General features: G+C 42.3%; 1 protein-coding gene and 2 pseudogenes across 1 annotated transcript; 2 read left to right on the plus strand and 1 right to left on the minus strand.

Moving 5' to 3' along the window:
* The first annotated feature begins 17322 nt into the window (after positions 1–17322).
* Positions 17323–20154, plus strand: LOC114909725 (guanylate-binding protein 1-like; annotated as a pseudogene).
* Positions 20155–25896: 5742 nt separating this feature from the next.
* On the minus strand, positions 25897–28538 carry LOC114909735 (urokinase plasminogen activator surface receptor-like). Its single transcript, XM_029249540.1, has 5 exons — positions 28151–28538; positions 27545–27664; positions 27008–27154; positions 26599–26709; positions 25897–26252 (listed from the first exon to the last, which is right to left on the minus strand). Exons 1-5 carry the CDS (start codon positions 28197–28199, stop codon positions 26044–26046), a joined length of 636 nt encoding a protein of 211 aa, XP_029105373.1. The 5' UTR covers positions 28200–28538; the 3' UTR covers positions 25897–26043.
* Positions 28539–35952: 7414 nt separating this feature from the next.
* Positions 35953–36776, plus strand: LOC114909726 (T-cell-specific guanine nucleotide triphosphate-binding protein 1-like; annotated as a pseudogene).
* Positions 36777–67287: the final 30511 nt, after the last annotated feature.

Raw genomic sequence — 67287 nt, forward strand, 5'->3', positions numbered from 1 at the left:
TCATCATAAGTTGTTCGTGTGGTGCACAATTGTGAGTCGTTTTATTTCGCTTTTTATACCCGTCCGAGGAGTGACGCAGAAGGGCGCATTTTCTGACAAATCAAATATACAGAAGTTAATTGAATTGATATTAAATTACTTTTAAATTACTACTAGTCCTAAAGACGGCGCCACTGCGCCCCCCCCCTCATGTATTAATTTGCAAATTTAAACATTTCAGAAAGATCACGTCTACTTTTCAAATAAACATTTCAAACAACCAAACTATGTCAAACATTAGAAGCATCTGCATAACACTAACTAATAATACAGCCCCAGTTCGTTCACATGTGTTATCTTTACATATCTTTGCTGATACAATGAGATAATCTACTAGATTATATGTGAAAAGGTCAACTTCTATCTTCTAGTGTGATCTTTCTGGTGCACTAGGTGTTTTAAGTGGTTCTGCTAGGTTACCTGCCTCTACCCTGATACTTTTGACATTGGCACAAGTTGATATTTCAACTGTCACATCATGATTGATTGTGGGCCAGTAAATTACCTCACCTACCTACACTTTTCAATCCCCACATGTCCCTAGTAATTCATTATCAACATTTCTTTCCTCAACATCTTGGATATAACTATTTTCTTTACTTTGTAGATTATTTCATCAACCACTGTCAGTTCAGCTGTCACACCCCCCTCGGTGCAACGAGGATCACCTGTGGCAGATTGGGAGATGGGTGCATAAAAAGGAGGTTTGGAGCACACTCAGGCTGAGGTGGGTGCTTGATGAGTTTATTGAGACTGCTGGTATGCTTGACAATTTCACCCAGGGCTGTGAGCCCTGCCCAAGACATGTTCCCTGTCCTAGATAGCATCTGAACCCCTGCAGCTAGATCATGGCTGCCTCACTGCAGGGGAATTGCAGTGGACACTCCGAAGCCGTCTGTGTCTTGACTGTGGAGACCTGGGGCATTGACTGCCTGGTTTCACCAGAGGTGTTCCGTAAGGAACAAGCAGCAGTACTTTCTCCACATTGGCCCTGGGACTGTACCATCGATCACCTCTCTGGAGTGACACCCCCCAGAGGCTGGGTATACCCTCTTTTGATACCTGAACAGCAGGCCATGTCGCACTACATTGCTGAAGCCCTCTCAGCAGGTATCATATGTCTCTCTGCCTCACTAGTGTCACAATTTAATTGTAACTTTGTTTATTCTCCGTGTAGTCATTCAGTGGCTTTTGTAACTATATAGCTCAAGGTCTGTGGTCTCACTACTTTTCCCACCCTAACTATTTCTTTAATAGGTAGAAAGGAATTTCCACTATTTCTTCAAAAGATATGCACAGAAATCCACTCTAGCACATATGATGAAACCATCTTTCATAATCTGAAGACATGGGGAGATGAGAGGTTGGATCAAGTGCTGGTTTTATTGTTGTCATGGTTTTGCTTCAATGAGGATGGACTCAAGTAGAGTTTCTTGAAAAGATGTTTAATAAAGCCAAACTTGTATATCAGGCAATCAGCAAGTCTAGTACAGAGGACTACACAAAGAATGTGGTCAGGAAATGCAAAGCTTGATATGGGGAAAAGGTCCACTAACACTCCCAGAGAGGAACCAAGGGTGGTAAAATGAGGTTCCGCATCCAGGCTTCCTTGTTGTCCTTTATACTCATTGCCATTAGGAAACGGCAGGTGTCGCCAATGTGCTGGCTGTTACAATTGTAGAGAATAACCCAGTGGTTCCTGGGGTGAGGTGAAGTTGAAGACAAGGTGGTTTTGATCTGTGGTGCAATTTGAAAACTGCAGGAGCCTGTGAGATTCTGTAGGTGGTGGTGCTGGTTTTATGCCTCACCTTGATCTGGTGCAGCTGTGTCTGCTTGAGATGCTGGAACATGTTCTGGAGCCTTGACTGATCTTGCAGGATCCAAAAATGTAGTACCGGTTTTTCTGTCAGCAGTTTGTTTCATTTCCAGTCTGCTAGTCACTCTTCAGAGTGGAGCTCATATCTCTTAAGATATGAACATTGCCATGTAGCTCACCATTCCATTGAACCTTAGAACACAAATATTTTTTGTGGGGAAAATGGCAGGAGGTGTACCAATGCATATTTGACACAAATCAATGCTATACTAAACAAGTATAGCTGCATGATATGCAGTATATGTATAAAACATTCATGTAAATGACAAAATAGCTTTGAATGTGATATGGTTCAAAATGTTTTATGCTCTATTTTTGTCTAAAATATGTGAACATTGTCTTTGAAGCAGTTGATGGTGCCTCACTGAGTACCAGAAAAAGGAAATGTTTCAAGTACCTCTACATATTACAAAATGGCAAAATTCTCCAACAAATTCCTTATGCAGCATAGCTGCCTTAAGTTGTAAGGTGATAGTATCGTGTGTGTGTGAGAGAGAAACTGCATTAAATAAGCATTTGTTGTTCACATACCATATTTTACTTTTCATTTAGACTTCAGATGTGTCCAAGAGTTCAGGTTAATTTGCTTTAAGATTTATATCTGCCATAATATACTTTGTACATTTGAAATCATAGCAGTTGCAAAGCTTGCCTGATCACTATTTCTGCCTAGAAAAACTAGTCACAAACTGCTATTGTACTATAGCTAATCTTTTTTGCTCCCTAGTTACTTTTTCAATGTAAAAGTGAAGTTTTGTAACAAAGGCAGGGTTCTAAAATTAAATGTTCTTGACGTTTCTAAGATCTTATCTGTAATGTGATAATGGGTTATTTCTTTCAGTGTAAATGTTCACGCTGCTGAAATCACCCAAATGACCGCAAGTCCTGAACACTTTAAGCACCTCTTTGTATGAATCGACAAATGTCCAGATGTCATCTGAAGTACAAATTTACACATTTGTTCACGTCTTAGAACTCTTCCCGCCGGAACTTATTACAAAAGCCCGGCATTTCCTTGTATCAAAATACTATCATTATAAGCTTCTCCGTCAGGATGTCCTTGGTAGGGAGCCTGTCCCGAAAGCATCAGGCAAAAGGCTAGTCCACCATAAGAAATCAATGTATCTGTCGATTAAATGCAGCTGGGGTATCGCATTCTCCGGAAACGTTAAGTGAAAAGACGGATACGACATAGTCATGCCGATTAGCCAGTAAATAAAAGGCTGAAGAGTAACGAAAGGGCGCGATATCGGAAGAAGCGCATCTTAAGCTTCGTTTTACTGGAAACTGTAGTGTTTACAATTATTCTTATATAATGGTTCTTTGAGTCACGCCTACTAAAAGACTATTGGTTATGCAGCACGATAAAAGAACTAAACGTTCACTCCCTTTCACTGAAAGTGAACACATGGCATAACGCGTAGTAATTTCAGTTAGAATTCAGTCTCCCCTCTGATTTAGGCGGGACCCAAATCCTACCAGTAAATCGAAAAAGAAATCTGTAAATCGACGCATTCGTTTTAGTCTTTGCTCTGACCTTCATCTTAATCTACGTGTCTATATTTGAGTGTAGGTCTACCTTTGCTCTATTATCGGGTTTTTACTTGTTCTTAGTAATTGTATGTCTGCAGCATACCTTCAGCAAAACATATTTTGATTTACTTTAATAATCAAAGTGGGGGCGCGGTGGCTCAGTCGGTTGGACCGGGTCCTGCTCTCCGGTGAATCTGGGGTTCGAGTCCCGCTTCGGGTGCCTTGCGACAGACTGGTATCCAGTCCTGGGTGTGTCCCCTCCAGCCTTACGCCCTGTGTTGCCGGGTTAAGCTCCAGCTCCCCGCGACCCCGTATGGGACAAGCGGTTCAGACGGTGTGTGTTGGTAATCATCAGTGTCAAACACCCAAATTCTAAAACTTTTGAAAAGCTAAATTAAAGTTGTGAAGCTTTTAACTCGACTTTTGGCACATTCTCTTTGTCTCTGCTGTGTTCTTACGGGTCTCTCTTTACCTATTCTGGTAAAGAGGTGGCTAGTATTTATTGTAACTATTTGCCCTACTTTGTCATTCGGTTCTTACAACGTGTTTGAACTATATCACGGTATATTAAGAGTGCAGAATTTCTCTGGCTAATGTATGCGGTGGCTATCACACCGCAAAAGACTTCTTCATTATGATGATGGAAATTAAGTGGACGCTATAATGATACATACGTAACTTATAAATTATGCAATATACATTTTTCAACATTCGAGAAAAGCAGCAGTTTCTTCGTGTGCTTTGATTCCTTTCACTGGTCGTCTCTATAATATATCCGACACTTTCACATTTAATTCCAGCAGTAAAAATTAGTTCTGTTTCCCGTTGTGCTTAAACTATGGTTAGTATGTCTCTATCGATCCATGAACACCACTAAAACAAGCAGGAGATGGGTGGTCTGTTAAATGTTTGTTTCTTAGATGATCTGATTCCATCATTTTCATGAAATGGATATGGGCGTGGTACGATAAATTAACTTTTTGAAAGCGTCCCCCCCGAAAGGGGTGCCAAGCGTGATACTGAGACTGCACTGAAAGCAGTTAATATTCGTGCTTGAAGTGAGACGGTCAGCTCCTGCCCTCAATCACTCCAGGCGTCTGTATTGGGTGTTTTGGTGAGTTCATGAATTATGAAACGCCGCGCTTTGCTCAGCCGTTCAGTTCTTTCTCCTACTTTGGCTTCTCTAAGATCAATTATAGTTGCGTATATCCCAAATCGGATATGATACTGTGGCGCCCAGCACTCTGGGTTTGGATGAGGCAAAGAAGGACGCACAAGAAGGGTTCATTGTGAACGTTTATTTGAACACCCGAAAATAGGGAAATAATGCTCTGTTGGAAGACCCAGTTTCCGCAAGGACCTGCGTCTCAAACCAGCTTTCCCAGCCTGCTTAGCGCCTCGAGGCTCTCTGCTTTCTCCCCCCGCAGACGCAGTCACCCCCTTATATTCCCCGTACGTCACCCAAATCCAACCAGTCACAATAAGCAAATTTCCCGCTCAAACACAGTAGCGCGGGTCCTTACATTACTATAGTATATTAAGTGTGTTCATGAGTGACTCCAGTAAGCGTGACAATACGGCACTATTCAGTTCTGTTCAATTTGTTCTTATTGGCAAGAAAGTCTTATAAGGTTGTCTATAAATTCTTTTCCGTAGAAGCGCAAAAGTGTAAGATGCTACAAGTCCAATAACTGCAAATCCAGTTACTGGTAATAACTGGAATTATAATGGACCCACTGTCTTTCAGAGAAAGGGCAGCAACTTCAGAATCATGCATGTGTTCTCAAAACTTCGTTGAATGGCACTCCTGTCCAGGAGGCTGCTTTGACTCACGAAACTTCTTTGCAGTTGTAGTAGCAGACAAGAGCCTTCATCAAGTTCTTACTGTTTTATCTGAGTCTACATGTAGCATAGGGGTATGGACAGTGAATTTTCTTGGGATTTCATTACATGTTTCTAACAAGTGATGCAGCATTGTTTTATACTATATGCTGTGGGTTTGAATTCTGGCTAATGCTTCAAAATTAATACAACACTTAACCTGAATTGCTCCTGTAAAAGTGCACAAGTCTCAATAGGTACAATATTGTGTAGCCTGTCATTGTTGCAATTTATTTCCTCAAACAGTTCAAAGGCATGTTTTATAGGTGATCTGGTGACTCGAGATTGCCCTGTGTGTGTGCACACACTCTTGGGCGCATGACTGGAAGAGCATGCATTGCTCTGGAGTACAACTGAGTGACTGTGGGTGATTATCTATCATTGCAAGTCACCTGGGATAATGTCTACTATGCAGTATTTAGTTGCTTTGAAAGAAATGTATTGTAAATCATCAAATGATCAGATTCATTTGGGTTAGGATATGAATTCAACTATACAAAGATTCTTTTAATACCCTGCTTCAATTTACAAAGTGTTTCCTAGGAACAAACTTGGATTTTGCACCCATTCTTGCAGCTACAAGCAGTCCCCAGTCACCTGAAACATGTATTCAGACTTTTGGAGGAGTTCCTCTCTAGGAGGGGGAGAGTTTGCATGTTTTACCCCATGTTTGTATTTCCACCCTTGCACAGAATGCAGCACTGGCACTTACAAACCACTTCTGTTCCTCCCTTGCCTTAGAAATGACAATAGACACCAATAGTAGAAGTGCCAGCCAGTTGAATCCTAGCTCCCAGACATTTAAATGCTAGTTCATATTTTTCATTTAACACTTCTCCAAAGTGACTTCCAGTGAACTCTATGTAGTGTCATCAGCTCACGCACCATATTCACCAAGGTGACTTGCACTACTTACAATGCATCACTCATCCCTATATGAGTGGAACACACTCCCTCTGTCACTTGCACACTGTGTGAACCTGAACAGCATGTCTTCAGACTGGGAGGAAACCCATGCAGACATTGGGAGAACATACAAATTCCACACAGCAGGGATCAAACCCATGTTCTCACTCCACCCATGTTCTGTGAGACAGCAGTGCTGCTCACTGTGCCACCTGGCATAAATGCCTATTAGTTTTGGGTTTTAGGAATGCATTAACTTAGTTGACAATTGTAATTGTCTTCAAGTCATGAGGATTCCTGTTATAAAGGCATTCCCAGGAATGCATTAGCTTTTTAAAATTGGGAGAGACTGTCTACAGTGGTGTGAGCAGGCCTAAGATTAATTGCATCACATGTCTTACTATGTTAGGTCAACTGGTGACTTTCAAGATGTCAGGCAGTGCTTTCAGAAATTACTTGCAGCTTATCAAGGTAGTTTTGGACATACTTTTATAGTTTGCATTTTTGAATCCAAAGAACTTATTTACATTACAGGGCAGTAGGTAGGGCAGTGGTTTAGTGCCTTCTTCCTGTTGAAGGATGGGGGGAGGTTAAATTCCACCTTTTGCTACCCTATCTTTGAGTGGTGTTGATCTTAAATTAATCAAAAAAATAGCCAGCTGTGTAAATGTAAGCACCAGTAAAACAAGTGAATTTTAATATTTTTCAAAAATCATTGTTTCCATGACAGTGATTTTAGTTATGTGGATGTCTAAAACCCCTTGGAAATGAAAGCTATACAGCTGCCAGAGTACTGCCATAATGAAAACAGTTCCTATACCAAGAGTTTGTAAAGCAGGGGGGTTCTTTTTTAAGATGGGGATGCATTCGGGACTTCATGGACAGGCCCAAATATTTCCACTCTCCAAACAGTGTCAAGCAATAATAAAATGGTAAGCTCTTAAAGAAGGAAGGAAATAAATTAAGACTAAATTGGAGTAGAAAGTTTACTAAACTGCAGTGCACAGGGGGGTACACAAATGAACCAAAATATAGCTCTACATTTAGTGTTTGCAACACAAATGAGGCTGTTTCACTGTCAAATGCAATCACTATTACCTAAGTATTTGTTTACAAGACAGTCACTTATCTCCTTTTAAAAACTAGGAATTTTGACTACACAACCACATTTAGTGACATGCATGTCAGATATTGAGTTGCTGTTAAAATTTGCATATTACAACCAAGTTAGCATTTAATACTAAGTTTGACATGAGGGGACTCCTGAAATTTCAGCTTTAAAAGCAAATAAAATGATCATCATGTAACAGGGCAGTGATAAGTAATTTAAATATATTTCTATAGGCGGGGTGTGGTGGTGCAGTGGGTTGGACCAGGTCCTCCTCCCTGGTGGGTCTGGGGTTCGAGTCCTGCTTGAGGTCGTCGAAAGCACGTTGGGCTTCTTGGGTCCACGGTAGTCGGGGTGTCTTGGTGGCAGTCAGGGCTGTTAACGGGGCAGCAATGGTGCTAAAGTTTCTAATGAATCGGCAATAAAAGTTAGCAAAGCGCTGGAGAGTGTTAGTGGGATAAGGCCATTTTAGGATGGCCTGTCCCTTCCGGGGATCCATAGCTATGCCATCGCTGGAGAGTATGAAGCCAAGGAAGGAGACCCGTTTCTGATGAAACTCGCACTTCTCTAGCTTCGCAAACAAGCGATGCTGGAGCAACCTCTGCAGCACTCTCCTGACCAGTTGGATGTGGGATCACAGGGATGCGGAGTAGATCAAGATGTTGTCTAAGTAGACAAGGACCCCGTTCTGCACCAGGTCCCCTAGGACATGGTTGACGAATGCCTGGAAGACGCTGGGTGCATTTGCGAGCCCAAAAGGCATGACTCGATACTCGAAATGCCCCATGGTAGTGCTGAAAGCCATCTTCCACTTATCCCTATAAGATTATACACACTGCACAGATCTAGTTTAGTGAACCATTGGGCATGACAGACTTGTTTTAAGGCTACAGTGATCAAGGGCATGGGGTGCAGATACTTTATTATGTTTAAGCCTTGGTAGTCTATACAGGGATGGAGCCCCCCCATTTTTTTTTTTTTTTTTTTTTTGCAATAAAAAACCCGGCAGATGCAGGTGAAGTGGAAGGATGTATTATACCAGATGCAAGGGCTTCAGAAATGTACTGCTGTAAAGCCTGGAGTTCAGGGCGTGACAAGGGATAGATTCGGCTGCGCGGTGGTGTGGTACCTGGAAGGAGGTCGATGAGGCGGGAGCTCTGCTGCCCACGTCTGACTGAACACTCCTGCCAGGTCGAGATATTCCGGAGGGACGAGAGTCTGTTGCATACGTCATTTAGAGGGGTGATCCAGGAAGCAAAGTCGGTAGGGATGCAAGGAGTCGCTAAACTGGGAAGCCATGTAGGTAGATGGGAACTGGGCTCGGAACGGGGAAACCGGGCAAGGAGCGGGGCAGTCATGCAGGTGTCTCGCGAGAACTAAGGCGAACAAGGTTCCGTGTCAAACTTGGTTCTGGCGTTGCCTTTTATGACCCCGTCCTGACTGGTTCCCAGGTGCGGCTTGTGTCGGTAGTGCTGACGTGGCAATACAATGGCTTTTTTCTTCACACTCATTTTGTTAACAGGTATTTTATTCACAATCTAACATGTTTCACTGTGCAAAGCAGGTAGACCCTATGATTCTTCCATCACTAAAACTACTGTACATTCTTCCTGCTTACATTCACAATCTTGGTCAATCACATTCTGGTAAACTGCAGTTAAAATAGATTCAATACCAGCTTTTAGAAATGAACTCTGTAAGCATGCACATATTATTCAAATCATAAAACCTTTGATATGAATACCCTTACATAAAGTTTCTCTTGTGGTTTTCCAAGTCAAACTTTGAAGGTGACATGAATGGTCCAAAAGCTATTCATTCACCTATAGAATTCATGGTAGAGTAAAAATAATTTGGATAATGTGATAGAATTCAGTAATTTTTCATGCAAATATTATACATGTTAAAATCTGTATACTGAATGATTTTAAAGTACCTCTGTAAAACTTAGTCCTTCATAAAATACAACTTACTTTGGTTCATTTTTTATTTCAGGTGATATTTTTTAATCTGGGAGATGATTATGTATTTCTTTTCCATTAAGAGATAATGGTAAAGCAGCCCAACCTCCCAATTAATCCAGAGGCAAAATTTACTTTTCTTAAATCTGAGAGCACCTCAACTTTATGACTAAATAATTATGTGGTTCTATTCCAAGGGTTCAGAGGACAACGTAACCCCATCCCAGATCTGAGCAAGATGGTGGAACCCAGTAAGACACAAAACACACCACTACAAAGGTGATGTGTTTGTGCCTACTGTCAAAGATAATTTTATCATTCATGCTGATATTAGATTTTTCAAATGACCAGGCCTCTTAGTGCTTAGTGATGATGATGATGTGGCAGAACTGGTAGTTTTAATGTGGAATGTTGTGCAGTTTGACAGCCAGTGAAGAGAGGCTGGGGTACACACTGTATCAAGGGAGCACAGAGAAGAGAGCAACCACACCTGACCCTTGCCATCAACATACAGCCACATAACCCAAAAGGCACATGTGAACATAGCATACACAGTAACATTTCTAACTGGCACATCAGGCACTAAGGCTGTTAGACCCCAAGAAGCTACAGAACTACAATTTCCTGATTTGTCCAGTCTATCCTCTCCCTTCATTTATAGCTCTGGCAACAGCAGTAGGTTGACCTGTTCATGTGTGCCCACATCTCTCCAATTCATAGTAAATATCTTGCTCAAGGGTACCATAGCAGGAGGTTAGGCAAGGGATGGGTGCATTCATTCACCAGGTCTGTGTCCAGCCTAAATAACATGCCTCAGAAGCTATGCCATAACTTGTATTGTATTTCCATTGGTTTATCACACTTATGATTTTACACTTTAAGTCATAAGGGGAAAATTTTGCAAAGTCTCAGAAAACAAATAATGGCATGACAGTTTGGCACTGTACAGTAAGTCTGCTGTTTGTCTTACCCCCCATGTTTGTATTTGATGTGAAAGTTTACCACTAGCAGGTTGGGCCGCGGTCCTGCTCTCCAGTGGGTCTGGGGTTCGAGTCCCACTTGGGGTGCCTTACGACAGACTGGCGTCCTGTCCTGGGTGTGTCCCCTCCAGCCTTCCGCCCTGAGTTGCCGGGTTAGGCTCCGGTTTCCCGCAACCCCGTTTGGGACAAGCGGTTCTGAAGTGTGTGTGTGTGTGTGTGTGTGTGTGTGTTTACCACTAGCGTCTCCAAAATGATTGTCAGAATTTGAGACAAAACTCTTCTGTCTTGACATTGTCTTTCTGAAAGAGTGCAAATGATGGCGCATTTAATTCGTATATGTAGAGCTCCGAGGTTTCTTGAGCACCTGCAGTACTTGTTAGATCTGTTTAGAAATGCGACTAACACCTGACCACTTGGTCAGGGACTTCAGAGAACTAAATATTATGCAATGTGACAACACAAATTTGCAAAGTGCTATCTGACAAAGCTCTAACTGATTTTGTGTACTGTATTTTCATCAGCTGTCTAGCCAAAAGCGCACATTAGCCTACTGCACTGACCTCCAAGATGCTTTTCTTTGTAACCACAGAATTTATTGCAATCCTTATCTTCTGCCTTTCCAAATCTCCATTTTTACCTGAAGTATGGTTGCACATCTGGCTGGAGTTATTCAGGATTATATTACTGCACTCTTAATATTGAGCATAATATTTCCAAACATACCATTTATTATTAATGTGTTAATTCTTGAACAAATTGAATATATTTATATCATGCCTGAGGGACAGTGGTGTGGAGTGGCAGGGTACAGTATGGCATGGCAGATTTGGCCTGTGCCTGGTGTATGGTGGGTCGAGGGTTCGAGCCCTGCTTGGAGTGTCTTGCAATGGACTGGTGTCCTGTCCAGGGTGTGTCCCCTGCCCTGTGTTACTGGGTAGGCTCCAGCTTGCTGCAGTCTGCTTGGGACAAGCAGTTGTAGACAATGCCGATCATGCCAGGTGTATCTTAATCTGGATCTTTCTACAGCACGGCCAAATCTTTTTTGTCTCAGATTCCTTTGTGCTCCCACAAGCCAATACCCAAAGCATAAGCACATGCCTGTTTGTCCACACTGGTTCACAATGCCAGTAGCAAATTTGCCACCACCTACCGTTTTTTTCAGTCTTATCCACAAAAGCGATGCCCTACAGAAACGCAACAATTTGTACATGCCTGTGGATAGACATACAGACTCATAACAAGCATAGGCACATTTTTGCACTCTGGAACATAGTTCTTCAAATCAGAGCTTGAACCACCCAGAAACAAAAGTAGAGTGAAAAGTTCAATTTTTTTTCCTGGAATTATAGGGAGGAAAGATTCTGTGCTAATTTGCATAGCCTTCAGAAAAGATTGCATGGCCATTGGAACCCATGCTAGTTACAAAATATAAAACTGATAAAAATTTACTAAATGGAAAATATTCAAAGGTTTTGACCATGCATTTAATAATTTTATATACATTTTAGCCTTTAATGAAACACATTCCTGTTCCACCACAAGACAAATGCAGTACAATTACATGGAATACAATATCTGATTCTTTCACTTAGTCTTCCAAAAGGAAAGCTGCATTAAGAGGAACTACCACTGATGTAATAAAGGATTTCATTCTTCTAATTAGATCCTTTAAAAGACATGCTGTTACGTCCTCCAACTACAACTGAAGGATACTCTCAAAACTAATCCACAAATTAAAACATTGTTCAAGTAAAAGCTTGTTACTCCAGTACAAGTCATCCTATTATATTCACTCCTGAAATCCAGCAAAGAACTGTAAGAGAAATGAGTAATACTTTATTTTTTGGACAGATGAAGGGGTTTGTTTTCCTGATCAGTATGTGAATGTCTCATGGATATTATCTACAAAAGCTGTATGCTCCTGCAAGTACTTCCTTTTTTTCTTCATGACATGACTAGACCCTGAAAGACAACTTCCTGCTTCAATGTTGTGACTGCGGACATGATGACCACATCACTTGCCTATAGGAAAACGTGAGCAAGCAGCACTGATTTTATAAGCAAATAGTGATGACCACACTAATAACATTTCATGTGTGTGTTTCTTGGCTGGTTGAGAGAGGCTTCTAGCTTTTTCTTATGCTCTGCTTTATAACACTATCCCACTGTACTAAACTTGTTCCTGTGTCCAGGTACAACTGGGACAGGTGCTTCCAAAGATCAAAGAATTAAACTAATTTTTAAAGTGTAACTATGTCTTTCACCACAGACTTCTCAACCCCATCCTGGCTCCAAGCTGCATAGTGGAACCTTGCCAGATCCAAAACAAGGAACTATGAAAATTTTAAGCAAGACACAATATCTTATCACAATTTTAATTCAAACATGTCAGTATTACTTTTTACAGCTACACAATGCAGATTGGGAGACTGCCAAAGAATTTTTTAAAATTAGTTAATTCATGACTTTATTATTCATATTTTTATGAAAAAGCAATATAAATCTCATTTTTTTGATCTTACCAGTTTTTCTCTGTGAGGATGGGGTGGGAAAGCTGGCAGCAGGTGGGACACTGCTGAGACTTGGCTGCGCAGTTTGGCAATGATTGAGGAGAAGCTGGGATGCCCCCTGTACCCAGGAAGCAGAGAGAAGAGTGGGACCACACCTGACCCTGGTGACCAAAGCAGAACCATGTTATATACATAGGGGACATAACCCACTGAGCACATGCAAAAATATACTTACCACACACGGAAGTGTTGTTACACTGTTAGCCACTTCCAGGCCCCCAGACAACAGAACTTTTCTGACCTGCTCTTGTTAAGCCATCCTCTGCCTCCGTCTCTAGCACCGGCAGCAGAAACAAGTTGACTTCTGTTTCCAAGTAATCCCTTCCCAGGCCAGGGAAGATGTTAGTCGAGCATTGATAACGTGCCTGAAAACATATGTTGTATCATACCTACTGAACACTGCAATTCACTGAAGCACTTCACAACCTTGCTCATAACGTGAAGAACTCCTACAGGGCCGAGTCAAACACAGGACAATGTTGAGTCTGGGAATAGCTTTCTGCCTCACCTTTGTATGTTAGGTGAGAGTGAGCCATTAGTTTGTCTACCACGAAGTGCATTTTCTTCAGGTTTTGTTGACAACTCCATCTTTGCTGTGTTCTGCAGGAACACTGGAAAAACACAAGGTGAACACAGCAAGTTTGTACATGCATCCTTCCGTGTTTTCAGAGCTGCCAGTTCTGAGCTTGAACACAACCTTAAAATTGTACGATGCTATACAGAAATACAAATAAGAACAGAATGGATTTCAAAGAAAAAAACTGCCTGGATGTTGCACATAATGTGTCATATGATGTAGTTTCAGCTGTCACCTGGCAGTCCACTGGTTCTCATATCTTTTTCCCTGCCGTTTCAGTTCTTTTCAGCATAATTATGAATTCTGCTAAGTTGGTAGCACAGTGGGGGGGGGGGGGGGGGCAGGTCCTGCTCTCTGGTGGGTCTGGAGTTTGAGTCTGTTTGGGGTGCCTTGTGACGGACTGACATCCCATCCTGGGTGTGTTCCCTCTCCCTCTAGCCTTGCGCCCTGTGTTGCTGGGTTAGGCTCTGGTTTGCCACGACCACACTTGGGACAAGCTGTTTCACTCAGTGTGCGTGTAAAATCATTAAGATCATTTCCACAACCGCCTACAAACTGCATACCTTACCCTTTCTGCTGGGAGCTTTGCTAAGGTGATTGGGGTCTTCTGCAGGACAGGCCCCAGTGGCTCCTCACTGGCATCCTGTTGACAAAGTGAAAAGTTGGTCTATTCCATTGCTTAGCAAATACAACAGGAACTTACCAGCGGGCACCCATCAACAAAGAACCAAATACAGGCTTGCCTTACATAAACAACACACATTACAAGAATTCAGACTTATGAGTACATGTAATTTGTAGGAAGGAAAAGGTAAGTTCTGTCCTTTGCTAAGGGAGGGTAAAAAAAAATGTCATTTATTATTTCCTTACTAAATGCATGCATTTGGGGGGGCACGATGGCACAGTGGGTTGGACCGAGTCCTGCTTGGGGTGCCTTGCGATGGACTGGCATCCTGTCCTTTGTGTGTCCCTTCCCCCTCCAGCCTTTCACCCTGTGTCGCGACCTCATGTGGGACAAGCAGTTGCAGACGGTGTGTGTGTGTGCGTGCGTGCGTCTGCATGTATTTGGGTGCGAATAACCCCAAGAACATGGAGAACATGCAAACTCCATACACCATGAGCTGGATTCAAACCGATGCATGAACAAGCGTAAAGCAGGTGGCATGATGGCACAGTGAGTAGCGCTGTTGTCTCACAGAGCCCCAATGGTGCGAGAGGACATGAGTTCAGTCTCTGCTCAGTCTGTGTGGAGTTTGCATGTTCTCCCCGTGTCCGTGTGGGTTTCCTCGGGGTGCTCCGATTTCCTCCCACAGTCCAAAGACATGCTGCTCAGGTCCCCCATAGTGTGTGTGTGAGTGACAGAGAGAGTGTGTGTGTTCCACTGATGTATGGATGAGTGACCCAGTGTAAGTAGTGTATCTAGCAGTGTAAGTCACCTTGGTGAATAAGGTGTGTGGGCTGATAACACTACACAGAGTAGTTGCTTTGGAGAAAAGTGTTGCCACGCCCACATCCTTGAGCCGACGCGGAACACCGGGGGCGCGGCGCAGACTGGGGCATAAAAGGCTGCGTCAGACCAGGAGCTGATGCAGAACCTTGTTCAGCCTTGTTGTTAGCGACCTCCTAGCCTCTTGCTCTACTCCTTCCTGATCCGTCCCCTGCTTCTACTTTCCTGTACCTCCTTATGATCATCGACCGCTTGCCTGTGTATCGACCTTGCCTTTTGGATTCTCCCTGTAACAGCGTTCGCACCTCGAAGACCGATTGCCTGTCCTTTGACCATCTCTCTTGAATTTCCCTGAATAAGCCCCGAATCCCGTTCTGCACTTGGGTCTGCCGCTTCCTTTCGGAACAATCCATGACAAGTGTCTGCTAAATAAATAAACAAACGTAAATGTATGTAATCTAACTGTGAGGCACCACTGACAATTACTATAAACACCTAATAAAAACAAAGATTTCAAGCTAAAATATGAGCACTGCTGATGCCATGCATGACAAAACATGAGCAGCCCCCATCCCCACATGTGCTGTGGCTTCTCAGTCGTCTAAATGTTGACACCTACAAGCATCCCTCTAAAATCCTTGTGATTTTTTATCACAGTGTAAAACCTTCATCTCTCACAAGTCCTGAAAGAAAGCTTTAATGACAGTGCTAAAAATTTTCCTTACCTATACGTGTAAAACTTCAAGTGACAAATCACACAGCACTCTACTGAAAGACAGTATTATTTCACGACTTTTCCGTGATTTCAGTGAGTACACATTAATAATAACAATTTAATAATATAATAATTTCTGAGATGTACATCGCTTTGGAGAAAAGCATCTACTAAATGAAGTGTAAATGTAAATAACACAAGACAATTTATTAGTTCGACAGAAAGAGGGGTTGCAAAGTGTTACAAGTGATTAAATGATCGATTACAAGAATTCCATCTTATGCAGTGTAACAGTGATGATGATGATAATAATAATGATGATAATTTTTATTCTATATAGCCAAAGCAAGCATGAAGAGAATATCATCTAAACAATACACACTCTATGTATCCAGCTAGGCACCAAGCCACTGAGCACGTGGACGTTAAAGATGACTCTGAAGTCGGTGTTGGGAGTACTACTAATATACTACTGGGCTGTTTTTCACTATTGCTCCGTGAGTGCAGTGCTATGTGTTAACACGCACCCTCCGCTCCCGAGGCACATATTCCCGCTCCCTGCCCGGCCCAGACAGGTTCTGTCCAGGGGGGCCCGGCTCTCGATTCTGGCGTCGCCTCCTCCTCCGTCCCGGGCCGTACATGCCAGGCTGACTGTGGCCGGACTCGGACATCTCTCCAGTGTGCACTAAACGAATATGAACATGAACATGTTGTATGCGTATAATTTACTGACTCAGTCTCCACAACATGTTTGGAAAATTGCCGCTGGCATTGAATTTCAGCTTAGTAAGAAGCAACATCTTTTATTAATGTAATTTTATTTCTACTATCGGAACTGCTGAAGCATAAAGTACCTATCAACACACACACACACACACAAAACGGAGCGTCTCTGAAATATTGGCAATAGATCTTCAAAAAAATACGAGTATATGTATATACATATATATATATGTAAAAATCTATGGACCGTGTAAATAATTTAATAGCCCTCCATTGTGTCATGTTTTGGATGCGCCAAGTACTTTCAGTTTCACTAAGACATGATATTAGTTTACATTTATTTCTTAAGCAGACACATTTTTCTCCATTTTCCCCATTACATCAACACGACAGCTTTTTTACTAAATTACTTGGCAGTGATTTATATCAGCTATTACTGGATTTTGAAGAACTTTAACATCTGCTGCTGTTAAATAAGAAACATTCTTCCTTCCACATCTCAGTTAAAATGGTGGAAACTGAGCTTCAGAAAAAGTCCTAAATCCAAGTGAAAGGAAAAGGACAGCTTATTTTAATCTAGGCCTATCTTAAGCAATTAAAAATATATGCAATGTACAATTTAAGTCAAACCACCTTATGGCTCATGTCATTGAACAAAGAGGAACTTTTCTTAATTTTGGGGTTCAGTGATAGGAAGTGGATAGTGTAATTTATAGAGTAAGAGCGGGTGGAATGTAGGTCAAGTGGTAGTTTTTGTCTTGCGGAATAAAGACTGGTGGACAAACTTGATGACTTGGACTAGACTGTATTAGTGTGTCCTGCTATGCAATTCTAAAATCCACATTTAGTGGTTAAATGACAAAACTTGGAAGGGGTGTGGGAAATGTTTTATACTGAGGAAATAAGAATTTATCCAAAGGTCTTCCAAATGATAGTCCATCACATCATCTATTGCATTGTTCCCTTGATTCTTAAAAATAAAGATGCCATTTTATGGTTCAGTCACTGCAGGTCAAGATAGCGGGCGCCAATAGTGACAGTCATGGAGTCCCCAGTGTGTCTGATTGAAAACATTGATGGGACCCTCAGAGTGGTTCAAGAAGCGACAGAGTATCTCATGAGGATCAATCAGCCAGTGGTGGTTGTGGCAGTGGTAGGACTGTACCGCACTGGCAAGTCTTACCTTATGAACAAGCTGGCTGTCAAGAGGAAAGGTGGGACTGATTTCCACTCGTAAAACTATGAACATGGGTATACCCATGCCTTTTCTTGTTCTACAGTGATTATTCCTCTGTTCTGAAGAGTCTCTTTGTTCCCACCAGGATTTGCCCTGGGAGCCACCGTACAGTCCAAGACCAAAGGCATCTGGATGTGGTGTGTGCCTCACCCAGTGAAAGAGGGCCACACTCTGGTGCTGTTGGACACTGAGGGACTAGGAGATGTGGAGAAGGTGAGGAACTGATCATAATATATTTTTTAGTAAACATTAAATCAAAAATAAAAATAAGTTAGTAATCTATACATGTCAGACTACACACAACCAGTTTCTGCTCGAAATCTCCAAGAAACACTTTTCTGACACATGGGCAGTCGTGAAATACTGAACAAAAGAAATAAAAACAAAAGCACAGAAGCTACAAAAATAATAGGGGGGGAGTATTGATTACAAATCCACCTACATGCATGTCACATTTAAGATGAAGGACACTTATCAGTGTGTCAGCTGTGAAAGAGGTCTGACAAACAACACCTTTTTGTAGTCTTTCGTCATCTTGCGAGAATAATACGTTCCATTTGTAAATTGACTTCTCATCAGTCTAGGACATTACCATTCGTTTCAATGGTTAAATATGATACATTCCGTAGCCTCAAAGCTGACACCTATTTATACTAATGGAGCCATGTTACAGTATCAGGAAACAAGTGGCTTTAGCAAACAAGGGGCAGTGGAGGTTCAGAACATAATGTAGCATCAGCCAAAGTGTAACTGTAAAGATCACATGGTGTCACTAATCTCTGTACTCAGTAACATGGTGGCAATAACTGTACAAGTTTCAAAATTAATAGGTGGCTGATTACTGTTTGAATTTTGCCAGGGAAGCAATGATGAAAACGATGACTGTCTATTTCAAATGAGGAAATGTCGCAGTAGAAAAACGGAAGGCAGATGTCACGCACTTCCCAAAATCTAGGCAGGGCTGTCATTTGGAAATTTCTTGAACTTCTGATAAATTTATAAAACCCATTCTGAAGCAAACACATGAGAATTGGAGGTCCAAGCAGGAGAACAAAGCAGTATGGTGTAATGAGTTGTATTCTACACTTGCAGAGATCAGGACAAGTTCGTTTTTGGATTGAAACCAGAGAGTTTCTTAATGCCACAACATCTGTTGCAAACTTCCTATATATAGTTTGTCTTCTGTATTTGTTTGTGTGTCCATCCTATGGGAATCTGTGTATGTCAAAGAGTTTATCTTTGTATAAGTGCAAACATTGTTTCTTTACTGCGTTTTCATACCAAAGCAACAGTGGCTCCATACATGCACTTCAGGTGGTTCAGAATTTATTTCTCATGAATACCAGCATGAAGTTGCATACCTTCCATGTCACGGCAAGTTGCCAAATGTGAATATCGTTGATCATTTGGACAAGGTGTTGAAAATCTGCCTTTCACATAGACCTTCAACACCTCAGTTTCTTTATAAACTAGAGTCTTTGCTTGACCAGTGCTGCAGTATCCACCTGCAAGTAGTTCAACACTTTCAAGACACTGTTCCAAGAAGCAATGAAACAGTTTTGAATTCAAAGTATTACCAAAATTTAACTTGCATATTTTTCTATATTTTGTATTATTTGCAACCAGTGTTTTTGGTGTCATTTAAGAACTTTGTTTTTTATTCTTTTACATTGTCATCTGCATGTTTCCAGGGAACACCAAAAGATGAACAGACTGGACTCTAACTGTAATTAATAAAATTTAAATTTATTTAACCTGGTGATGTGGGCTAACTTCTTCAGGGTGACCAGAAGAATGATGCCTGGATTTTCTCTCTTGCCATCTTGCTGAGCAGCACTCTTGTGTACAACAGTCGAGGCACTATAGACAACTAAGCTGTGGAAAACCTCCAGTATCCTTTTGTTGAGTTATAGTACAATAAAATGTGTGCTCAACTCAAAGAAGGGTTGGCTGATGACAGCTGTATCCATCCCAGACAAGCTTACTTCAAAAAAACTGCCTTTATAGGTCACTAGTCACAGTTTCTGGTTGTAGTTTGTGTAAAAGGGCTTTAAAGAATGTGGGATTTGCTCATTGTGATGTAATAATTTACTTTGATCCTTTGCGTTAAAACGCTGAAATAGAACAAGAGTGGGTGATACTGTTTAGCGCTATGTGTGGAACAACATACTGTGTTTTGAGTCACAACCAGGAAGCGTGAAGACATTTTAGTGGCTGTAAGTTAAACCCAAAATCTCCAGCAGGCCATTGTTCCTCAACCTCTGCAGATACGTCACAGAGTTGACAGAACGGATTAAGGTCAAAGCCCCCAGTGCTTCATCTGCCGAGGATGATGATGCAGAAGACGCCCAGTTTGTTCAGTTCTTCCCCAGTTTTGTGTGGGCTGTGAGGGACTTCACTTTGCAACTACAGATAGATCGGAGGCAGGTGAATGAAGATCAGTATCTTGAACATGCACTGACTCTTAAAAAGGTAAGAATCATGCCACAAGTGATTATATATCAGTGATGTTAGTGCTAAACTAGTCCAATGGGTTGTGTTTTATTCTGTCTCTTTTTCTTAATAAAGACAGACAATCCCAGGTCTAAAGTAACTGTTTAATAAACTTCAAACACTGCACTTACAAACTCAGATTGCGTGGGCTAGCTTTCTCCTGGTGCACACTCTAAAAGTGGCACCTGCTGCAACAGCATATATAAGAATAGTTCCTATTGTTACATCCTTTCTCTTTTTTTTTTTTTTTTTTTTCTTTTTCCTAAGTAACAACACTCGAAAACTTTACTGGGTATTCTTAACTATATCACAAACATACATTTTTGTTTCTTTTCCCCCCACAATAATTAACATTATCCAAAATATCACCGTACATAGTCTAAGTACTGAGGTGCCTTTACAACTCGACCAGCTCTCGTGACAACAGTCGACTATGCGTCCATCCGCATGGCTCCCTGGATCTGTTTGGCTATGGATGTAGTGACCGTTGGTGTGCTGACTGGAACATCCGTATGTTCAGTACCATCCGAACTGACAGCATCTGTGCTCATAGTCACTGTAGGGTTTGCATCATGAGCCTTTCTGAGGTGCCTGCGGTTTCTCCTGATAACACTTCCAGAGTCTAACTGAACTCTATATGACCTTGCGTCGAGTGGCTGCACCACGGTGCCCGTCCGCCAGGTGGTATGAGGCTCAAATGGTTGTATTCTCACTGCGTCACCTTGTCGTAATATGTCCATGTCCTTAGCTGATTTGTTAAAGTAGGTCTGTTGTCGATGTTGGTTGGCCTTCAACTCTCCCAGTGAACATTGAACTTTCGGTTGTAGAAGACTCTCTTTTGTAGGTAACAATGTTCTAGTCCGACGGCTAAGCAGTCTCTTGGCTGGGCTAGCTGATAGTCCTTGCGTCAGCGTGTTTCTGTGGTCCAGAATGGCTAAATAAGGATCCTGTTTTGTCTCCTGTGCTTTAAACAGCAGTCTCTTGGCCGTTTTCACAGCTGATTCCGCCTTGCTGTTGCTCTGCGGATAGCCCGGTGATGAAGTCTTATGTTGATATTCCCAGCGAAGACTGAATTTCTGAAATTCCTGGGATGTGAACTGTGGGCCGTTATCTGAAATGGCAATGTCTGGGATGCCCTGTCGCGCAAAATGAGCCTTCAGCTTCCTGATCACAGTAGCCGCTTTGGTGTCAGGCAAAAAATCTAGTTCCCAGAAATTTGAGTAGTAATCTACTGTAATAAGGTAATCCTTATTATCAAAGGTAAACAAATCGATGCCTACCTTGGCCCATGGCCTGTTTGGCATTTCGTGCGGCTTCAACGTTTCCTTCTGTTGGTTACAGTCCACCGACCGGCAGGTGTCACATTTTTGTATATACGTCTTGATTTGGTCATTCATTCTCTGCCAATAGACACACTCTCTGGCCCTCCTGAGGGATCCTTCCACACCTAAATGAGATGAATGGATGCGCTGGGTTATCTCTTTCCTTAGTACATCCGGAATGACAACCCCTTCGCCCCTGAAGACAATTCCATCCTGGTAACTCAATTCCTCCTGAAACAGGAAATAATGTCTGATCTCATTTGGCGTGTCTGCCTTTTCCTTTGGCCATCCATGTTGAATGGTTTTGATCAGTGTCTGTAATGTTCTGTCCTCTTTCGTGGCGAAACGGATCCTGCCAAGTCCATCCTCTGAGAATGGGAGATGCTGTACCATGTTGACCGTCTCTATCTCAGTTTCTACAGATCCAGCGGGCGGACTCTCAGTCAAGTAGGCTCTGCTCAGAGGGTCTGCTAACACCATATCTCGGCCTGGAACATAGACGATGTCCACATCATACTTCTGAATTCTTAACATCATTCTTTGAAGTCTTTTTGGAGCGCTGAGCAGTGGCTTTCGCATTATGTTCTCTAACGGTTTGTGATCACTTTGTACAGTTACTCTCCGTCCATACGTGTATTGATGAAACTTTTCCATACTGAAAACTAGAGCCAAGAATTCTTTCTCTATTTGGGCGTAACCCCGTTCTGTTTGTGTTAATGCTCTGCTTGCGAATGCTACTGGCATACCTCCCTGCAGGAGAGCCGCACCAAGACCTGTGTCAGAGGCATCACACTGGATTGTAAGTTCCTCATCTGGGTTGTAGTATTTCAGCACTGATGCGTTTGCGATGATTTCTTTTATTTTGCTTAGTGCCTCTTCGTGCCGTGCTGTCCAACACCATTCTCTGTCTTTGTGGGTCAATTGTCTCAGAACCTCGCAATGGTCTGAAAGGTATGCACAAAACCTCGAAAGGTAATTCACCATCCCCAACAGTCTCTGGATGCCTTTCACACCTGTTGGTTTAGGCATGTGTGTTATGGCTCGAACCTTGTCTGGATCTATCTTCAGGCCATCCGATGTCAAGAGGTGTCCAATGCTGGAGACTTCCTTTTGTCGCAGTTTGAATTTGTCAATGTTAAGTTTAATGCCTTTCGCCCTGCATCGCGTCAGACATGCTTTCAATTTCTCATCGTGGTCTCGCTCTGCTGTTTCCGGGGTCTCTCCCTGTCTCGTAATAAGCACATCATCAGCTATAATGTATATGCCTGGCAAACCCTCCAATGCAAGTGTCAGCTTTCTTTGAAAGATCTCAGGAGCTGGGCTTATGCCTATCGACATCCTGAGCCATCTGTACCTTCCAAAAGGAGTAGCGAAAGTGGTGAGATAGCTGGACTCCTCCTCCAGCTTGACATGCCAAAACCCACTTTTGACATCACATACAGTGAACACTCTGGCTTTGGATAGGTCAGGGAGTATGTCCTCAATGGTTGGTAGAGGAAAATGGCTGCGTTTTAAAGCTTTGTTCAAAGGTCTTGGATCAATGCATACTCTCAGTTTACAGTTGGGTTTCTGTACCACTACCATATTGCTGATCCAATCTGTACTCCTGTCCACTGGCGCAATGATTCCTCTCTGTTGAAGATCTTGCAGTTCTTCCTTCAGCGGTTTCATCATGGCTACTGGTACTCTTCTTTTTGGAAGTTGTACAGGTTTCACTGTGCTGTCAATCTCAATTTTGTAATCTCCTTCCAGGCAGCCATTACCTGTGAATACATCAGCATACGCTGTCTTTATTTGTTGCACTGACAGTGGGCTGCCAATGGGTTCCTCAGTGGTGACTATGCTGTCTATTGCTAAGATGTTCTCATAATGTACTTCAATTAGTTTCATGGCTTCACTCGCCCTCTTGCCCAACAGCGGAACAATACAGTTCTTATCCACCACCTGGAATTCCAGTCTATACAATTTCTGGTTTCTTGGATTTCTCAGTTTCAGCTTGCATTTTGCAATTGGTCTCACTTTGCTTTGGTTGTACATTACTAGCACAGTCCCTGTATCTTCTAGTTCTGTGTCTGGACTCAGCAGATTGATAGGAATTACGTTACAGCTAGCACCGCAGTCAATCTGAAATTTCACAAGTTCTTTTCCTACAAGCATGCCTGCAAACAGCCATGTTTTCTTTCTTCCGTCTGTCTCTCGTTTGTTTACGGTCTGTGTGTCCACTGCACTGACGGCGAGAATGTCCTCATATCCATCACTGAGGTGAGTCTCTGAAACACTGTGTACAGCTTTCTTCTTCCTCTGGTCTAACTGAGATTTACATTTGGCTGCAAAGTGGTTGCCCTTTCCACACTTTTTACATTTCTTCCCAAAAGCTGGGCATTTAGTTTTATTCCTTTCGTGCACTTTCCCGCAGAATTTGCATGAAATTGTATCGCTGGTTTCCTCCTGACCAGGACGCGCTGCTCCCCTCACTGTGTGCACTTCTTCCACCGCCGCCCCCGCAGTGGTTATACTGTTCTCTCTGGACAGTTCTGCTGCTCTGCACATTTGTACGCACGTCTCTAATGTCAGGTTTTTCTCGCGAAGCAATCTCTCTCTCAGTGCTGCGGCGTTAATCCCACAAACAATCCTGTCCCTTATGAGCAAGTTTTTAATTTCTCCGAAATTGCAGGTTTTAGCGAGAGTTTTCAACTCCGTGACGTAATTCTCAATTGATTGTCCAACTCGCTGGTTTCTCGTAAAGAATCGATAACGTTCAACAGTCTCGTTTATACTGAGAATACAGTGTTCATCCAATTTTTCTATAATGCTCTGTACCGTTCGCGCGGCTGTGTCACCCATCAGAGTGTCCAGCAGTTCCCGGCCGCTCCCGCCTATGACAGACATGAAAGGGTCTAGAGAAGCCGTGGAGAATGTTATGCTGCCTGTAACATCGTTCAGCTTGACCGGTTTGGTGGTGGGTCAGTGATGGTCTGGGGAGGCATATCCATGGAGGGACACACAGACCTCTGCAGGCTAGACAATGGCACCCTGACTGCCATTAGGTATCGGAATGAAATCCTTGGACCCATTGTCAGACCCTATGCTGGTGCAGTGGGTCCTGGGTTCCTCCTGGTGCACGACAATGCCCCGTCTCATGTGGCGAGAGTATGCAGGCAGTTCCTGGAGGATGAAGGAATTGATACCATTGAATGGCCCCCACGCTCGCCTCACCTAAATCCAATAGAACATCTCTGGGACATTATGTTTCGGTCCATCCGACGCCGCCAGGTTGCACCTCAGACTGTCCAGGAGCTCAGTGATGCCCTGTTCCAGATCTGGGAGGGAATACCCCAGGACACCATCCGTCGTCTCATTAGGAGCATGCCCCGACGTTGTCAGGCATGCATACAAGCACGTGGGGGCCATACAAACTACTGAGTACCATTTTGAGTTGCTGCAATGAAATTTCAGCAAAATGGACTAGCCTGCCGCATCATTTTTTCACTTTGATTTTCGGGGTGTCCTTGAATTCAGCCCTCTGTAGGTTGATAATTTTCATTTCCATCAAACGATGTGGCATCCTTCCTTTCCTAACACATTACCCAGTCCATGTCAGTATAGACATCCAGCATGATTTTTTTTCCCCATTGAGATCTGATGTGTTTTCAAAGTGTTCCTTTAATTTTTTTGAGTAGTGGTATATTCAATTTACAGTGGTCCCCCCTTATCCGCAGTTTCAGTTACCTGCAGTCCAGAAATGTTAAATGGAAAATTCCTGAAATAAATTCATAAGTTTTAAATTGCATGTCATTCCGAGTAGCATGATGAAATCTTGCGCTGTTTTGCCCGGGACGTGAATCATCCATTTGCACAGCGTATCCACGCTGTATACGCTACCCTCCCGTTAGTTACTTAGTAACATCTCGATTATCACATTGACCGTCACAATATCACAGTGCTTGTGTTCAAGTAACCTTTTTCTTATTTATTAAAAGAAATTTTTTAAAAAAAGTATAAATGGGAGGCATGGTGATGCGGCAAGTTCTGCCGGTGTGTATCTAGCAGTGTAAGTCACCTTGGTGTGTGGACTGAAGTCGCTTTGGAGAAAAGCATCTGCTAAATAAAGCAATGTAAATGTAAATGCCCTCTTTGTGAGTCTGGGGTTTGAGCCTCGCTTGCGATGCCTGTTCGCTGTGACCCCACTAGGGACAAGCGGTTGTCGACGATGGATGGATGGTGGGTGTACTTATATCCATGCTTTCAGGCATCCGTTGGGAGACTTGGAACATATCCCCGGCAGATTATGGGGGGCCACTGTACTTCCCACTAGGATATTAGACAAACAACAATACCAAAATGACTTTTCAGGAGGGAAATTTTATTCCACTTAACTCTCAAAAATAGTAAGCAGCCAACAACAAATATTTTGTCAAAACTTGAAACAACCTGAAAATCTGCATTTAAGATAAAATATATGAGCAGTAAAAAAAAGGAAGTATACCATATTGTGACAACTACAAAAAAAGTATAATTTTCCCATATAGACCAAATAAAATATAAGAATATATAGAAATTCAAAGCTGTTTTGCAATGACATGACCTGTACTTTGTAACAGTGTTGAACATAGGAGATTTGTATGCGTTATGTGTATGGAAAAATACCAGTGACCAGATTTCAGTGGAAACACTGTCACTGGATGAGGACAGTAGAGACCAGAGGCACTAGCAGGAGGAGGATGCTCTGCATGGTGCGCCGAGCATCATTGCACAGGTTTCCTTTACAGCAGTTCATGTTGACACCAACACCAAAGCCAAGTTGTGCTGACAAGTCACCGGTAGCAGCACAAATATTTGAGGACACACAGCCTTTCATGGTCACCACCCCACCCTGTGCAGAAACTGAAAAAGAAAATGAATAGAGGGACTTGAAAAACAGTGATTTTTTTTTTTTTTTCTTATGAAATAGTTGAAATATGCTTCAATGCCTTTTTTACTATTAAAGAAATAACTTCCTATTATAAAAGTCTTACAGTTTTAGTGAGGTTTTCAGGGGTAATTGCTGTTCAGTGTACTGAGAGGTGGAAGAAGTGTGGAAAATAGAACCAGTAATTTTCATTCATGTGAATCATTTGTTTTTATCAGAATTCATTATCAAATTTGGTTTTAGTTCTAGCTACTATATCACTGCATATTTCTCCCCATTTGGTATGCATCAAACTGAAGTTGTCAGGCAGACGATTCCTACCAGTGGTCTTGAGGCAACTATTTTCATCTCCAACACAGTTAAGAATTGATGTGCAGTCATTGCCATTACAGGTGAAGCACCGCTTTCCATTTGGGGCATTTTTTGACCATGCTGTAATATAAAACAGTAGAAACAAGTAATTTACGAATATCAAAAGGACAACACAGACAACTGTTTCTGTTGAAAGGCAGATACCACATAATACCACAGTGGGTTGATTGCTATACATCTCTGTGATCTATGCCACCTTTTACAGTTCGACTGCAAGTTTTGCTTTGAATGCTGGTGTGAAATTGAGGGAACACTATTGTACTCTTGCACTATTTTATTTCTATGTAGACACGATTAAACTACATATGTGACAGGTGAGATTAAATATATGCAGGTAACGTCGATATTTGCATAATACCAGGAGTGTTTTGAGAGTTGCAAAGGCCAGTGTTACAGCACTCAGTGTTCACTGCTGTCCTGGTGACTCCAAAATTGATGGAACCAGAGGTACATTCTTGAGGTTTTGCACAGGACTTTGCTGATGCTTCAGTCAACACAGAATTTCCTGGAAACCAAATGTACAGGTTATTGCAGCTGCACTTCAACTACATTGAACAAGGCAAAATAAGATGTACTTGCACTAATATTTTTACCTGAAGAAAAGATGTAAAAAATGAATCAAGTAATAGCATAATTAGTTTCATATCACGTAATATTATTTACAGTTACCAGAATAAAAGCATAAGAATTTACCTTAAAATCTGATGGCTTTATACGATTTCTTAACTGTTTGTTTTGTAATCTAGGTAGTATACTTGTAAGCATTTCAAAGATATAATTTAACACCAATTTATGCACAACTGCCAGTATTACTGGGAGATCAAAACAATTTTAGTAGCTTTCATTTTTCATATGTTACAGTAACCTCACAGACAGTACCAAAATTCATTCTCACCTATATACACAGTCGTAGTCATACTTCCACATTTGGTTTGATCAGACGGACAAGTTTTGGTGGTCTCTGTGCATTTTCCATTTGAGCCAGGTATACATTCGTAGCAATTAAGTGGATAACCTAAAAATATATTTTCGTATCATTAGTCAAAATTATAGCACAAGAACACAATGAACCATATATTCAACATAAGAGAAAAATAAAAGTTACAGTGTGCAGCAGTGGAGACTGCTTTAAAATTGTAATTACTGGATTGTAGCAGTAATCCTGTTTATGCACATTTTGGTGCCGTTATACACACTCTGCATTGTGGCTACCCTGGTGTTGAGGTTTCTGTTCTACAGCAGAGGCACAACGATTGCAATTAGATGTATCTAATGACTTAACGGCATTTGGATAAAGATATGATACTTCAGTGTTACAAAAATAACCACAATGATCGGAGTAATATTAGCAAGCGGAGGTTTATGTTTCATGTGAATAAGCCTAAGAGAAATATCTGAAGTTTACACAATGTGAAAGAACAAGCAGTTAAAAATCCAGCCACCATCTGAATGTTTAAGAACAAGGAGGATGTGTTCAGCAAACTCTACTTTAGTACTGTACCTTTAGAGAAGGCTGCACAAGTGAGGATGACCTGGAGGAGAAGTTTCATCTTCAGTTCTTTGTGGTGCACAAGTGTGTGAGTCGTTTTATTTCACTTTTTTATACCCATCCGAGAAGTGACGCAGAAGAGAAGGGGTGCGTTTCCTGATAAACGAAACTGAATTTATGATATCCTATCCTTATGATATCCTGTATCCTGATCCTGTGTTGATGGGGATAAAGAAAAGGTTGCATTCCTGTAACTGAAACCTTTGGTTTATGCCAATAAAATATGCACTAAAATAGTAAAGTAAGATGAGCCAGTTTTTACTTATCTTTTCCTCTTGGCAAGGACAAATGAGAAAGAAGTAAATGAAAACATCTACTTATTGTAGCGTCCGGATGGGAATCCGACACGGACGCGGGTTGCTATTACGTCCGAACACGGAGGAAACGTAGAATGACCTCACGTGCAGGGTGATGTTAAAAGTGCACTGTGCGTATTGTAAGACACTCGGTGGAAGTGAAACAGGAAACACACGGTGTTTGAACTACGGCGAACAGTGAAACGCTACTCTGTGAGTATGACCGTAACCCCGAGATGTGACGAAATACCGGACTGGTACACTGGACCAGGACTGGAGCACAAGAAGCAGGAAGTGACAGGACGGGCACTCGGGAGTGGAACATGAACAGCTAGGAAACAGACTGAGGGAACAAGAGACTACTAATCGCCAAGAGGACACAATGGAACCGCTGATTAAGAATCCTCAATTGGTTCTGCTCCGCTGGCTCCTTTTATACCTCCGTGTCCTATGAGACTGTGAGGTGATACGTGAGTGTTACCTAGCAGCACTGAGTGGCGCCGCCGCTGACCAGGAAGGGCAGTGACCCCAAGGGACACACACACACACACATTTTCAGAACCGCTTCTCCCATATGGGGTCGCTGGGAACCGGAGCCTAACCCGGCAACTCAGGGCGTAAGGCCGGAGGGGGAGGGGACACACCCAGGACGGGACGCCAGTCCGTCGCAAGACACCCCAAACGGGACTCGAACCCCAGACCCACGGGAGTGCAGGACCTGATCCAACCCACTGCGCCATCACAGAAAATATCTCTGTTATAAGCGAAAATCTCTGTGGACTTGAATCCAGAAGAGATAGTCCATGGTGTCATTGCTGACATGAAAGCCTCACTCACACATCCAGGGATTTGCTATACACTGGCTGTTTTGCCTGGGTTTTATCTCATCCAACCATCAAGAGCTCTGTTGTAATAGGTCTTAAATGGACCATAAACACACTTGCCCAGAGGCTGCAAGCGATGTGAAGTATGGGTTGCAATTGTGAGCATGACAATATCTTATGTTTTTGCAGTATCTAGTGCTCTCAATGAAATGTGTGAAGGCCATGGAACTGGTCAGCAAGCTTCTTGATATGGCTTACAAGCTCCCTCTCTGTCTCCTCTGTGAAGACCCTCTTTGCTTCCGCTGTTCCGCTGTACCCTACAGTTTTTACTTCCTTCTTTTTAATGTACCTTTGCAAGGATGACCGGTCAATATTTCTGTCTTTTGCCGCTGATCTGATGGATTTTCCACCCACGGCATCAGTGAGTCATGGGTCATCAGTCATCAGTAAGAAATAAAGGAGCATATTGGCCTAATTTACCCATGTGTCAGGAGACTGAGAGAGAAATTAACCTAACATTAAAAGCACTTTTGGGACATTTCTTCAGTGCTGGGGAGGATTCAACAGTTCTGAAGCAGAGAGGGAGTTTGTTTCACCACAAACTATTATTGAGGTTCCTACTTTTCATTATTTAGAGTCTGCTTTTAAATAAAGAGAAGTGAAAGATTTTTCATTTCAAATATATTAAGGTTTGTAGATGTCTGATAGTTGTTTAAATGCTGTTGAGTTAAGGTGGCTGTTGGCATGGTATTTTCCCAACACAGAAAAGCTCTGTATGTGTTTCCTCAAGTGGTATTTAAACAGTGCTTGAAATATAAAACTCACTTTCACTCTCTGGTCCCTTTCACTGTCTCACTCATGCACACACCCACTCGGCTTTCCCACACCACAGGCAATTTTTTCATCACCAATTCACCTGAACAGCATGTCTTCTGCTTGTGGCAGGAAACCTACACCGACACGAGGACAAGCAAACTCCAAACAGACTAAGCAGATTCAAACACATGCCCAAACACTGTGTTACAAGCTGTGCCACTGTGACACCATATTATAAAACTGTGCCGAATATTATCAATGGATACTAGACAAGCGGATAAACTCAGTCCTTCCATTGATGTAATGCACTTTTTGTACTGTTTTCTGAAATGTACGTTGATTTGGGGACAAGCACCTGATAAATGAGTGGATGAAAATGTGACATTGAAGACAAGATATAATGTTTCAAATATAGTTACAAATATACTGATTAAATTTATAACTGGTGCTACAATGTTTGCTTTCTCTCTCCTTCCTTACAGCATTTCACAATAGCTGAGCTTGAGATTGAGCCTGTTTTGTAATTTACATGATATATGATGGATCAGAGGTACTAAAAAAATTTTCCATTTGAGAAAATTCAGACACAAAATAGTCAGCGATGCAAATTAAAAATCTCGCCAAAAGTTCAATATACTCAAGACTAAGGCCTATGACCAGTAAGAAAAAAGAAGTACATGATATTTTCTCAAGGGGGTGCGGTGGCGCAGTGGGTTGGACCGGGTCCTGCTCTCCAGTGGGTCTGGGGTTCGAGTCCCGCTTGGGGTGCCTTGCAACAGACTGGCGTCCCGTCCTGGGTGTGTCCCCTCTCTCTCCAGCCTTATGCCCTGAGTTGCCGGGTTAGGCTCCGTGACCCCGTATGGGACAAGCGGTTCTGAAAGTGTGTGTGTGTGATATCTTCTCTCAAGACTATAGAATAATGTAATAAGTAAAAGTACAATCATCCCATATATAAGTGATTTTAAATGAAGGTATAGACAATGTGAAGCAGTATACAATGATACAATTTGTACTTTTTAAACAATATCTAACATTGGAGAGGTGGAAATATTTTGCATATGGTTAAATGCCTGAAACAATTAACAAATTTAAATGTTTTTAAATATACACTTTCTGAACTGAATTCTGTTTGTGTAAGGGAACAAGATCCTGAATGTATGCAAATCACTGTGCGGCCTGGCCTGAACCCACACCGTTTTCACTCAAGGTGAGATGACTTACACTGCTAGATACACTACTTACAATGGGTCACTCATCCATACATCAGTGGAACACACTCTCTCTGTCACTCACACACTATGGGTGACTTGGTCACGAGTCCACCGGAACAGAATGCCTTTGGACTGTGGGAGGAAACCCACACAGACATGGAGAGAACATGCAAATAACATGCAAATGCAACACAGACATGGAGAGAACATGCAAATAACATGCAAATGCAACACAGACATGGAGAGAACATGCAAATAACATGCAAATGCAACACAGACATGGAGAGAACATGTAAACGCCACACAGACTGAGCAGAAATCGAACTCGCATCCTCTTGCCCCACTACTCCTTGTGTCACTGTTCCGCATACACTGTGACAGCAATTAAACTCCGCACACCCAGTATCTAGAGTTGGATCTGAATTCAGAACCTTGAAAGCAGCTCAGGAGTTTTGAAGCACTGTCCTTATTTGCTGCATGATTTTTGGATCTTTTCTACAAAAATAACAAGCTAGCACATTGTATCGGTCACCACTAAATTACCTAGGTAAATTGGTAAAATGATTTTCTATGGACTATTATGTCCAACAAACAGCACAGTGCAAGTTACCTTAATGTTTTACAGTCTACTGTCTCTGGCTCATCTTATTTTAGAGCACTTTTTCTTTTTAATCCTGAAATTTTGGTGCTGCTTTTCTATTCATGCCACTGTTGTCATCAATCTGTTTTTATTTTTTTACATTATGAGTATTGTTTTCAGCTACACGTTGTACTGAGTACTTGAACTGCAGAAATGTCTCAGAGTTTCATGGAAACAGATTCAAAGAGATGAACAAAGTATGCTGTAGACTCTGACCCACATGGCTGATATCTCTCGATCTTTAATGCAGTGCTGAATGAGAAACACGTTCTTAAAATATTAAAATTTGACTTTTTACTGTCACCAAGTGACTACTGACCAGATGATCAATCACCATTTGTTTTCTGCTGTATCAGTTCAGAAAGGGCTGTTCCGCACTCTGCTAATTCTTACACTTGGGCACAATTTGATATACATTTACATTTATTCACTTAGCAGATGCTTTAGTCCAAAGCGACTTACAACGGATACTATGTAGTATTACTAGCCCACACACCTTATTCACCAAGGTGACTACATTGTAGATACACTACTTACAAGGGGTTACTCATCCATTCGTCAGTGAAACACACTCACTCCATGACACTCACACACTATGGGGGAACCTGAACAACATGTCTTTGGACTGTTGGAGGAAACCCACGCAGACACGGGGAGAACATGCAAACTCCACACAGACTGAGCGGGGATAGAACCCACATTTTCTCATACCACCCAGGCACTGTGAGACAGCAGCACTACTCGCTGTGCCACCAAAATATATGATTTATTGATTGAGAGGAGGGCATGGTGGCACAGCAGGTTTGGCCAGGTCCTGCTCTCTGGTGGGTCTGGGATTCAAGTCCTGCTGGGGGTACCTTGCGATGGACTGGCGTCCCATCCTGGGTGTGTCCCCTCCTCCTCCAGCTTTCAACCCTTTAGTTCCAGTATTCCATTTTGTTTGGTGAACAATCCTGTTTGTCATTTGCCCATCATTTCCCTGTTTTCTCTGAGTAATGTTAGATTCTTCCTGTCTCAGCTCCATCTTTGATTCAATATCCATCTTCGAACCCGAAATTCAAAATGATTTTGTTATTATACCTATGTTGTCACTAACCCTTTTTCAGCTTCTTGAGGTCACAAATGACGAGACCGACTTCTGGGTTTTCCAATAACAACATTACATTTCATTAAAACACCAACAAAAAACATCTATCGCTCAACTCGTACACTCTACGAGGCAAACTCTTCTTCTCTGCTATATCACGTTTTTGCTAAAACAAAGAACGTTATTAACGTATGGCCATCTAGTGGCAGCTCTATAGGTTGCATTCCAAATTGTACAATTTTAACTCACCGCCAACCACACACACACATTTTCAGAACCACTTGTCCCATACGGGGTCGTGGGGAGCCGGAGCCTACCCGGCAACATAGGGCATAAGGCCGGAGGGGAAGAGGACACACCCAGGACAGGACGCCAGTCCGTCGCAAGGCACCCCAAGCGGGACCCGAACCCCAGACCCACCAGAGAGCAGGACTGTGGTCCAACCCACTGCGCCACCGCAACCCCATGATCACCACCAACCACTTATCAGCAATCACAAGTTGGCAACCAAAGACAAACACCTTTCCACACAACATCAAACAGCACCAACCCAAACAATGAAAGATACAACACGATATAGGCTTTCACATTTCTTTTTTCACTCACTGGCACTTTTGGAGGAACTGCTTGGAAAAGTGTGCCTGCTGTGTATATTATTTTGCCTGGTGAATATGTCACTTTCAGTGCATAACACACACACACACTGGCTGAAACCTCTCATCCTGAGTGGGGTCACGGCAAACCAGACCTAACCCAGCAACTCAGGGTGCAAGGCTGGAGGGGGAGGAGACACACCCTGCACAGGATGCTAGTCTGTTACAAGGCACCTCAAGCAGGACTCAAACCCCAGACCCATCAGAGAGCAGGACCTGGTCAAGCCCGCTGCACCACTGTGTCCATTATAGCTTAATCATCATTTTCTCTATTCTCCATGAGCAGTCATTCAGTGGCTTTTGGAACAATACAGTTAAAAGTGACTGGTTGGTCTCTACACTATTTTCCTACCCTAACATAAAATGATGATTTTTCACAGGTGTAAGTCATTTTCCACCATTTAAAAAAAAATTTCTTAAAAAATCCACTCTGTGACACATCTGATGAAATCTTGCTTAGTAATCTGAGGACACGGGAGCATGAGAGATTGATCCCAAGGGCAGGTTTTATTGAAGAGAATCGGGGCAGTGGTTCCTGCGGCAAGGTGATAAAGAAAAGCCATTGTTGAGGTCCATGTTGAAGCTGAGTTGGTGGTCTTGATCCGTGGGGCAATTTCAAAATTTGCAGGAGCCACAGTGACATTCTGCAGATGGCGTGGGTGGTGGATCTGGATTAATGCCTCCATTTGATTTGGTGCAGGTGTGCCTGCTTGAGCTGCTGGAAAGTGTTCTGGGGTGTGACACCTTAACATGAAAATTAAGCATTGGTTCTTCTGTCGGCTGTTTTTTCAGTTGATTTCATGCTGTCTCACGTTTATGGTTTCGTTTCCATTATGCTTTCTTTTCAGTCTTCAGAGTGGAGCTATTTACTTGGATTGGTCAGTTATGAACTTTGCCATGTAGCTCACCATTCCAGAGACCCTTTGAACATCTTTTTTTCCTCCATTGAACATGTTTTCTACAACTGAAATCTTTTTTGGGTCTAATACTGCCATGCCCATGCCACCAGAGCAACGAGGCACACCTGGGGCTCGGCAAAGACAGACGCATAATAGGCTGCAGCAGAACTAATGCTGATGTGGAATCTTGTTTGCCTTGTGCCTAACAAACCTAGTGACTCAACCTTCTTGGTTTCCCTGTTCTCTACCTTGCTCTTTAGTCTCCTCCTGACCTGATTTAACTCCCTGTGTTCTTTGACCTATTGCCTGTTACTTGACTATGCCTTTTGGATTTCCCTTGAAAAGACAAACTTGTGACCACGCTTCTTGGATTTCCCAAAATAAAAGTCAGATTGCGCTGCACTTGGGTCTGTCTACTCATTTCTGGAATGGAACATGGCAAATACCTTTACTGCTAATGATGTATCCAGCAATTAAGTTGTTCTGTTGACATTTTCCTTTATTCATTATTTCAGGTTTGCCATTATTAATGTTGCTAATGCCTTTCTCCATGTCATGAACAGGGATGGGAAACAGGAGGTAGGGGTTTGGACCCCAGTGCAGGTATGTTTATTTTGGGGCACTCATTGAATGAAACAGAGAACATAGGTCAAGGACAGGCGTGGGTCTTCTGAGGCGCAGACGTCATTTTCCAGGGTGAAACAGATCTCGGTAACCAGGTGAGCGAGCAAGCAAGGGTCAGAAGGCAGGCAGGCGGGCGTTGTAAGATTCTGCAACCCTGTGTAGTGACGGCACTCCTTTTATACCTGGTCATGCTGACTAGCAGCAGGTGCGGTAATTTGCTGATGAGGGCATGGCATGACACTCAAACTGTAATCATGTTGTTCTTTTGATCTTCCCCGTATGATTATATCATCAATTGAAAATATCAGATTAAGCTGTACAATGCTGAATTCATAAAGAATCATGTCAGAACCCTCAGGACTTAGTTTGACTGTGTGGAACAATGCCAGACACAGTACACTAAAGTACTTACAATCATTCCCCCATTCACAATGTAACACACACAGAAAATGGGCACTTTTAAATTCCCCAGGTCATCTGAAACATGTCTTTTCACTGTGAGAGGAAACCCCCTGAAAACTGAGGGGAACCTGCAAACTGCACATATTGAGCCAGATTAAAACCCATGTCACACTATGAGACACGAGCGCTACCCTCTGAGCTACTGTTCTTTCTTAGTCTGAGTCTTAGTGTGCTTTTCATTAGCTGAAATGGATTCAACCTCAATGTGTTAAACCTACAGTTTCCAGAATCAACCTGTTCCCATGACAAAGCTGCAAAAAATCAGCGAAGCAAAGATTCAGGAGATAAGCAGCACGGTGAAGTCACAAGTGGTCGCAGAAGTGGTGGCACAGATTCAGAACATGCTTGGACAGCTGATGTCCACCACTCTAGAGACTGCAGTCACAGGAGAGTCTGGGTCAGGGAAGTCCTCATTCATCAACGCTTTTCGGGGGATTTGAGATAAAGACCCAGAAGCAGCAACAACTGGTGTCACAGAGACAACCGGAGAGGCTAAGGTCTATGCCCACCCTAGCGTTCTCACTGTCCAGCTTTGGGATCTGCCAGGCATTGGAACACCTTCTTTTCAGCCCCAGGATGATCTGGATGCTGTGGGTCTATACCAGTATGACTTCATCATTGTGACATCTGAGCAATTCAAAGAATGTTGTGTAATCCTGCCAAAATGTGTAGAGCAAGTAGGGAAAAATTTCTACTTTGTATGCAAAAAAGTTGATAACAACATAAAGGCAACAAAGGTGCAGAGGTTAGGACTCCTCTACTGTATTGAATCAGATCAGAACCAACTATGAGGCAGGTCTCAGACAGTGTGGGGTTGACCATCCTCGAGTTTTCTTAATCTCATGGTTTAAGTCACAGTGCTTTGACTTCCCTCAGCTGCAGAAAATATTAGTACGCGATTGGTGTGCTACCCAACCTCACCTCCACTGTGAAGGACAAAAGGTAGGCACTGTCTGGGAGCTTGGGGAGAGCAGCCATGGCAGCATGTCTAGGAGCCATGACACCAGGAGGTGCTATATGTGGTAGTGTCCCTCTGCTTATGGATACACTGGGGTCCTACCAGTAGAACTTTGGCCTAGACACCAATTCCTTGCATCGACTGGGGGGCCTTACAGGAAAGTCATATGAGGTAACAAGTCATTTGGAAGATTGATGTGATATTTTTTCTTCCACGCGGCCTTCTAAGGTCTTGTAAAGTCTTTAATGTGTTTCATTTTGACAGTATCTGCTTTAAAATTAAATTTTCTCTGAAATTTTTATGGTTTCTATTGAATAATTATTTAAGCCTGTAGGCACCAGAACAATCTCTACTCCTAAAAGAGAGGTGTGCTCCTCCACAGGTCAAGAACTGTCTATGGATGATGTAGAAAGAATGCTTTTGCAGACTGCCAGGGGTTTACAGGTGCAGGGATATTGGAAAATTGGATCCCAGTTCAAGGCACCATCGCTTCAGGACAGGTCTTCATTGCCTCCTACTTGCAATTTGCATTTAATGACCTGAGAGGTGATCTGATGCTGAGAGGGTGATGCATAGAGTCCCGAATGAATCTGACCTGGAGTATCCAGGATACCAGGAAGATATTTCAGATCCAGGAGAATTCTTCGAAGACTGGTTGAGTTAAATTCAATGCTGATACCTGTCCAAATAATTTGGGTTTGGTGCAATGTAAATATGTCCATGTTTAAGTGGAAATCTACTGTAAAATCCCTATTTAACGCCCCTACCCATTTTTGAAAATACCCGGTATATTTTTTTTTGAGTAATCAGAAAAGAATGAAAAAAAGCTTACCGGTACCAAGTTTTAAATCCCATTCTCTTCCATAGTCCGTAACATGAAACAATCCACAAACACATTAATAACTATATGAGCATGTCAAACTTCCGTGAAAAACACTGATATTGACAACTGTATAACTGTATTAACACATTTACTTGTACTTGTGGCATTTGCATGAACTTTTTAGGGAGAGAAATGATGATCGATTACACTACATGACCTCTAATAAACGCCCCCCTTTTGGAAAATGTAACACCCCCGAGGACGTTAAATAGGGATTTTATGGTATCTTAATTTAGGCTGTGGGAAAATGGCAGGAGGTATACAGATGCATATTTGACACAAATCAATATTATACTACAAACAGTCCTCGAGTTACGAACGTCCGACTTACGTTCAAGCCGTACTTACGAACCACCCTCTTACTGACTGGAAGTTGATTTCTTTGTCACCCTTCAGTAACAATCAAATGAAACTTCATTGTTAAGTTTATTATATTAAAAACTTGAGTTACTCTATATTCGTAATAATAAACGGGCGTCACTTTGCCAAGCACATGAAAACATTGCGCATCTACAGCGGTTTGTCGGCTCATGGGTGGCCCGCATGAGGCCAGGGTAGGACAGATTTCCTTCTTTTCCTGTTAACAGTGTCTCGTGTTACTGTATTTGGCTTTAATTTTTTTGTTTTTACCCTCCTAACCATGACACCAAAGCGTAAATGTGATGCAAGTGCTGGTGATGCATCTGAGAAAAATTAAACAGTCACGATTGAAACTAAAGAGTAAATAATGAAGCGAAAGATGAAATGCCAATGAACATTGGAAAAGCAAATGTTAAAGTTTCTTTAATGTTTGTCCCTTTCTCTCTCTGAGAGAGCACTCGGTTACAAAAGACATTTTTTCCCAGTTGTGGAATCTCACTCCAGACAACCTCCCCCACTCTCTGCACTTCCAAGTCCTGTCTCTCATTGTTCCCCAGTCCCCTTCCACATCTCTTTGTTATCGACTGCCCGCCTTTTCCATCGACCACGATTTCAGATCCTCGCCTCTGTTGCTTTATTGATCAACCGACCGTTCGCCTGTCCCTGACCACGAGAAAACATCTAGTCCTTTGATTCTGAATAATCGAACCTGCACTTGGGTCCAGCCTCCTCTGTGTCCTCTGTTCATCATGACAGTAGTAACATTTATTATCTCTTTCTATGTTTCTCTCTATTAAAAGTACTGTAGTTACATGTACTATTATATTATCATTACATTCTATTATTATTACTTCATTTTTATATTAAAGATGTTTTAGTGTATTCGAAATGTTTCTTATGCATAGAAAGGTACACAATATACTTAGAGAAACATCTGACAAACTGACATACCTAACTGTTCGGACTTTTGTCAAAATCCAGACAGAGTGAGGACACGGAACTCGTTTGTAATTCGGGGACTGCAACTACAACTATAATTGAATGATGTGCCCTATATGTATATCAAACATACATGTAAATGCCCAAATACATAACTTTGAAAGTGTCATGGTTCACAGTAATATGCGTGTCTTTGTTTACACTATATCTTGTCTAAAATAACATGAACATTGTTTTTAATGAACCAATTGAGATGCTGCTTAACTGTCACTGAGTACCAGAAAAATTATATTTTTCATATTACAAAATGGCAAAAAATGCTCTCCAATAAAACTTTATGCAGCACAGCTGCCTTAAGCAGTAAGGTGGTAAACAGAGCTGATGACAATTGGATGAAGCATTCCTTCAGATGTGCGTGAAGCTGTTAAAAAAATATGCGTTTCTTTTTCACACATAGCATACTTCATTGTCTGAGTAAATGGCAGTGGGCCATGGCCAGCTTGAGGCAGGTCCTTTGTGTGCCTCCTGTTTGGCTTTTTGACAGTCTGCTTCTGTCCAGGGGGGTGCAGTGGCGCAGTGGCGCAGTGGGTTGGACTGGGTCCTCCTCTCTGGTGGGTCTGGGGTTTGAGTCCTGCTTGGGGTGCCTTGCGGCAGACTGGCGTCCCATCCTGGGTGTGTCCCCTCCCACTCTGGCCTTACGCCCTGAGTTGCTGGGTAGGCTCTGGTTCCCCGTGACCCCGTATGGGACAAGCGGTTCAGAAAGTGTGTGTGTGTGCTTCTGTCCACCTGGTTTCTTCCTCTGCCTATACCTTGGAATGATATTTGCAAATTGACTGACCCCTGCCTGTCCCTTTGAATAAAGAAGCACCTGTGATTTAGTCAGTTTGCTGGATTCCTGTGTTCAGCATAACACACGCTACATATGCCCATTTGCCAGTAAATAAAGAGTAATGAAATGGCGCAATATCGGAAGCAGCGCATCTTCAGTGTCGTTTTACTGTAAACCAAAACTGTAGTGTTGAAACTTGTTCTTACAAATAGTTGAGTCACGCCTACACACACTAAAACCACTTATCCCAAGCAAAGTCATGGCAAGCCGGAGCCTAACCCGGAGGCGCAGGGGACACACCCCGGGCAGAGCGCTAGTCCATCGCAAGGCATCCCAAGCAGGACTTGAGCCCAAACCCACCAGGAAGAGGGACCCGGCCAAAGCAGCTGGGCCACCGTCCCTCCCCGAATGATGCCTACTAAAGATTATTTGATGATGTGGCGCGATAAAAGAACGAAGTTAAGACTTTTTGAAAGTGAACACGTGTAATAATTGTAAAACATTTAATTTTAGATATTGTTTGAATATTATAACACTAAGCGACTATACACTAATTCTGAACGTGTCTGTGTGTGTGTGTGTGTGTATGTTGGAACGATCCGGCTAATGAGTTAGCCCAGATCCTCACGTGGATTCCAGAAAGGCGTATAATTATATAAATCCAGACGGACACGGACAAAAGGAAGCTCTTCTTTTTAATATCTTGTAGGCAACTATGGATGACATATTTCACACAGCTGTCCTTACAATAAAATAAACAACATTAAAGTTTAATAGCAATCTCCAAAACGTGCGAGGCACAAAATGTGTACACGGCCAAGTATATCAGCCTGCGCGCGCGGGAGCGAGGACCGAGGGGGAGGAGCAACCACTTAGTCTCCACCATGATACGTCATCATTACAATGTGCTGGATATTTTCTCCCCTCGGGGCTTGCCGCAGGCTGGATTTTGTACATGCGCACTGGAGTGCATCAGTCTGCTTATAAGTTTCACTTGTGTTGGCTCCAGTAAGAAAACTTGGAAAATGTTTGAAATCAACCTCGACGGGTATCGATTGTCATTTTTTTTATCTGTAAGTGTCTAGGTGAACCTTACACGAACGCTCGGTTATATAGTTTCAGTTAGAATTCAGTCTCATCATTATGCGGGACCTAGTCATTCATTGTGCCGGTAAATCGAAAATCCGTAACTATCATCTTTTCCTCCTACTAGTCTCCGCGCGAGTCTGACCATAAACTATGATTAGTACTCTTAAATGTTTCCTATAAGAAATGGTATTTCTTAGATGATCTTCATCATACTCATGATGAAAGAGACAATGCGTGTGGTACAATAAATTAACTTTTTGAAAACTTTTCTCTCTTTTTTTTTTTTTATTTTCCTGAAGGGGTGTGAAGCGTGTTCGTGAAACGAAACCAAACTGGCAAAGTAGTTTGACTTGAAGTCAGTCAGCGCTGCGCTCTTTGCGCTCAATCCCGGCAACTGCAACCATGATGTTTACATTTACATTCGCATTTATTCATTTAGCAGATGCTTTTTGTCCAAAGCGACGTACGTCATCTCAACAACGGCACAGTTTATTCATTACATTAAGAAAAAGAGACATAGCAGCTGCAGACGTCACATGTGTGACTCAAGCAAACCTAGTTTTTTACCTACCGCTTGCTGAACTGAGGTTCATCGTTCAAGTAGGTGCATAAAACACAGGATAGACAAATCCTGATACCCTCCTACTATTTTTTATTTTATTTTATATTAAGATACGCAAGGCAAGCAAGCAAAAACAGTGCCAGAGTAGTGGCTGATAAAAGGCTTTATCTGGTGATGGTCGTGAAGTTACGGTGCATTAACATTTACACTGTACATGAGCTGGAGAGATCTTGGGCAAAATGGTTCTGGAAAAAGGTGAGTTTTCAGACCCTTCTGGAATGTAGACAGTTTCTGCAGTTCTGAATGAGAGGGGAAGGTCGTTCCACCACAACGGAGCCAGAACCGAGAACCTCTGTGCTTTACCTTTCATGCCTCATGTTATTTGCCTATAAGAAAATGTCAGCAAGCAGCAGTGGTTCTCTAAGCACACAGTGATGACCACACTAACAACATTTCACCAAAGTCTACCAAAATTGTCTGAGTTGCCCTGCTAGATGTAACTTATTTCAGAAATGTAAAAATGTCTGACTTTTGAATTTTTTAACAAGTAGGCCAACTTTAATGTTGGAATTACAAGATGTATACATAGGACAGAAGACATCTCGTGCGGTTTTGGAAGCTTTGGGTTGTTTGGGGGCATTTAGTGAGACAGAGCTTCCTGAGCTGGATGTGACTCATTTCTCTGTAATATGGGGGTGTCAAGCAGGTGCCCAGGCTCCCACCAACCTGGCATGGGCAAGCAAGCTTGAAGTACAGACAGATGTGATAGGTCTTTCCACACTTGACCATCTTCCATGCATTTTGGATGGAATACCAACAAGTTCCAGACTTTTTTTTTTTTAAATTAAAGATTCAAAAAAGAACCCTAATATGATTGCCATTATCAGTGACTTGAAACAGAAAAATGTTCAGTTTTCCTCTTACTGCGGCATTTAGCTTTAACATGCTAAGCAAGTTTTGCACTGCTGTTGACTCATATTTACTGCCTGGAAACCAAAGCCCAAAGTAACTGCCATGTCAGGCTATGATGTTATCAGTACTAGTCACAACCCCTTTCCCAACACAGAAAAGCTCTGTACGCTTCCTCAACTAGTAATCAAACAGTGCTTAAAACATCACAGAGATCACTTTTAACTAAGCGCCTGTCCTAGTCATTCTCCAGATAGTCTGCGACCCTCACCCTGTCACGGAATCACTGGGCAGGTACACCCTGGATGAGACGCCAGTTCCGTGGAGGGAAGCCATACACACACCACAAGCTTTTTTTATCAGCACCTGAACTGCATCTATTTAAATCATGGCAGGAAACTCACACAGACACGAAGACAAGCAAACTCCACACAGAGTGAGCAAATCCAAACATTTGTTGATGTAATGCAATTTTTGTATTTTCTGAGATGTATGTCGCTTTGGAGAAAAGTGTCTGCTAAGTGACTGACTGAATATATGACATTAAAGACAAGATAAAAATGTTACAAATATTGTTATGTATCTTACAAATATTGTGATTAAATTGATAATTGCTACAGTGTTTGCTTTGTCTCTCCTTCCTTACTGCATCTCACAATAATTGAGATTTTGAGCGTTAATTGCAAATTTATTTAATTCCAGGATGCATGACAAATCAGATTCTAAAATAATTTTAGAATTAGGAGAATTCAGACACAAAATGGTCAGCAATGGAAATTAAAAATCTCACCAGAAATTCAAAATACTCAAGACTAACATGTATGATGAGTAAGAAAATTGGAAGTACACCATATTTTTTGTCAAGACCCTCAAATAATGTAATGATAAAAAGCTAAAAATACAAACGATCATCCCAGATATGTGATTTAAAATGAAGGTACAGACAATGTGAAGCAGTTTTATTAAAACAATTTTCCATTTGAGAAAATTCAGACACAAAGTAGTCAGCAATGCAAATTATGCAAATTAAAAATCTCACCAAAAGTTCAATATACTCAAGACTAAAACCTATTATCACTAAGAAAAAAAGTACACCATATTTTCTCTCAATACCATTGGAGAATGTAATAAATAAAAATACAATCATCCCATATATATAAGTGATTTTAAATGAAAGTATAGACAATGGGAATTGTATGTAAAATCACTGCACAGCACGGCCTGTGGACAGGGTTTGAAAAGAAGAAAGAAGGTGCAGAACAGTCTGGACTAGCTCTACATTTTCAATAGAGGAGGAAAGCGGAGGCCAGAGGCACCAGTAGGAGGAAGATGCTTTCCATGATGCGCTGAGCATTGTTGCACAGGTTTCCATAACAGCAGCTTATGTTGACAAGATTCAGGCTAAGTTGAGCTGAGGCGTCAGCAGCAGCAGCACAAATATTTGAAGAAACGCAGCCTTTCATGGTCTGCTGTGCAACTTAAACAAATCACAATATGTATTAATAAAAACAATAAGATTTCGTTTGCCCCGAGACAGTGAAAAGGTGCTATAATGCCTGTAAATCATTATTGTGGCAAAGTTATGATTCTGATTGTTCTTTTATTGTGTACTGTCAACGTAAGGCAGCTTACATTAATTGGTCTGTACTCTAAGCAACTTACTATTGGCATAAAGCTTGTTGTTGCATGTTATACTGGAGCAACTAAGAGTAAGTACCTTTCTCCTGGGTGTTACAGTGAGAGCAGCACTTTCCAATATCAAGACAATAAACGTGACCACTATGCCACTACTTGTTTCAATAAGTTAAACACAGCACGTCAAGCAAATATTTCAGAAATATAATGAGTGAGTGCTTAATAATAATAAGCTAGTACCGAGTGAAACTAGTTTCACTGCAGCCGAGGACAAAATGTGTATTTACTCAAGTAAAGAATTTTTAAATGTGAAAGGCTTTCGATAAGTTTTTGGCAAGAATCACAAGTGGGTTCAGTCAACACTAAAATGATTTAAACTGATTAGCAGTTTTTTACTTGCAGATTGTACTGTATTTGCAGTGATTTAAAAGGGAAACACATAGTCTTACAACAATTAACAAACAATTAATTAAATGTAACTTGCATTGTTACATTTGTACACTAAGCTATACTTTCAACTGTCCAGCTATTTATACAGCTGGGTAATTTTTACTGGAGAATTCAGGTTAAGTACCCTGCTTATGGCTCTACAGGGACAGGATTCTAGTCAGGGTCTGTTGAGTGGAAAGCAAAAGTTGTAACCCCTACACTCCCTGACCCCATGTATGTGGAATGGGAGAAGTGTTACTCAAATGTAAAAAAGCCTAAATCTCAGCTGTGGCTTTTGAATGAGGTTTAATCACAGTTTAGCCTCTACGATATTCAGACTCGGCTTTTACTTTCCGCATTTGTTCTTCACACAATTTCTGCACAACTCGCCAGCAAAGTTTATAACAAAAAAACACTACTCGTGAAAAATTTGCAGCACAAACCTTACACTCTATATACCGGACATAATGGCATAACTGGAAGTACCGTAGAAGATGCATTTCTTCAGTTTTACTCCTACTTTAAAACATTTTATGAAGTAGCTGAAAAGAATTAACAGAGCATTTGACTTAAGTTGGTGGACCTTTTGCTCTGCATATGAAAAGATGTGGGAAAATAGCAGAGATGTGATTTTTACCAATGAATCATCTATTCTTAACAGAAATCTTGGTCTGATTTTAGTTGCACTTCATATATTGCTACATCATTTTTTTCCCCATTTCCCCCTATTTTGTATGCATTTAACTTGCTTTGCTACTCAAAAGATTCTTACCTGTAGCCGTGATGCAATTGTTTTCATTTCCCAGACAGTTAATAACTGACGTGCAGTCATTATTGAGGTCACAGCTGAAGCACTGTTTCCCATTTGGGGAATTTTGTGCCAATGCTATAATAAAGTGCAATAATAAGTAACAAGTACTGAAACAAAAAGATAACAGTGGTAACTTCCACTACTGAAATACTGACATGGCATAAACACCAGAAACGTAAGGCAAAGATTACATTAAATTTTACCATTCTTTTTTTCTGTCCTTCATGGGTTATATTTGTTATTACAGTTTGCCTATAATTTGTGTCTTCAAAGCTTGTGAAGTTGACCAAACAACTTCAAAACAACCAAAAATTGTTTTTCCTGTGCCGTATCTTTAGATTTTATAAAATACAATGTTATATGAGCTTATCTCATGAGACTAGTTCTCTTTAAACTGTCACCTTGAAGTCACCCGCTGTAATAAAGCTCCACAAGCTCTACATGTTTTACCTAACATTTACTACACAATAATGTTCCCTTGGCTTTAAGTCTATGGGGAGGATTAATTATCAGCTGCAATTTTAATACTGACTGTAGACATGATCAAGCCATTTATGTGTCAGACGTACACTATAAATGTATATCGCAGATTAATATTTGAATAACAAATACCAGGAGTGCTTTGATTGTTGCAGAGATCAGTGCTACAGCACTTGGTGTTCACTGTTGCCCTGAGGATTCCAAAATTAATGGAACCAGAGATACATCGTTGAGGTATTGTGCAGGACTTTACCGATGTTTCATTCAGCACAGAACTTCCTGGAAACCAAGAAAATCACTACAATTGTGTTTGTTAGATTTAAAAATGCTAAATTACATGAAAAAGAAAATATCATATTAATATTAAGTTACTGTAAGGGCTGACATTAAATAATGAAGGAATACAATAAATTGCTACATGCTATTAATTATTATTTGGAGTAACCATGTTGAAAGGTTGAAAAAACAAAAACATGTCTTTGATTTTCCTAGCTACTGTTTACAAAGTCTAGGCAACATACAAATATATATTTACAAATATAAACATATATTTTATAAACTTGTCACATAATGTTTCCAAGCAGTTACCAATTGTATTTTCTTTACTTGAGTATTTCCTTTATTTACTCCTCTGTTTCACCCTCATGGACAGTGTCACATTGCAGTCCTACCTTGGAAGACAGTAGTAATTGTTGAACTTTGACAAGTGTTTGCATAGGATGGACACACTGTAGTCTGTGTGCATTGTCCATTGGAGTCAGATGTGCATTGGTAGCAATTCAGTGGATAACCTAAAATAAATATCTGTTATTAATAGAAATTATATTGTCACGACTCACGGTGATAATACCGCTCCTGGCCAGAGGAGGTGCCACTCAGTGCCCCTGGCCCAGACCCATGTATCTGTTCACAATCTCATAGTCTGCCGAGGTACAAAAGGAGCAAGCGGTGGATGACCGATTGCGGATTCTTTCTTAATCAGCATTTTCATTGTGATTTCCTTGCGATTAGCAGTCTCCTGTTTCCTCAGTTTGTTCCATAGGTGTTTATGTTCCAGTGGGGGGTGCGGTGGCGCAGTGGGTTGGACCACAGTCCTGCTCTTCGGTGAGTCTAGGGTTCGAGTCCTGCTTGGGGTGCCTTGTGACGGACTGGCTTCCCCTCCTGGGTGTGTCCCCTCCCCCTCCGGCCTTACGCCCTGTGTTACTGGGTTGGCTCCGGTTCCCCGCGACCCCGTATGGGACAAGCGGTTCTGAAAATTGTGTGTGTTTATGTTCCAGTTCCAGTCCCGAGTGCCCGTCTCGTCAACCTCAGTCCTGGTCCAGTGTTCCAGTCCGGTATTTCGTCACGCTTCTGGGATCAAGTCATACGCACAGATTCGCGTTTCACTGTTCACCTTTTTCGAACACATTGTGTTTCCTTGTCCTGTGCTTCTTGTTTCACCTCCATCGAGTGCTTAATTACAGTCTGCACAGTGCACTTCTAATATCACTCTGCACGTGGTATCAGTCTTCTTTTCGTCCGTGTTCGGACCTAACAGCAACGCGCATCCGCGTCGGACTCTCGTCCTGACGCTACAAAATTAATTTATTAATGATTAATAAATGAAGTACAATCAATCAATATTAAAGCAAAATATATGAAAAACACTGTGACTGTTTGTTGGAATGGAAATCATGTTTTAAGGTGCCTTTCCTAACAGACAAGGCTGACTAGACTAAATATAATTGTTTATTCTAAGGAAGGCGGCAGTCCTGGCAGTCCGGCGGTATACCTTTTGCCATTTCATGGTTAAGGGCTCCAAAATCTTTGAATATGGCTTATGATCGGTAGATCGTTCAACAGTCAGCGATTATTTTATAATGGGGTTGTGGGGGGGGGGTCAAGGGTGCCAAGCTATGGTAAAGCTGCTCCATAGGTTGTGCTGGAGTTCATATTGGCATGAGATGGAAAAGTATTTATGATTTGAATTTAATGCGGGAGAGATACTGCATTAATTTGTAGTTGCTGCTGCATTTGGTCGGTAAGTATGTGCTGAGCCGATACACCTCACAAGAGACAAGGAGCTCAGCTTTCGCCCGCTAATAGGTACTTCTATTGTGGGTCAAAAGGTTCTGTAAAACGGTGGCGCAGTGGGTTGGACCGGGTTTTCCTGTAGTGGGTCTGGGGTTCGAGTCCGGCCAGGGGTGCCTTGCGGCGGACTGGTGTCCTGTCCTGGGTGTGTCCCCTCCCCCTTACTCCCTGAGTTCCCGGGTAGGCTCCGCGACCCCGTATGGGGCAAGCGGTTCAGAAAATGTGTGTGGAAATATTCTTAAACTTGTCCGTGTGGATGTAAGTGTGACTCAGAGTCATGATTTATATTTTTACATCATCTATGATGTTCTGTAGGCTCAGGTTTTCACAACACTGCAAACACGCTGTGAGACAGCAACGCCTGAAGGATGTGGGTTCGATCCCTGCTCAGTGTGTGTGGAGTTTGAATGGTCTCCCCGTATCTGCGTGGGTTTCCTCCGGGTCCTCCAGTTTCCTCCCACAACGCACAATCCAAAGATAATGCTGTTCAGGTCCCCCATAGTGTGCGTGAGTGACAGAGAGAGTGTGTTCCACTGATCTATGGATGAGTGACCCATTAGTAGTGTAGCGGGGTAAGTCACCTTGGTGAATAACCCTTATCACTTATTATAAGGTGTGTGGGTTGGTAACACTACACAAGAAGAGTTTTTTGGAAGTTTCTTTGAGAAAAGCATATGTTAAATAAATAAATGTAAATTTAAAATCGAGCACAGCATTCGGGGTAAGACAGGATACGGGTAATAAATCAGTGATTTGTGATTTTTGTTACTGAAGCTGTCCAGGTTGAGCAAGTTAAAGGGCAACAGTCATGAAAACGTCGTCGCTGTGAGCCCTTGTTTTTAAATTTAGTTTCTTTTTGGGTTACTGCAGTTAATTGTATTTAATTTTAAGTACCGAGTGAAGTGAAAACAAGCATTTTCATAATAATTAATTTAATAATAAACTTGCAACTGTTTAATGTAGCCTGCTTTGTTGCATCTTCCGTGTAACTTTAAGTTTAGTTACAAAACGCGCATTACTTTGTATACAATCGGAAGCAAACTGTACTATGGTACTGTACCTTTAGAGAAGGTCGCACAGGTGAGGATGAGCTGGAGGAGAAGCTTCATCTTGAGTTGTTCGTGTGGTGCATAACTTAAGTGAGTCGTTTTTCCGTTTTTATACCTATCCGAGGAGTGACGCAGAAGGGGCGCGTTTTCTGACAGACTAACTTAAGTTAATCAAGGTCTTATTTCTTGTAACTGATCAGTTAAAAAATAATGGTAAGTAAATGTTAATGTTTAAAAAAACTATTTAAATTTTGTGGGACGTTCATACCTCTCTCTCCAATTTGCTGTGAAGTGGAAAGAAATAATTGTATGCGATATTGTTTAAACCAAAATCAATAGTATAAAATAAAATATATAGAGAAGTTAATTTCATTGATATTAATATAGCGTAATTAACAGACTTATATAAGACATATGATAAAGCATATATGATAAAATTAGCATATAATATATAGTAGCATATATGATAAAGCATATGAGCGCCTTATAAATTGAACTGAATTAATCTGGACTGGGATCATGAGCTGAGGTTTGTTGTTTGTGCTGTTTGTAGGCAAATACCATCAGTTTAACAGCGGTAGTTTCAGTTTTGTCAGCGTAAATTTATAATTTTATCATGCTACTATATACACACACACACACACACACACATTTTCAGAACCGCTTGTCCCATACGGGGTCGCGGGGAACCGGAGCCTACCCGGCAACATAGGGCGTAAGGCCGGAGGGGGGCTACTTCTTACAATTAATGTGACACAGGGCGCTGAACAAAGGCAAAAGGGCAAAGAAAGAAATACATATGCATGGAAAATAAAACTCGGTTACAGACGAGCGTTAAACACTACCAATGCATTTATTAAAGCTAAAGTATTCCTACCGGCCACGGACGGAGGAAAGGAATCAAAAAACTCCCAACTGAAACTAAGTAAAGGGAGAAAAAAAAACACCTCTGCTCTGGGGGTCCAAGTGCCAGTAGCTAATTTCAGGGTTTATGAATGGACAAAAAATTATGTGTACAGACCATCATCATTAGACACAGTTGAGTGTCTAGTCAAGTGAGAAAGAGAGCTGTGAAACCAGTATAGAAATCATAATAAAAATAAGTATCTCGAACAGGGACCGGACAGAGAAGGGTTTTTGAAACAGCACAAACGCAGCACTAATAAAGCATGAGGGATTTCTTTGTTTTTTCTCTTTGAAGGGGAACCAGCTTCGCGGACTGGGTGACGTCATGTGTCAAATAATCGGTAATATCTAAAAAGCTAAAAAAGATATGCTTTCAACGGAACGAGCACACACAGCACTAAATCAAATGCGCCCAGTCCCGGTGTCGCCACCTTTGTGGGGTGAGGTGTGGGGTTATGAGAGGCATGAGTGACATGAACGGCCGTTTACTTTTGGAAAAGTACAAGATAAAGTATCCTGGTTTTACCTGTATAAACGCAACAGCACGCGCCCGAATTCCAGCGCCAGTGTCGCTGCAGGGGGGCTGGTGCCGTCATGGTCTGGGGGAAAGAAACTGCTCATATCTTACAGACAACACGCACAAAATTCTTATTTACGCCGCACAAAGCAACACGTACGTAGAATAAATGTATGACCTGACTTTTTTCCTCTAATTAACAACGACGACTTGTTTACTATGTTTTCACGTAACAGTACTGTACTTTTACTTGAGTACTGTTTACGTTACTCTCCCCACCACTGTGCAACTAGTTTTGATATGATAAATAACTCGTGTAGAAAGTATTGTGATTTATTTCATTAAAATGTTTTGTTATTTCTCAAGTGTATTTACATATTCTTTTGTTGAGTTTACTGTAAACTAATTTTTGCTTTAATCATATAAAAGTATTATACCTTTCATATATACAGGGGATAACTTTTGGTTGTGAAGAGCTCGTGTGTATCTGTGTCTCTCAGTACAGAGGCTGTGTGTGAAAACCAGCAAGTCTTGCGCAGGTCTGTTGATTGTAGCGGCCTGCAACTTTTCAGTCTGCTCGGTCCGTCAAAATTGCACCGGCCAACTGAGAAACGCCCGTCTATCCAGCTTGGCATAAAATTACTCCATTCTTGGGTCAAAAATTTCAAGGACTGTAGAGGAATATAATTTTTTAAAAGGACTTTGAGACATTACAGCTTAATGCAGCAGTCAAAAACTGTCCCCTTTCTCTGCACCCATCTGAAAGTAAGGCATTACTGATACACCGAACGTTCACCAGACAAGAATTAATCATTTCTAAGTTAAGTAAGGTATTTGCTCTTATGTAGAAATAAAAACAGTTTAGATTTACTATCTTAAATACAGGCCCCACAGTAGGAACTCAATGCAACAGAAGTCGCTACAATTTTCATTACTGAGATTCAAATGTTTAATTTTTTCAATACTTCGTATGTCCACCTTTATTTTTCATGACAATATATGTGTGTGTGTGTGTGTATGTATATATTGTACTTTTGCAATCCTAGCGCAAACTGATGAAGTCTTTCATAGGTGTGAGTTTCTATCATATAGCTTCAAAAGATATATGTACAGGAATCCACTCTAACACATATGATGAAACCTTCTTTAATAGTCTGAGGACACAGGAAGATGAGAGATTGGACCCAAGGGCAGGTTTTATTGAAGAGAATGAGGGCAGTGGTTCTTTGGGCAAGGTGATGAAGAAGAGCTGTTGTTGAGGTCCATGTTGAAGCCGAGGTGGTTGCCTTGATCAGTGAGGCAACTCTGAAATCACATGAGCCTCAATGAGATTCTACAAGTGATGTGGGTGGTGAAGCTGGTTTTATGCCTTGATCTGATGCAGGTGTGCCTGCTTGAGCTGATGGAATGTGTTCTGGAGCCTTGACTGGTCTTACAGGATAAAAAAATTGTGCCGGTTCTTCTGTCAGCTGTTTTTTCAGTTGATTCTATGCTGTCTCATATTTATGGTTTCATTTCCATTCTCCTTTCTTTTCATTCTGTCTTCAGAGTGGAGCTATTTTCTCAGATTTTTCAGATATGAACTTTATCTTGTAGCTCACCATTCCATTGAACCTTTGAACATCTTTTTCCTCCATAGCTTGGACATGTTTTCTACAACTGAACTCGTTTTTGCGTGTAATACCTTCACTGCTAATGTTGTATCCAGCAATTTAGTTGCTCCGTGCTGACATTTTCCTTTGTTAATTATTGAAAGTTTGCCATTATTAATGTTTCTAATACCTTTCTCAAACTGTTATTATATTGTTCTTTCGATCTTCCGTGTATGATTATATCATCCATTGTGAATATCAGCTTAAGCTATGCAATGCTGAATTTATGTAAGATCATGTCAAGAACCCTTTGGACTTGGCTCCAGTGAGTGCTACAGTGCCTGACACTGTACACTAAGGTACTTACAATCATTCCCCCATTTATACAGCACACACAGACAACGGGCAATTTTAAATTCCCTAGTTCATCTGAAACCTGTCTTTTCACTGTGGGAGCAAATTCACTGAAAACTGAGAAGAATGTGCAAACTGTACAGTGAGAGCTGGATTAAAACTTTGTAGCCCCAGTGCGCTGCCAGTTGTACCAAGAGCTGCAGGCTGCGCAGGCCTCAGAGACAGCGCCACCAGACAAACACAACGGAAAGGAATACGTGCCCACCTGCCTGCGCTCCACTCTAATGCAGTGGACACACAATTCTCCTTCCTCAGGACACCCCAGCATCCGGCAGACTCTCCCTTTTGCAGGGACAGTTCTGGTGGCCGTCCATGTCTGACGATGTCCAGGATTACATGGTGGCTCTGTGGTACATGTTCCCAAGCCTGGAGCTCAGCTCTGAAGCCCGCAGGTCTTCTGGAACCACTGCCTGCTCCTTCATGTCCCTGGACCCATCGACTTCCTGGTGAATTCCCCCCGCCTTGGAGGGTAAGATGGTGATTGTGATGTTATCAGACCAGTTTTCAAAAACTTGCCGTCTGATCCTTCTCCCCAAGCTACCAACCACCTTGGAGATGGCCGAGGTCCTGTTCAACCAGCTGTTTCGACTGTTCAGGCTGCTGGAGGACATAGTTTCAGACCAGGGATCTCATTTCATTTAGAGGTTGTGGAAGGCTTTCTGGGGACATTTTGGAGTCAATGTGAGCCTTACCTCTGGCTATCATTCTCAAGTCAATGGTCAAGTGGAACACCTCCACCAGGATATTGCCAGGTATCTACGTTCCTATTGTTCGCAAAAACACCATCAGTAGGTCAGGTACTGGCCAGGTATACACACAACGCAGCACTTGAAACCATCACCGGGTTTGTCGCCTTTTCAGTGCGTGCTGGGATATCAACCTGCTGTGTTCCCTTGGCAGACCACTCCCAGTCAGGTACCAGCCGTGGAGGACTGGCACCGGGACAGCGCGAGACATGGCAGTCCATGCAAGACCACCTGTGAGCGCACATGGAGCGATATAAGTAAGAGGCAGATTGCCACTGATGGACCCTTTCTTTTGTACCTGGACAACACGTCTGGCTCTTCGCTTGAGACCTTCAGTTGATACTGCCCTCAAGAAAGTTATGCCCCTGCTACATTGGCCCATCCAAGGTATTGCGGTGAGTCACACCATTCACGTACCGACTACAATTGCCTCCTGACATGCGGGTACATCCTACCTTCCACCTCTCCCTCCTTAAGCCCTGTGGGACCTCTCTCCATCAGCCAGCCGTCCCGAACAATCCCCCACCTCTAGTACAGATTGACGGGGTCCAGCATATACCTTCTGGTCCTTGGTGGACTCTCACAGGCGGCGTGGGGGACTTCAGTATCTGGTCGATTGGAAGGGCTACGGCCCAGAGGAACGGTCTTGGGTGGACACTCGTGACATTCTCGACCCAGATCTAATTGCTACTTTCCACAGGGACCATCTGGAGTGACCGGCACCGCGCCCCGGTGGCGTCTTCCCTCTCGGCATAGGGCATCATGTGCTGCCCCTGGGGGGGTAACTGTCACACCCCTACTGACTGGCATATCTGCAACACGTGCTGCTAATTTAGGTGAACAAGAGATAAAAGGCAGCCCCAGAAGACCTTTAATGCGGAAACTCTGTGCTCCTCCCTCGATCATGTTCTGTGTTCCCTGTGCCTGCTTCCCTGGTATTCCAGGACCCTTCGCCTGTTTGTTCTGATAATTCTTTTTTCTCCCTCTGGACCCTGTTTGCTGATCGCCTAAACCTTGCCTGTTTGTTGACCACTCTTTTTTCATCTGATTTATAAACACCAAGAAAACGAGCACCGCTCTTGAGTCCACCGCTCTGTTCCTCCCGGTCACCATGACAGAAATTGAAACGCAAAATGATAATTACGATGCCTTCGCTCGTTTTTTGTTTAAAAATTAAAACAAATTATGAATTAACTGTGTTTAAAAAGCAATTTTTGCTCAAAATGTAAAATATGCCTCATTTATAGTTTCTTGCCGTCTTATTTTTTGACTTTGAGTTATTTCGTTTTGTGATATTCTTGAACTACTGGAATGTAAAGTAATTGAAACTACGCATAAACCAGCAGTGGCTTCATCAAACATGCTGGCTTTGCTCCAAGTTATACTTAAGGTAATATGGTTCACTAGGTGCTTTTTAAAAGCAGCAAGAGAGTGACAATAAGGGAGGATGACATGTCCACCAAGAAAATCAGCCAGATTTTACAGGTGCTACTTCTTAAGAATCGTATTACTAATTAAGCGCAGGTGTTAAAAGCACCATGAAGTTCTAGTTTACATTTATTTATCAGATGCTGTTGTCTAAAGCAACTTCCAGTGAACCCTATCTAGTGTTAAATGAATAAATGCAAGTGTAAATGTTTATAAAGCATTACCTTGATGTATTTAGCTGATGCTTTTGTCCGAAGTAACTTCCAATGAACCCTATGTAGTATCAGCCCACACACCTTATTCACCAAGGTGACTTATGCTGGTACATACAGTGCTTACAATGGGTGACTCATCCATACATCAGTGGAACACACTCTCTTTTGTCACTCACACACTATGAATGAACCTGAACAGCATGTCTTTGGATTGTGGGAGGAAACCCACGCAGACACAGGGAGTACATGCAAACTCCACAAATGTTTATTCCACCAGACACGGGTCTCCTTCCTTGGCTTCATCCTGAGTGCTGACGGGGGAGCTGTGGACCCGAAGAAGGTGCAGGCAGTGTTAGACTGGCCCCGGCCCATGTCAGTCAAGGCCCTGCAGAGGTTTCTGGGCTTTGCTAACTTTTACCGAAGATTCAAAAAGGGTTTCAGCTCGGTGGCGGCTCCGCTTACAAGCTTCTTACGGGGTGAGGGGAAGAAGTTGAAGTGGACCGAGGAGGCCCAGACAACGTTTCAGACCTTTAAGGACAGGTTCACCACGGCTCTGATCTTGAGACACCCCGACCCCTCATTACCGTTCGTGGTAGAGGTGGATGCCTCGGAGGTCGGGATCAGTGCAGTCCTGTCCCAGAGACAGGGCACTCCCCTGAAGCTCCACCCTTGCGTGTTCTTTTCACGAAAACTAACACCTGCTGAGCGGAATTATGACATTGGGAATCGAGTACTTCTGGCAATCAAACTAGCTTTAGAGGAATGGCAACATTGGCTGGAGGGAACTGCGCACCCGTTCCTGATTCTAACTGACTATCAAAATCTAGAATATCTGCAGAAAGCGTGGCGTCTGAACCCTCAGCAGGCATGCTGGGCCTTGTTTGTCACCAGGTTCAGATTCACAGTGACCTACCGGCCAGGGTCAAAGAACCTCAGCCTAGGGGGCATCCTCCCCGGCCTCGGTGGGCAGCAGATGCCACCTGTGGAGGGGGGGGCTACTGTCACGCCACCGGGAACGAGCGGAGCGGCAACACCTGCACCCAATTAACAGAACACAAATAAAAGGAGATCCATGTCCACCCGTCGACGTGGATTCTCACAGATACTTTTGTAGTTTTGCAGTCTCAGTGTCTTTGTCTTGCTTGTTCCTGGTTTATGACTCTCACCTGTTCTCCTCAACTACTGGCTCCGGATTGCCTGTGCTACTACATTCATGCCTTGAAAGACCTTTGCCTGTCCCTGATTTCGATTGTGTCCAGTCCTACGAACCTCATTAAAAGATTAAAACCAACCCGCAATTGGATCCACTACTTACCTGTCCCCAGCATGACAATATGTATACCAAACATACATTTAAATGACCAAATAGATAACTTTACATGCAACATGGAGAATCGGATCCCGTTTAATGTTAATGTAAATAAAAGCATGAAGAGTAATGAAATGGCGTGATAGGAAGCGGCACATCTTCAGTTTCGTTTTACTGGAAACCGTAACGTTTACAAACTTGTTCTTATCAATAGTTCTTTGAGTAACGCCTACTAAAAGATTATTTGGTGATGTGGCATGATAAAAGGACTAAGTTAAAGCTTTTTTTTAATCAAAAGTGAACACACGTAATGTGTAATAAGTAATTTCAGTTAGAATTCAGGCTCCCCTCTGATTTATGCGGGACCCAAATCCTACATACTACATATATGTCGGTAAATCAAAAAATAGATCTCGACTAATTCCTTTTAGTACCCGCTCTGACCTTCATCTTAAATAATCCATGTGTCTATATTTGGTGAGTTATAGAAAGGTCTACTAAAAGACTATTTGGTGATGTGGCACAATAAAAAACCTAAATGAAAACTTCCTTTCACTGAAAGTGAACATGGCATAATGCCTAATAAATCATTTCAGTTAGAATTCAGTCTCCCCTGTGCTTTATGCAGGACCAAAATCCCACATGTAGGTAAATCGAAAAAGAAATCCGAAAATTGACTAATTCCTTTTAGCATCCACTATGACCTTCATCTTAAACAATCCACATGTCTATATATTTGGTGAGTTATAGTGTCATGTCCCCCGCAGCCGGCACATCGGCGACACCTGCCGTTTCCTAATGGGAACGGCAATAAAGAGGGAAGCCGAGGAAGCCCAGACGCGGAACTTTGTTTTGCCTCCTTGGTTCCCTGCGAGCAGTGTTTCAGAGAACCTACTCCAACATCGGCCCTTTGCCTGTATTTTCCTGACCACGTTCTTGGCCTGGCCCTTTGCACTACGTTTGCTGATCGCCTGGCCCACGCCTGCCTCTCGACTTTGCTTTTTGGATTCTGATTCGGCTTCATTAAACATCGGTACGAGAACTCTGCACTTGAGTCCGTCCTCGCTACGCGCAACCATGACATAGAAAGGTCTCCCTTTGCTCTTGTCAGGTTTTTTTATTACTTGTTCTTAATTTCATTACGGTAAAGGAGAACTCTTGTGCATTTGCAGCATACCTTCAGCAAGAAGGGATCAAACATATTTTACAATGAAATATATATTTACCATGAGTAATCATCCAAATATTGCTATACACCTTATTATAAAACCATATTACACACATTATCTTGACATTAATGACATACATTGTACATTGGCATTCTTCGAACACCAACAAGTTCCAGACTTTTTAAGAAAAATAAAGATTCAAAAAAAGAACCCTAAAATGATTGCCATTTTGGGGGGTGCAGTGGCGCAGTGGGTTGGACCACAGTCCTGCTGTCCGGTGGGTCTGGGGTTCGAGTCCCGCTTGGGGTGCCTTGCGACGGACTGGCGTCCCTCCTGGGTGTGTCCCCTCCCCCTCCGGCCTTACGCCCTGTGTTACCGGGTTGGCTCCGGTTCCCCGTGACCCCGTATGGGACAAGCGGTTCTGAAAGTGTGTGTGTGTGTGTGTGTGTGTGTGTGTGATTGCCATTTTCAGTGACTTCAAACACAAAAATGTTCAATTTTCCTTTTAGTGATGCATATAGTTTTAACACACTAAACAGGTTTTGCACTGCTGTTGACTCATATTTACTGCCTGGAAACCAAAGCCCAAAGGCAGACCAATAAATCGGGGGCCCCAGTTTCTTCGATGAAGGCGGAGGTCCCGGGTCAAGAGCTACATCGTCCCGGCAGGAAGGAGAAGGTGCAACGGTGGCGATCCACCTGTGTCTTGTACCTATCCGGGTACAACTCTGGTGCAGGTGATTCCTCACCGTCCTCCGTACCCTCTCGCTTTCTTGGTGCCAAGCCTCCACCGCCGGGATCTGGCTCTGGGGAGTCTCACTGGGAAACAGGACCAGCTGGTACCCTAAGACACACTGAAACGGGGAAAGTCCGGTGGCAGAATGCGTAGCAGGGTTGTGTGCATACTCTGCCCAGGGCAGGTACCTAGCCCACTGGTGTTGTCTCTGGGAGCAGTACAAATGGAGATACCTCAAAACATCTTGCTAGAGCCGTTTAACTTGACCATTAGCCTGTGGGTGGTTTCCCGACGTCAGGCTTACCTTGACTCCCAGTCACCCCCAGAAGGCCCTCCAAACCCGGGAGGTGAACTGCAGTCCCCGATCCGACACCATGTCTTCCGGGAGTCCGTAGTTGAAAGACCTGCTGAAAGAGGACCTCAGCAGCCTCCAAGGCAGTAGGGAGTTTGGGTAGTGGAATCAACTGGCACGCCTTAAAGAAAGGGTCAATCACCGTGAACACCACAGTCTTACCCTCCGATGTGGGCAGGTTGACCAGGAAGTCCATGGCAACGTGGGTCCATGGTCAGGATAGCACAGGGAGAGGTTCTAGGAGGCCGGCTGGCTTCTCCGAGAGTGTCCAGGTTTGGATACATGTCGAGCATGCCTGCACGTAGTCCTTGACGTCATCAGCAATCAAGGGCCACCAGAATCATCCCTGCAACAAGGAAAGTGTGCCCGGATGCCTCGCTTCAGGGGCATCGTGGGCCCAACTCAGCAAGGAAGCCCTCAGTCGACTTGGCACATACTCCCTGCCAGGAGGTTTGCCCAGTGACACATTTCTTCGGTGCTGGGCGGATTCAACAGTTCTGAGGCAAAGGAGTTTTTTTCACCACAAACTGCTATTGAGGTTCCTTCTTGTCATTATGAAGAGTCCAACTTTAAAATAAATTGAAGTGAAAGAGTTTTTAATTTCAAATATACTAAGGCTTGTAGATTTCTGATCCTTGTTGAAATGCTGTTGAGTTGAGGTGGCTGTTTGTGGTTAGGGTCTTAACTAACCCTAACCCTTTCCCAAAACAGAAAAACTCTGTACATTTCCTCAAGTAGCATTCAAACAGTGCTTAAAACATCCAACTGTCCAAGTCATTCTCCAGACTACTGCGACCCTCTTACGGAATCACTGGGCAGGTACACCCTGGATGAGATGCCAGTCCCGTGAAGGGAAGCCACACACACACACACACACACACACATTCACTCAGCCATTCCCACAGCACAAGCTATTTTATCAACACTTGAACTGCATGTCTTTAAATTGTGGCAGGAAACCCACACAGAATTGAAGACAAGCAAACTCCACACAGAGTGAGCAGATCTAAATATATGCCCAAATACTGCGAGGTGACAGTGTAATACGCTGTGTATCATGGCAAGCAGAGGATACGGAGGAGGCTAGGCCCAAGTCCATGATGCTCTGTAAATTGGCAAACAGGGCTGGAGCAACGATCCAGTGTCGGGAGTCGAGGGAGGAAGCGAGCAGTCGTGACCAGGGAGACATGAAACTGGACTAGGGAGTGAAGAGGAACAGGACATGGGACGAGGTAGGTTCAAGAGTACAGAGGGTACAGTTGTTTCAAGTGAGATTCCACAACTGGGAAGTGGTAGAATGGTGCTCTATATAGCCAGGTGCTCTAACTGAAGCCATGTGCTTGTGGCTGAGGAGTGGGTGTGCTCATGACACTGTGCCACTGTGACATCATATCTGGGTGTTGGACAAGTGGATATATTCACTCCTTCCGTTGAGCTAATGCAGTTTCTTTGGAGACAAGTGTCTGCTAAGTGAGTGAATGAATATATAACATTGAAGACAAGATAAAATATCATGTTACAAATATACTGATTAAATATGTAACTGCTGCTACAATGTTTACCTTGTTTCTCCTTCCTTATTGCATCTCAAAATAGATGAGCTGTTGAGCCTTTACTGCAAATTTATTTCTTTCCAGGGTTTATGACACATCAAAGATACTAATTTTAATTTAGGAAAATTCAGACAAAATATTCAGCAATGCAAATTAAAAATCTCACCAGAAGTTCAAAATTCTCAAGACAAACATCTATGATCAGTAAAAACAGAGAAAGTACAAATTATTTGCTGTGGAGACAGTCAAATAACATAATAACAGATAAAAATGCAATCAATCATCCCATGTACTAGTGATTTAAAATACAGGTATAGACAATGAGAAGCAGTTTTACAGCAATACAATCTGTATTTTAAGCAATATCTAACACAGGGGAGGTGGAAAAATGTATATGGTTAAATGCCTGAAACAATTTAAATGTTTTGAAAAATATACATTCTGAATTTAATTCTGTTGGTGTAAAAGAACAAGATCCTGAATATATGCAAACACTGTGCAGCCTGGCCTGTGGACAGGGTTTGATGAGAAGAAAGAAGGTGTAGAACAATGCAGATGAGCTCCACATTTTTAACAGATGAGGACAGTGGAGGCCAGAGTCAGCAGTAAGAGGAGGATGCTTTCCATGATGCGCTGAGCATTGTTGCACAGGTTTCCATCACAACACTTTATGTTGCCACCAAGACCCCGTTGAGCTGACACGTTACCAGCAGCAGCACAAATATTTGAGGAAGCACAGCCTTTCAGGGTCTTCTGCATGCCCTGTATGGTAACTTAAATCAGAATATATATGAATAAAGTCAGTAAGTTTTTCTTTGCCCCAAGACAGTTAAAAGGTGCTATAATCCCTGTAAATCATTATTGTGGCAAAGTTATGATTCTGATTGTTTTGTTATTGTGTCTTATCAACATAAGGCATCTTACATTAATTGGTCTTTGCACTAAGCAACTTACTACTGGCATAAAGCTTGGTGATGTTATACTGGAGCAACTAAGAGTAAGCGGGTTCAGTCAACACTAAAATGATTTAAACTGATTAGCAGTTTTTTTACTACAAGTACTTGCAGATTGTATTGTACTTGCAGTGATTTAAAAGTCCTACACTTAGTCCGACACATAGTCCTACAACAATTAATGAACAACTAATTAAGTGTAACTTGTATTGTTGCATTTGTACACTAAGCTATACTTTCAACTGTTCAGCTATTTATACAGCTGGGTAATGTTTATTGGAGAATTTAGGTTAAGTACCCTGCTTATGGCTACTGTAGGGACAGGATTATAGCCAGGGTCCATCGAGTGGAAGGCAAAAGTTATAACCCCTACACACCCTGACCTCATGTATGTGGAATGGGAGAAGTGTTACTCAAATGTAAAAAAGCCTAAATCTCAGCTGTGGCTTCTGAAGCAGATTTAATCACAGTGTAGTCTCTAAGATTTTCAGGATCTGCTTTTACTTTGGGGGGGGGGGGGGGGGGGGGGTTGGACTGGGTCCTGCTCTCTGGTGGGTCTGGGGTTTGAGTCCCGCTGGGGGTGCCTTGCGATGGACTGGTGTCCCGTCCTGGGTGTGTCCCCTCCCCCTCCAGCCTTACGCCCTGTGTTGCCGGGTTAGGCTCCGGTTCCCCATGACCCCGTAGGGGACAAGCAGGTCAGAAAGTGTGTGTGTGTGTGTGTGTGTGTGTGTGTGTGTGTGTGTGTGTGTGTGCTTTTACTTTCCGCATTTGTTCTTCGCACTATTTTTGCACAACTCAGCAGCAAAGTTTCTAACAAAAAATACTGCTCATGTGAAAAGTTTGCAGCACCTTACAAACCTTACACTCTATATACCAGACATGATGGCATAACTGGATGTACTGTAAAAGATGCATTTCTTCAGTTTTACTCCTACTTTAAAACATTTTGTGAAGTAGCTGGAAAGGATTAACAGAGCATTTGACTTAAGTTGGTGGACTTTTTGCTCTGCATACGAAAGGATGCGGAAAAATGGCAGAGGTGTGATTTTTACACGTGAGTCATCTATTCTTAACTGAAATCTTGGTCTGATTTTAGCCACACTTCATATATTGCTACATAATTTTCCCCCCATTTTGTAAGCATTTAACTTGCATTGCTTTTCAAAAGATTCTTAAAAGATTCAAAGTCGTGTAGTCGTGTACCTGTAGTCTTGATGCAACTGTTTTCATTTCCCAGGCAGTTAATAACTGATGTGCAGCCACTGAGGTCACAGCTGAAGCACTGTTTCCCATTTGGGGAATTTTGTGCCAATGCTATAATAAAGTGCAGTGATAAGTACTGAACCGAAAAGGACAACAGCGGTAACTGTCACTACTGAAACTGTGACATGGCAAAAATACCAGAAGTAAGGCAAAGATTACGTGAAATTTTACCATTCTTTTTTCTGTTCCTGGTGGGTTTGTCGTTACAGTTTGGCTATAATAATCTGTGTCTTCAAGGCTTCTGGGAAGTTGAGGGAACACTATCGTCACCTAACAGGGTGAACCAAAAAATTTTTTCTTGTGCCGTATCTGTAGATTTTATGAAATACAATGTCATATGAGCTTATCTCATGTGACTAGTTCTCTTTAAACTGTCACTTTTGTCACCCCTTAAAGCCCATGCTGTAATGGTTGCGCTTCACGAGGACGGACTCAAGTGCAGAATTTCTTAAAAAAGACATTTAATAAAGCCAAAACGGAATCCAAAAACAAAGTAGTGGGACAGGCGAAGGTCAGGCAATCAGCAAACGTAGTACAGAGGACTAGACAAAGAATGTGGTCAGGAAATACACAGGCAAAGCTCGATGTCGGAAAGGTTCACTGTAACACTGGCGGAGAAGAAACAAAGGAAGCAAAATAAGATTCCGCATCCAGGCTTCCTCGGCGTCCCTCTTTATAGTCGTTTCCATTAGGAAACAGCATGTGTCACCCATGTGCCGGCTGCGAGGGACGTGACACACATGCTCTCATGTTTCATCAAACATTTACCTAATAATTATGTTCTCTTGGCTTTAAGTCGACCTGGAGTGTTGGCGCAGCCATCTCTGCGTTAGAGAAGAGATAAATGCATTATACTTAACGGAGGTAACAAAGTACACGCTCACACCATCGGTTTGCTTAAACCGGAAGAGAAGAACATTCATTTACATACGTGCTTCATCAGAACACATCACGTACAACAAAGGTCATGTGATCGATACTTCACCAACATGAGAGCATACTGAATAGAATCTCCAACACCCCCACTTGCTCTCATTCTCTACAAGCCTAATTACAATACAACACACAGTTACATTCCTGTATCAGCAACATTTATGCCCCAAACATAAAGCTTTCAAACTTTTCTTTCTTATACTTCGTCATTGGTTTAGTCATCACATCAGCAACCATTTCTGTTGTTGGACAGTACTCAATTGTTATTTTACCATCACTAATTGCTGATCGAATAAAGTGGTACCTAACGTCAACGTGTTTACATCTTTGTCGACAAACAGGGTTTTTGGAAAGAGCAATTGCACCTTGGTTATCCTCAAAGATTTTTACCGGTGCATACTGACATCCATTTTCCAGTCCATTCATCAGTTGTACAAGGTACAGACTTTCTTGTGTGGTCGCAGCCAGTGCCATATATTCCGCCTCGCATGTTGACAAAGCAACTGTAGGCTGCTTCTTTGACTTCCAGGAAATGAGGGGACCATTTTTGGTTAGACTAAAACAGTATCCAGTCGTACTTCGTCTGTCATTTGGATCTGATGCCCAGTCAGCATCGCTGTATGCCGTAAGTTTCAGCTTCTCGTTACTCTTCTTGTACATCAGTTCTTGGTTTACTGTACCTTTCACATACCTCATCACATGCTTCACTGTACACCAGTGTTGCTCATTTGGTTTTGACATAGATTGAGACAATTTACTCACAGGTTTTTCACCAGTATCTGACTTTACCTCAAAACCTTCTGGCTGTTCCACATAGATCTCACAATCAATTGGAGCATGTAAGTAAGCCGTTTTCACATCCATCTGATGTAGAACAAGGTCATACTGTGCTGCCATTTGCATCAAGACACGAACTGATGTGATATCCCTTAGCAACATATCTAGCCTTATACGTTTCATTGTTATCTGCATTGTTCTTGATTGCATAGACCCATCTACCCCCCACTGCATGTTTGCCTTCGGGTAGAGCCATCAATGTAAAAGTTCCATTTTCTTTTAGAGAATCCATCTCTTCTTCCATGGCTTTAATCCAGACCTGTGATTTGGTTGAACTCATGGCTTCCTTGAAGGTTTGTGGTACATTACACATTCTGTAACAGTAGTCAATATTAGTAAGTATCTGATCATCATCTTCAATATCAGTTACGTAGTCAGATAAGTATTGGGGAGCTTTCCTGTTCCTTTTGGGGTTGCATCTATTCTGAATATTTTCAGTCTGATCATCATTTTGAAGATCTGTTTTGTCTCCACTATCTTGACACTTCCCTGAACTCTGTTCAGTGATGTTTGTTGTTACCTTAGATGGCAAACAACTTCCCCCATAAACATCCTCATCTGGTATTTGTGGGTCAGTTTGAGTTTGCTGCTCGACAGCACATTTCTTGAAGAATTTGACAAGCCTGTGTTTAAGGACTCTTCCAGTGTCTGTGTAATACACTAGGTATGAAGGGCTATTCTTGTCATACCCAACAAATATTCCCTTCTCACAACATGAATCTAGCTTCTTTCTGTCGTGTTTGTATGCATAGCACATGGATCCAAAAACTCTCATCTTTGAAAGATCCGGTTTTCTTCCTGTCAACATGTAGTATGGAGTCTGCTTTACTCTGTTATTAATGCATCTGTTGCGAATTACTGCAGCAGTCATCACAGCGTAAGTCCATAACTCTTTTGGTAATTTACTCTCAAGGAGCATGCATCTGGCCATTTCAAACAATGTTCGCCAACTTCTTTCAGCAGTACCGTTTTGGTGGGGTGAATATGGTGCAGAGGTCTCATGTTTAATGCGATTTCTGCTTAGCAATGACCGAAAATCTGTTGCTGTGAATTCAGTGCCATTATCTGACCTAATGCACTTTTCAGCACCATAAGGAGCAGTGTCTGCTAAGAATTTTTCCGTAGCCTTTACAGTGCCACTTTTCGCTTTCAGGAAGTAAACAAATATTGTGCCTGAGAAATCATCAACAAATACAAGTGCATACCTGTGACCGTCTTTAGCCTCTGGTTGAACAGGACCAGCCAAGTCTGTGTGCACAAGTTCAAGTGGGACTTGGCACGTGCATCGGGTTCTCCGTTCCTGCTTTGCGCAAATTTGCCTTGTGTGCAGATTTCATAGTGCAGTTTGGACTTGTCAATCTTTCCTTTGATTTCCATTCCTTCCACAATATCTGGCAACTTGGAAACATCATCATAGTTGCAGTGGCCGAGGATTTCGTGCCAAGTTTGAATGTCGTAACAGCCGTTACAATAATCTCCTCCCTTATCTATAGTGTTTAGATAGTACAGTCTATTATACTCTTTTATTTCAAATCTCGTGCCATCCTTGTGGATGAGCTCGTCATGTCCTTGTCAAAAATGAACAGAAGCCCCGTTGGCAGTCGCTGCTTTAACAGAGAATATGTCTTGTGGATATGAAGGAATGTACAGTGCTTTCTTTAGCGTTGTGCTCACTTGCTTACCTTCACTGTCAATCAAACATATCTCCGCGTCTCCTCTCTTCAGCGCAACGCCACTCGCTCTTGTCCCGTCCGCAAGCTCAATGAAATGTTTGCCCGTTTGGAAAGTCTCGTCAAATTTCTTAAACTTTCCGATGTCGGTAATTATGTGTGATGTTGCCCCCGTGTCAACCATTAGCCCTTTATGTTTCAGCCCGTCTAGTTGATAATCACACGTTTTGAAGACAAATGCATGTTTATCTGCGTCCTCTTCATGCGTCGCTTGTTTTGCGTCGTCTCTTCTTTTGCGTCTGCAAGATGCGTCTTTGTGTGTTGAGCTTTTGCAATAGCTACACCAGTGTGTTTGACTTTTACGACGTGCATTTGGACATCTCCGGGCTTTATGTCCTTTTTGACTGCAACTATAACATGTAATATTATCAGGGTCTGCGTTTCTCTCTCTCCCTCCTCTTCTCTCACGCGCTTTCATAATGTTGTCGTCATTTGACCTAGCATACTTTTCAGTGTTTTCAAAACTTCTAAGCTTTGTCTTAAATTCTGCAAAAGTCATAGTTTCATCACTCTGTGTTACATGAACTGCGAATGGTTTAAACGATTCTGGCAAACATTTAAGAATCATTGCAATCAACAGTCCGTCACTGAGCGTCTCCTCAGCATTCCTCAGAGCTGTAATGGCCGTTTCTGCCCGAATAATGTAATCCGTAACACTTTCCTTTGCAGTTTTCTGAAGGGATGTTAATTCTGTGTACAGGTTAATAATTCGCGGCTTCCCTTTTCCTGCATAGTAGCCCCTCAGTATCTGCAGCGCCTTTCTTCCGTCATCTGCGGCTTCTCTCATTACAAGGGAAAGACTTTTATCATCCAAAAACTGAATCAATTCCGCATAGACTTCTTCATTTTTATCAGTGTCGTCAATCTCATCTTCGTCCGCGCTTTCTCTATCGCTCGGTGTGGGGACTTTCAATATGGTCTCTTTCAGTCCCAGCAAACGCAGGTGCCCCAAAAACTTTGTCTCCCAAAGTTCATAATTCTTTTCATCTCCGTCGAAACACAGTCTACTCAGTCTATTACCAACTTCTCTCCTGGGCCCATAACCTGTTGGCGCAGCCATCTCTGCGTTAGAGAAGTGATAAATGCATTATACTTCACGGAGGTAACAAAGTACACGCTCACACCATCGGTTTGCTTAAACCGGAAGAGAAGAACATTCATTTACATACGTGCTTCATCAGAACACATCACGTACAACAAAGGTCATGTGATCGATACTTCACCAACATGAGAGCATACTGAATAGAATCTCCAACATGGAGGATTAATTATCATCTGCAATAATGCTGAATGTAGACATGTTCAAGCTATTTATGTGTCAGACGAGATGATGTACACTATAAAATGTATATGACCGATTTTTGTCTGCATAAGCACACAAATACGAGGAGCGCTTTGACTGTTGCAAAGGTCAGTGCTACAGCACTTGGTGTTCACTGTTGTCCTGACAATTCCAAAATTAATGGAATCAGAGATACACAGTTGGGGTGTTGTGCAGGACTTTGCTGATGTTTCAGTCAGCACAGAATTTCCTGACAATCAAACACACAGATCACTACAGTTGTGTTTGTCAGATTGAAAAATGCAAAATTAGATGAAAAAGAAAATATTAATATTAAGTTACTGTAAGGGCTGACATTAAATAATGAAGGAATACAATCAGTTGCTACATGCTATTAATTATTATTTGGAGTAACCATCTTAAAAGGTTGAATAAACAAAAAGATAATGTCTTTGACATTTCCTAGCTACTGTTTTCAAAGTCTAGGCAACATACAAATATATATTAATAAATATAAACATAAATTTTACAAATTTGTCACATAATGTTTCCAAGCAGTTACCAATTGTGCTTTCTTTACTTGAGCATTCCCTTTATTCACTGCCCTTTTTCACCCTCAGTGTCACACTGCAGTACTAC

Source organism: Scleropages formosus, unplaced genomic scaffold (assembly GCF_900964775.1).
Source record: "Scleropages formosus unplaced genomic scaffold, fSclFor1.1, whole genome shotgun sequence".
NCBI classification, from domain to species: domain Eukaryota; kingdom Metazoa; phylum Chordata; class Actinopteri; order Osteoglossiformes; family Osteoglossidae; genus Scleropages; species Scleropages formosus.

Excerpts from the sequence above, each read along its gene's own strand:
- LOC114909735 (XM_029249540.1), bottom strand. The coding sequence starts at position 28,199 with ATGAAACTTCTCCTCCAGGTCATCCTCACTTGTGCAGCCTTCTCTAAA. Across the intron at positions 26,710-27,007 it reads CAACTCTCAAAACACTCCTG|CATGGTCAAAAAATGCCCCA; the intron begins GTATTATGCAAA and ends TTTATATTACAG. Across the intron at positions 26,253-26,598 it reads TAGTTGCCTCAAGACCACTG|TTTCTGCACAGGGTGGGGTG; the intron begins GTAGGAATCGTC and ends TTTCTTTTTCAG.